Source organism: Triticum aestivum, chromosome 1D, assembly GCF_018294505.1.
Source record: "Triticum aestivum cultivar Chinese Spring chromosome 1D, IWGSC CS RefSeq v2.1, whole genome shotgun sequence".
NCBI classification, from domain to species: Eukaryota; Viridiplantae; Streptophyta; class Magnoliopsida; order Poales; family Poaceae; genus Triticum; species Triticum aestivum.
In genome coordinates, this window is record NC_057796.1 from 448,985,932 (window position 1) to 449,058,020 (window position 72,089).

General features: G+C 47.7%; 1 pseudogene across 1 annotated transcript; it reads left to right on the top strand.

The window, feature by feature from the left end:
- Positions 1 to 7,399: 7,399 nt before the first annotated feature.
- LOC123160424 (uncharacterized) lies at positions 7,400 to 8,836 on the top strand (annotated as a pseudogene). Its single transcript, XR_006480200.1, has 2 exons — positions 7,400 to 7,472; positions 8,062 to 8,836. The product of XR_006480200.1 is annotated as an uncharacterized protein (transcript).
- Positions 8,837 to 72,089: the final 63,253 nt, after the last annotated feature.

The following is a 72,089-nucleotide window of genomic DNA, read 5'->3' on the forward strand; positions in this document are numbered from 1 at the left end:
TAGAGGATCCACAACAATATAACTTCTATACAAGTATACCCAAGCATAACTCATTATGTTGTCTTCCTTGTCCAACTTCAACTAATTTGCTCAGGTTTGAAAATAATTAATGGGGCTCACAATCATAGAAGATGTCCAAGATAGTATATTTATATGTGAAATCTCTCTTCCTTCAATATTCTTTCATGAATTGTTTAAGTGACCAATACAATGTTTGCTACCCTTCAATAAATTTACCACCTCTACTTCTTATATGTGAAAGCATTACTCCCCATGGGAAAGGCATATGAAACATATATAATTTCAGATTTATGATATTCAAATCATTCAACCATTTACTCATAGAATATAAGTGAAGCACACGAGTAAATGACAAACTACTCCAAAAAGATATAAGTGAAGATCAGTGAGTAGTTAAATAATTATGTAGCTATGTGAAGACTCTCTCTCTCATTTAAGAATTTCAGATCTTAGGATATTATTCAAACATCAAGCAAAACAAAATAAAATGACATTTCAAGGATAGCACTCATCATGTGAAGAAGCAAAAACTTAGGCTCAACCGATACTAGCCGATAATTGTTGAAGAAGAAAGGTGGGATGCCTACCGGGGCATCCCCAAGCTTAGATGCTTGAGACTTCTTGAAATATTATCTTGGGGTGCCTTGGGAATCCCCAAGCTTGAGCTTTTGTGTCTCCTTAATTCCTCTCATATCACGGTTTCCTAAATCTCGAAAGCTTCATCCACACCAAACTCAACAAGAACTCGTGAGATAAGTTAGTATAAACCAATGCAAAAACCTTATCATTTTCTACTGTAACAAATCACTAAAATTATTATTCAACATTGCATACTAAATGCCTCTGCATATTTAATACTCCTATCCTCAAATAGAATCATTAAACAAGCAAACATATGCAAACAATGCAAACATAACAGCAATCTGCCAAAACAGTACAGTCTGTAAAGAATGCAAGATTCATCATACTTCCCTAACTCCAAACATTATCAAAATCTAACATACTGTAGAAAATTTATCAGAGCTCATGATGCAAAAAGTTTCAACATTTTATCATATTCTGACTTTTCTAGGGAATTTTTGCAATAGCGGTAAACTTTCTGTTTTGAAACAGCAACATGCATACTTGCAAAATAAGCATGGTAAAAGCTATCTTTGACATTTTTATTGAAAATAGAGATGCAAAAAATTATTATAAATAACATAAAGCAAATACTAACAAAATAAAATGACGCTCCAAGCAAAACACATATCATGTGGTGAATAAAAATATAGCTCCAAGTAAAGTTACCGATGAACGAAGACAAAAGAGGGGATGCCATCCGGGGCATCCCCAAGCTTAGGCTCTTGGTTGTCCTTGAATATTACCTTGGGGTGCCTTGGGAATCCCCAATCTTAGGCTCTTGCCACTCCTTATTCCATAGTCCATCGAATCTTTACCCAAAACTTGAAAACTTCACAACACAAAACTCAACAGAAAACTCGTAAGCTCCGTTAGTATAAGAAAATAAATCACCACTTTTGGTACTGTTGTGAACTCATTCTAAATTAATATTGGTGTAATATCTACTTTATTCCAACTTATCTATGGTTCATACCCTCCGATACTACTCACAGATTCATCAAAATAAGCAAACAACACATAGAAAACAGAATCTGTCAAAAACAGAACAGTCTGTAGTAATCTGTATCAAACGTATACTTATGAAACTCCAAAAATTCTGAAATAATTTTTTAGACCTGAGTAATTTTTCTATTAATCTTCTGCAAAAAGAATCAACTTAAAATCACCCTTCTGTAAAAAATGACAGCTAAACTCGTGAGCGCAAAGTTTCTGTTTTTTACAGCAAGATCACCTTAACTTACACCCAAGTCTTCCCAAAGGTTCTACTTGGCACTTTATTGAAACAAAAGCTATAAAACATGATTACTACAGTATCTTAATCATGTGAACACACAAAAACAGTAGGGGTAAATATTGGGTTGTCTCCCAACAAGCGCTTTTCTTTAATGCCTTTTAGCTAGGCATGATGATTTCAATGATGCTCACATAAAAGATAAGAGTTCAAACATAAAGAGAGCATCATGAAGAATATGACTAGCACATTTAAGTCTAACCCACTTCCTATGCATAGGGATTTTGTGAGCAAACAACTTATGGGAACAATAATCAACTAGCATAGGAAGGCAAAACAAGCATAACTTTAAAACTTTGAGCACATAGAGAGGAAACTTGATATTATTGCAATTCCTAAAAGCATATGTTCCTCCCTCATAATAATTTTCAGTAGTATCATGGATGAATTCAACAATATAACCAACACATAAATCATTCTTTTCATGAGCCACAAGCATAGAATTTTTATTACTCTCCACATAAACAAATTTATTCTCATCAATAGTAGTGGGAGCAAACTCAACAAAATAACTATCATGTGAAGCATAATCCAATTGAAAATTAAAATCATGATGACAAGTTTCATGGTTATCTTTATTCTTTATAGAATACGTGTCATCACAATAATCATCATAAATAGGAGGCATGCTTTCATCATAATAAATTTGCTCATCGAAACTTGGGGGACTAAACATATCATCTTCATCAAACATAGCATCCCCAAGCTTGTGGCTTTGCATATCATTAGCATCATGGGTATTCAAAGAATTCATACTAACAACATTGCAATCATGCTCATCATTCGAAGATTTAGTGCGAAACATTCTAATGCATTCTTCTTCTAGCAATTGAGCACAATTATCGGAATCCTTATTTTCACGGAAGACATTAAAAATATGAAGCATATGAGGCAACCTTAATTCCATTTTTTTGTAGTTTTCTTTTATAAACTATAATAGTGATAAAACAAGAAACTAAAAGATTCGATTGCAAGATCTAAAGATATAACTTCAAGCACTAACGTCCCCGGCAACGGCGCCAGAAAAGAGCTTGATGTCTACTACATAACCTTCTTCTTGTAGACGTTGTTGGGCCTCCAAGTGCAGAGGTTTGTAGGACAGTAGCAAATTTCCCTCAAGTGGATGACCTAAGGTTTATCAATCCGTGGGAGGCGTAGGATGAAGATGGTCTCTCTCAAACAACCCTGCAACCAAATAACAAAGAGTCTCTTGTGTCCCCAACACACCCAATACAATGGTAAATTGTATAGGTGCACTAGTTCGGCGGAGAGATGGTGATACAAGTGCAATATGGATGGTAGATATAGGTTTTGTAATCTGAAAATATAAAAACAGCAAGGTAACTAATGATAAAAGTGAGCACAAACGGTATTGCAATGCTAGGAAACAAGGCCTAGGGTTCATACTTTCACTACTGCAAGTTCTCTCAACAATAATAACATAATTGGATCATATAACTATCCCTCAACATGCAACAAAGAGTCACTCCAAAGTCACTAATAGCGGAGAACAAACGAAGAGATTATTGTAGGGTACGAAACCACCTCAAAGTTATCCTTTTTGATCAATCTATTCAAGAGTCCGTAGTAAAATAACACGAAGCTATTCTTTCCGTTCGATTTATCCTAGAGTTCGTACTAGAATAACACCTTAAGACACAAATCAACCAAAACCCTAATGTCACCTAGATACTCCAATGTCACCTCAAGTATCCGTGGGTATGATTATACGATATGCATCACATAATCTCAGATTCATCTATTCAAACCAACACAAAGTACTTCAAAGAGTGCCCCAAAGTTTCTACCGGAGAGTCAAGACGAAAACATGTGCCAACCCCTATGCATAAGTTCACAAGGTCACTGAACCCACAAGTTGATCACCGAAACATACATCAAGTAGATCACGTGAATATCCCATTGTCACCACAGATAAGCACATGCAAGACATACATCAAGTGTTCTCAAATCCTTAAAGACTCAATTCGATAAGACAACTTCAAAGGGAAAACTCAATCCATTACAAGAGAGTAGAGGGGGAGAAACATCATAAGATCCAACTATAATAGCAAAGCTCGCGATACATCAAGATCGTGCCAAATCAAGAACACGAGAGAGAGAGAGAGAGGGAGAGATCAAACACATAGCTACTGGTACATACCCTCAGCCCCGAGGGTGAACTCCCTCCCATCATGGAGAGCGCCGGGATGATGAAGATGGCCACCGGAGAGGGATTCCCCCCTCCGGCAGGGTGCCGGAACGGGTCTATATTGGTTTGCGGTGGCTACAGAGGCTTGCAGCGGCGGAACTCCCGATCTATTGTGTTCCCCGATGTTTTTAGGGTATATGGATATATATAGGTGAAAGAAGTCGGTCAGGGGAGCCACGAGGGGCCCACGAGGGTGGGGGGCGCGCCAGGGGGGTAGGGCGCGCCTCCCTGCCTCGTGGCTTACTCGAAGCTTCCCCGACGTCTACTCCAAGTCTCCTGGATTGCTTCCGTTCCAAAAATAACTCTCCCGAAGGTTTCATTCCGTTTGGATTCCGTTTGATACTCCTTTTCTTCGAAACACCGAAATAGGCAAGAAAACAACAATTTGGGCTGGGCCTCCGGTTAATAGATTAGTCCCAAAATAATATAAAAGTATTTAGTAAAGCCCATAAACATCCAAAACAGATAATATAATAGCATGAATACTTCATAAATTATATATACGTTGGAGACGTATCAGTCATGAGCAGAAGCTTCATCATTTCTTGAGCTGGATCTTGAAGACTTTCTGAAGCCTTTCTTCTTGGAGAACTTCTGGAACTTCTTCACAAGCATATCAAGCTCCTTTCCAATGTCTTCAGGATCCCCAGAACTGCAGTCAGATTCTTCTTCAGATGAGGAAACAACCTTTGCCTTCAAAGCGCGAGTTCGGCCGTAGTGGGACCATAGATGTCTCTTTTCTCAGATAGCTGGAACTCATGTGTGTTGAGCCTCTCAAGTATGTCAGACAGATCGAGAGTCTTGAAGTCAGGGCGTTCTTGAATCATCAGGGCCAGGGTGTCGAATGAACTGTCAAGTGATGTCAAGAGTGTCTTGACGATTTCATGCTTGGTGATCTCAGTGGCGCCGAGTGCATGAAGCTCATTTGTGATATCAGTGAGGCAATCAAATATGAGCTAGACATTCTCATTGTCATTTCTCTTGAAGCGGTTGAAGAGGTTGCAAAGAACACTGATCCTTGAGGCTCTCTGGGTTGAGACGCCTTCGTTGACCTTGGAGAGCCAGTCCCAGACTAGCTTCATAGTTTCCAGAGCACTCACATGACCATACTATCCTTTGGTCAGATGACCACACATGATGTTCTTGGCAGTCGAGTTCAGTTGAATGAATCTCTTGACATCAGCAACAGTGACACCTTCACCGACCTTGGGTACGCCGTTCTCGACGACATACCAGAGGTCGACATCAATGGCTTCAAGAAGCATGCACATCTTATTCTTCTAGTAGGGGTAATCAGTGCCATCGAAGACAGGGCACGCAGCGAAGACTTTGATTATCCCGGCAGTCGACATAGCTAAAACTCCAGGTGGTTAAACCGAATCACACAGAACAGGGGAGCACCTTGCTCTGATACCAATTGAAAGTGCTAGTTATCGACTAGAGGGGGGTGAATAGGTGATTTTTATGAAAATCTTCAAAACATGGGGGCTTTGAAGACAAACAATAGAAATGAACCTATTGATATGCAGCGGAAGGTAGACTACACTAGACAAGCCATAGTCAAGCAAGCAATGAAGCGAAAGCACGAAGACTATTATCAGCTAGGTAGTATGGATCAGGATGGAAGATAGTATGAAGCCAAACAATAACAGTCTTCACACAGTGAAGTCAATCAGATAAAGCGAGTAGGCAATGACTTCACGAAGACAAACTGTAAGTAAAGAGAGATAGGAGATAGAACCAGTTACTTGGGGAGGACACAGATTTGTTGGACCAGTTCCAATTGCTGTGACAACTGTACGTCTGGTTAGGGAGGCTGAGATTTAACTCAGAAGACCGCGTCTTCAGCTTATTCCCCTTGATCTAAGGACACTTAGTCCTCGCCCAATCACTCTGGTAAGTCTTCAAGGCAGACTTCCAAACCTTCACAGACTTCGTTCACCGGCAATCCATAATGACTCTTGGATGCTCAGAACGCGACGCCTAACCGGCTGGAGGATTCACAGTCCTCAAATGTAACAAGTCTTCAGATCACGTGGAGAGAAAGACTTCAGTGATGCCTAACACTCTTTGGCTCTGGGTGTTTTGGGCTTTGTCCTTGCAAGGATCTCTCTCTCAAATGCTTCGGAGGTGGGTTGCTCTTAAACGACAAAAGTTGTGCACTAACTCTGAGCAGCCACCAATTTATGGTGTAGGGGTGGGCTATTTATAGCCAGGAGGCAACCCGACCTGATTTGTCCGAAATGACCCTGGGTCACTAAGGAACTTACACGTGTCCAACGGTCAGATTTCAAACACACGCGACAGCTTGACTTGGGCTACAAGTAAAGCTGACTCATCCAACTCTGGATAAGATTTGCTCTCATTGTCTTCGCTCGAAGACATAGGATTTGGTTGAGCATCACTTCAGTCACTCTGACTTTGTTCACTTGGACCCCACTTAACAGTGTGGTGGTTCCTATGACTCAACAAAGAAGAGGAAACTACGAAACAACTATGTCTTCGCACTCCATAGTCTTCACGTGAACGTCTTCTCGAGTCATAATCTTCGTTGTGAATATCTTCACAACCACCATTGGCTTCAATGTCTTCACACATTTTTAGTGGTCATCTCTGGTAGGTAAACTGAATCAATATGGGACTACTACCTGTGTTATCCTGCAATTCTCACAAACACATTAGTCCCTCAACCAAGTTTGTCGTCAATACTCCAAAACCAACTAGGGGTGGCACTAGATGCACTTACAAGGATCAATCAATGCACTGATATTGCTAGGCCCTTCTGCTGTCGACGCCACCACGATGCCAAACAACGCCTGCCTCCTGCGCATGCCCATCGAACGGTATCCAGCGCCGAGACCCCGCTGCACCTTGCCGCCAAGACTCGCCGTCATCAATATTGTAGATGTCACGCCACTCCATCTTGGTCACCACATAAGAAGCACACGGAGACCTGCACCCAACACCAAGCCAAACACTTGTCCCTCCAGCCGATGTACAACCCAAAAGGTGATGCCCCCATGGGGTGACAACGCAGGAACATTGCCATCATACGATCCGAAAAGCCCGAATCTGGGGTTTCCCCCAGGGCACACAGGGATCGCGAATTGCCCCACAACGCCTCCAGCGAGGTAAGGACGCCCGCGGGTGCCGTCGTTGACGGTTCCGTCCAAGGCCGAACCAAGCTTACTTGCAAATTCGTGCCCATCCCGGTTGGACCACCAGATCGACCTCCTCCGTCATCTAACACGCCCATGGGTAACGTCTGCCGCCGGGAAACCGCCCGACCGGAGCTGCACCACTGTCCAAAACCACCACCACGCCTGGGTGAGCCATCGACGACCGAGGGGCCCTCACCGCTGCACCACCGACGCCTGGGGACGCACATGTCCAAGACACCCGTGTGGATCTCCACCGCAACCACATCCTGGAGCCGCAGCGGAGGAAGGCCCCGCCACCACCATCATCCTCCACCTGGGCTTTGCCCCCTTGGAGCTCCGGCGACGGTGAGGAGAAGGGCAACGACGACTCAAATCCCTAGATCAGATCAAGAGGGAGGGGATTAGGAGGGAGGAGATCGGGAGTCCCCTATACTAGCGGGTCCTTGGAGTCAATGGTTGTGCTCCTTCTTCCTTGGCATACCAGCTCTAACTTGAATTTGGTTGGCACTCTCCATTTTTGTATTTTTACATTTACAATTTGTATTGATAGTAACACTTCTGAACTAAATCATATTACTATCTCTTTTTTGTTAACCTGTCATCGGTTGACTTGAGGTTTTAAACAAGAATGTCCTCGGTTGATGTTTAAAATGTCATACAAATTCACTCTTGTAATATATTTGAACATTTAAGTGCCTGAATAGAGAATTGCTCTGCATTTTTTTGCACACAAAATTACTCTGCATTTTAATTAGATGAAAATGGGGCATGTTTATGGAAATGGCCAAAAATTTGGAGCTGCCGCCACAGCTCTGACCCAGCCCGCCAATCCACCGGTCCAAGCTTCCGGCCACATCACGGATCCGCGGCATCCCTCCCCCGGATTGCCGTCTCGACCGTCCACTCCATCCGCATCCAACGGCAGGCACGCCTCCTCCAGCTTCTCGTCCCCGTTAAAACGCCCCTCGCCCCTCCTTCGCAAATGACAGCACCAGTAGCCACCGCCGTCCCTCAGATTCCACTACATCCGCTCGCAGCTTGAGATCGTCAGCCATGTCCGGGCGCGGCAAGGGCGGGAAGGGACTCGGCAAGGGGGGCGCCAAGCGCCACCGGAAGGTGCTGCGGGACAACATCCAGGGCATCACCAAGCCGGCGATCCGGCGGCTGGCGCGGAGGGGTGGCGTGAAGCGCATCTCGGGGCTCATCTACGAGGAGACCCGCGGCGTGCTCAAGATCTTCCTCGAGAACGTCATCCGCGACGCCGTCACCTACACCGAGCACGCCCGCCGCAAGACCGTCACCGCCATGGACGTCGTCTACGCGCTCAAGCGCCAGGGCCGCACCCTCTACGGCTTCGGCGGCTAGGTCCGGCCGACTGTCGCCTGTCTTCGTCGCAGCCTGCAGATTCCAAAAGCTTGATGGAACCCTGACTTGTTCAGTTCGCTATTTCCTCTGTCTGTAGTTCGTTGGAAATGAAACTTGTCTCTGTCAGTCTGTCGTAAATCTGATTTTGTTCGCTGGTTGGTCTTCTGCATCTCTGTTCGGTACGATTGTTGTTTCCTTTGTGATGCTTGAGTTGGCTCCGTATGAATCGAACCTGTTTGCAGGCTACTATAATTTGTAATGTGAAAAAACGCCACTAAACAACTGTGTATCTCGATTAAGGAACATCATTTGCTCTGTTTCTGCATCTGATCCATTTGTATAGGTCACCATCATTGTTACTTCTGTGGTGCGATGTCTGTAATAGAGATGAGGATTAGTCTGCATTTCATCACCGAGTTCTTGCTTGAGAGTGGCTATCCTTTACCTGAGTTTTGGGTGTACAAATTTGCTCTGACTTGTAATGTGGAACTATCTCAAAGCGACCAACCCATGATGTGGTTCGTGGTAACTGCTACTCCAATAAATCAACCAGGATCATCATTTGCGCTTTATTTTCTGTTGATTTCTAGTTACTAGAGTAACATTTTAATTGCTTGAACTATGTTTCCAACTGCAGAATTGCCAATATAGATACACGATACCCTCTTGGCAGTGATAGCAACTTCATCCTTCAGTTGAGTTGATCAAGAGGTGCAATGATGTATTGGATCTGTTATATGATTTATATTCAGATATCCAAAGCTAAATGAATACTAATCTCTACTGACAAGACATGCTACAGAATTCAACCACCATTCCGTCAGACCGGCAATGGAACAAGCATATCAAGTTAGATGGATACTGGTATTCACAGCAAATTAGCGATCATTCTTGTCGTTTGGCTTTGAAGTATACCTATATATAAAAGAAGTCTGCTCATTAGAGAATAAACCAATATTTTAATAGATTATGCTCAATTGGCAGATTACAAATATATAAGTATACCTATATATAAAAGAAGTCTGCTTATTTGCTGCCAACCGCTTTGTCACAACCAACTTCAGGAACGCCTTTATGAAACTGAACACCTGATACAAGTATTAGATTGGATATCACAAACACACACTCGGAAGACACAACACACAAGAACTTTACACAACAAAAAGACTCACATTTTGTACTATTAACACAACCAAATTTTGGCGCCCCTGTTAAAAATTACATGTACACCAATGTATAGAAAGGAAATGAAAAATCACTAGTATCAAGTATGGGCAGCGAGGTGACTGAAGCAGCACAGAGATGGCAAGTTCCCCTGAAAACTCCGAGCAGCATCAATTTCTTGGTGCTGCATTTACCCGATTCACAGTATCCCAGTCCGGCACAGATTAGAGCAACAATGAGTTTTCAAGGCACACAATACAGCAGTTTAGGTTGCTGTCATAGAGCGAAGGGAACACCAGAGTCGTCGGATGAGAGCACGATTTCTGTGCCGCAAGTGCAATGGCCATCTCGGTAACGCTTATGAGGGCTCTATTGCATTATTCTTGATACGCCGGGGAAGCACGACCCGCGTGCTACAGGAGCGTGCATCGGGTCGGCTGGCTTACGCGTTAGGGAGTCAGTTTTAGAACCGCTACTTATAGAAAATATGACAAGTTTTCATCTATGACATCAGAGTGTCCTTTTTGTGGTTTTCATACTTATCACAGTGAGTTGTACAGATTGACAATGGTCAAAATATAATTGGATAAATCTGTTAGCACTAAATTAATAGATTTATGTGTTCCATTGTGCACAACATAATATTTAGAGTAATATGCATAAAACAACGTCGACCAGTTTAGTCCTTGTACTTCGGTGGAACCAAATTCCAGTATATGGATTGCAAACCTGAGTTTAGAGCCACCTCGATTCGGGATGTCGGAACACCAACCGGATCGGAAACCTCATCCTAAACTTACTTCGGAATGTCTTATACGTACTCGGTCAGCCCGTAGTCTGCGCTAGAAGCTCTTAAAAAATATGTGAGCAAACTTAAGTAGTAACCTTATATTTGTATGCATATCACAAATAAGATATATGATCTTTTTCTCGAACTTGTAAATGATCTTAGCCACCTCCAGTTTCAGAATGGTCATGTTGCTATTACTGGGCATGCTTTTGCTATTGCAGGTTCAACTTACTCCCCACTTCTGTTTTGCATGGAATTGACTCGCCTCTTGATACAATTCTAGCTTTCTGAAACTCTCTTCCTGTTGGGACAGAAATATATTTTTTTCTTTGGCAAATCAGTGTAGAAATCCATGGTTTCTATGTAGCAATAGGCATGCATTGGTCTCTGTTTTCGAACTGATTCTTCCATTTCTTTCTTGCTGGGCTTGGATAACTGAGTATTGTAATATAAATTCTTCTGACTTTGTATGTAGCTCACTTGCATGGGAGGTTTATTCCAGCACACGTTGAACATGAAGTATATCACATACGGTGGGTGATGATGTCTCATAACAAAATGTAAGCCACATGAACTTAGTAGCTCACAATTTACCATTCCATGATGAGTCAATTCTGATTGGTATAGACTTCTAATTTTGTTAATAATAAACTTCATTTTTATCTGGAACAAAAACATCTATTCACGTTGCTACCTACATGGCTACATGTCATGTTGAATGCTGAAAAGAATTCTAAAAAGAACAACATGTATCGATTGGTTTCAGAAAAATTGATGATGAATTGTTTTTTTAAAAGGCATCCATGTATATGGATAGGGAATTGGTAAGACATACCATGCAAGACTTGATTTTCCTGGCACATACATGAAACTTTATCAGCTAATAAAGAGAATCTGTTTGTTGACATTTGGTAAGCATAAGAGTTCATTATTTTGGTGTGCAAATAAAATTAACCTAGATATATCACCTCTACTGGGTATCTTATTTTAACCTTATTGTTTTACTACCGAACGGCCCGTGCGTTGCAACGGGAGATTTATTTTTTTATAATCTCCAATGGCCATGACCGTATTTTGCTGCATCACCAAGATACACTAGCACTCTCATTTTCGTGAATTTGTGAACAGTTTTTGATAATCATGAAAAAAAATAAACTCGTGAACATATCTGGAATCGTGAACATTTTTACAGATTTTTGAACATTTTCTAAATTCAGGGAAAACGTTAAATTCATGAACATTTTATACAAATTTGCAAATATTTGAAAAAATTTGTGAACATTTTTAAAACATTGTCCTTGAATAGGTGAACATTTTTCTAGAATCGACGACCATTTTTTGGAAATTGGTGGAACAATTTTTAAAATTCATGAACATTTTTTGGTTTTAATTTTTTTTGAATCAGTAAACATTTTATGAATCAACAAACTATTTTGAGTCACGAACATTGTTTGAATTTTTAGGATATTTCTCATTTTCATGAACTTTTTTTGAATCGGCAAAATTTTGTTCAATTTCATTAACATATTTTAATACATGAACTTTAAATAAAAATCATGGACATTTTTTATTTCCCGAACATTTGTTTTCAAAATTGTGAACATTTTTAAAAAATCACAAACATTTTATGAATCCGCAAATATTTATTAATTATTAAACATTTTATTTCAAAATCCTATATTTAACTATTTTCAAGTCCCAAATTATATTAAAGTAGAAAAAACAAAAATAGAAATTAAAAACAGGTCGCCCAGACATGAGCCGACTCAAAAAGGCACGCTGTGTCGTCTCCCACACAGAGCGCGGTATAGAAGGTTCCTACTGCATGGGCCGGCCCAGGCGAGGATTCCCCTGTGTGAAATGTTTTCTTATCACTTATAGGTGGCATCCGTGGGTAAATTTTTGCAACTTTGTGGGCAATTTCGGTGACGTACCGCCAGAAGCAATAGCCCTCCCGTCGTGGTGGGCGCACAACAGATGCCACGGGGTGGCTAAAGAGAGGGATATGCAAGAGGCAACCGATGGGCTCCAGAGACGAGGTTGGTATAAGCGAGCTGAAGATGCAAGACGTACCCAGGTTCGGGGCTCTCCGGAGAGATAACACCCCTAGTCCTGCCGAGCGTGGTTTGTATGAAGATCGTACAAGCTTGCTGCTAGAGCTATTTTTAGGAGGAAGGAAGGAAAGGCCAGTGCATAGGCCGCTCCTTCTCTGCGTGGTGGATGTATGTGTGTGGCTAAAGGAATCGACTAGTGATCGCGTGCCTATCTCTGCATGGAGGCTCCCTGGGGGCTCTTATAGGCCGACCCCCAGGGTTACAATGGTAACGTTACATGGGCGCAGGGCCGGGGTGTTAGTGTCTTGGAGCCGGCAGCGGGGCGCCGGGTTCGCCGGGTCCATCGGGTGCGGGTCTTGCCGGGCGCGCCGGGAGCGGGTACAGCCGGCTGTTGGGTACTGTAGGCATGCCGGGTGGTCGTCATGGGACTGCTGCGCCGTCTTGCTACAGGGTTGCGCCTCCGAGACGCTGCCCGCCCTAGGCGGGGGCTTGGTCAGCACAACAGCCGCGCCCGCCGAGGCCGGCGTATAGGAGGGCGCACTGTAGCCATGCAGGTTAGTCGACGGAGGTTCGTCTTGCGGGGGCCGGCCTGGCCGGGTTGCGGGCGTTGGGGAACGCAGTAATTTCAAAAAATTTCCTACGCACACGCAAGATCATGGTGATGCATAGCAACGAGAGGGGAGAGTGTAGTCCACGTACCCTCGTAGACCGTAAGCGGAAGATTTATGACAACACGGTTGATGTAGTTGTACGTCTTCATGATCCGACCGATCCTAGTACCAAAAGTACGGCACCTCCACGATCTGCACACGTTCGGCTCGGTGACGTCCCACGAACTCCCGATCCAGCCGAGTGTCGAGGGAGAGCTTCGTCAGCACGACGGCGTGATGACGGTGATGATGAAGCTACCGGCGCAGGGCTTCGCCTAAGCACTGCAACGATATGATCGAGGTGGATTATGGTGGAGGGGGGCACCGCACACGGCTAAGAGATCAATGATCAACTTATGTGTTCTAGGGTGCCCCCTGCCCCCGTATATAAAGGAGCAAGGGGGGAGGCCGGCTGGCCCTAGGGCGTGCCAAGGAGGGGAGGAGTCCTCCTCCTATTAGGAGTAGGACTCCCCTTTTCCTAGTCCAACTAGGAGGGGGAAGGGGGAAGGAAGGAGAGGGAGAGAGGGAGGGAAAGAGGGGGCGCCGCCCCCTCCTTGTCCAATTCACACTCCTCAAGGGGAGGGCGTGCGGCCAGCCCTAAGGCCCCCTCCTCTCTCTCTCACAAGGCCCATGTTGGCCCATTAGTTCCACCGGGGGTTCCGATAACCCCCCGGCACTCCGATAATTATCCGGTGACCCTCGAAACTCATCCAGTGTCCGAATATAGTTATCCAATATATCAATCTTTATGTCTCGACCATTTCGAGACTCCTCGTCATGTCTGTGATAACATCCGGGACTCCGAACTATCTTTGATACATCAAAACACATAAACTCATAATACCGATCGTCACCGAACGTTAAGCGTGCGGACCCTACGGGTTCGAGAACTATGTAGACATGACCGAGACTCATCTCCGGTTAATAACCAATAGCGGAACCTGGATGTTCATATTGGCTCCCACATATTCTATGAAGATCTTTATCGGTCAAACCGCATAACAACATAGTTGTTCCCTTTGTCATCGGTATGTTACTTGCCCGAGATTCGATCGTCGGTATCTCAATACCTAGTTCAATCAAGTTACCAGCAAGTCTCTTTACTCGTTCCATAATGCATCATCCCGCAACTAACTCATTAGTCACATTGCTTGCAAGGCTTATAGTGATGTGCATTACCGAGAGGGCCCAGAGATACCTCTCCGACAATCGGAGTGACAAATCCTAATCTCGATCTATGCCAACTCAACAAGTACCATCGGAGACACCTATAGAGCACCTTTATAATCACCCAGTTACGTTGTGACGTTTGGTAGCACACAAAGTGTTCCTCCGGTATTCAGGACTTGCATAATCTCATAGTCATAGGAACATGTATAAGTCATGAAGAAAGCAATAGCAACATACTAAACGATCAAGTGCTAAGCTAACGGAATGGGCCAAGTCAATCACATCATTCTCTAATGATGTGATCCCGTTAATCAAATGACAACTCATGTCTATGGCTAGGAAACTTAACCATCTATGATTCAACGAGCTAGTCAAGTAGAGGCATACTAGTGACACTCTGTTTGTCTATGTATTCACACATGTACTAAGTTTCCGGTTAATACAATTCTAGCATGAATAATAAACATTTATCATGATATAAGGAAATATAAATAACAACTTTATTATTGCCTCTAGGGCATATTCCTTCAGTCTCCCACTTGCACTAGAGTCAATAATCTAGATTACACAGTAATGATTCTAACACCCATGGAGTCTTGGTGTTGATCATGTTTTGCTCGTGAGAGAGGCGTAGTCAATGGGTCTGCAACATTCAGATCCGTATGTATCTTGCAAATCTCTATGTCTCCCTCCTTGACCTGATCGCGGATGGAATTAAAGCGTCTTTTGATGTGCTTGGTTCTCTTGTGAAATCTGGATTCCTTTGCCAAGGCAATTGCACTAGTATTGTCACAAAAGATTTTCATTGGACCCGATGCACTAGGTATGACACCTAGATCAGATATGAACTCCTTCATCCAGACTCCTTCATTTGTTGCTTCCGAAGCAGCTATGTACTCCGCTTCACACGTAGATCCCGCCACGACGCTTTGTTTAGAACTGCACCAACTGACAGCTCCACCGTTCAACATAAATACGTATCCGGTTTGTGACTTAGAGTCATCCGGATCAGTGTCAAAGCTTTGCATCGACGTAACCATTTACGACAAGCTCTTTGTCACCTCCATAAACGAGAAACATATCCTTAGTCATTTTTAGGTATTTCAGGATGTTCTTGACCACTGTCCAGTGATCCACTCATGGATTACTTTGGTACCTCCCTGCTAAACTACTAGCAAGGCACACATCAGGTCTGGTACACAGCGATTGCATACATGATAGAGCCTATGGCTGAAGCATAGGGAACAACTTTCATTTTCTCTCTATCTTCTGCAGTGGTCGGGCATTGAGTCTGACTCAACTTCACACGTTGTAACACAGGCAAGAACCCTTTCTTTGCTTGATCCATTTTGAACTTCTTCAAAACTTTATCAAGGTATGTGCTTTGTGAAAGTCCAATTAAGCATCTCGATCTATCTCTATAGATCTTGATGCCCAATATATAAGCAGCTTCATCGAGGTCTTTCATTGAAAAATCCTTGTTCAAATATCCTTTTATGCTATCCGGAAATTCTATATCATTTCCAATCAACAATATGTCATCCACATATAATATTAGAAATGCTACAGAGCTCCCTCTCACTTTCTTGTAAATACAGGCTTCTCCAAAAGTCTGTATAAAACCATATGCTTTCATCACACTATCAAAACATTTATTCCAACTCCGAGATGCTTGCACCAGTCCATAAATGTATCGCTGGAGCTTGCACACTTTGTTAGAATCCTTTGGATCGATGAAACCTTCAGGTTGCATCATATACAACTCTTCTTCCAGAAATCCATTCAGGAATGCAGTCTTTACATCCATTTGCCAAATTTCATAATCATAAAATGCAGCAATTGCTAACATGATTCAGACGGACTTAAGCATCGCTACGGGTGAGAATGTCTCATCGTAGTCAACTCCTTGAACTTGTCGAAAACCTTTTGCAACAAGTTGAGCTTTGTAGATAGTAACATTACCGTCAGCGTCAGTCTTCTTCTTGAAGATCCATTTATTCTCGATGGCTTGCCGATCATTGGGCAAGTCAACCAAAGTCCACACTTTGTTCTCATACATGGATCCCATCTCAGATTTCATGGCCTCAAGCCATTTCGCGGAATCTGGGCTCATCATCGCTTCCTCATAGTTCGTAGGTTTGTCATGGTCAAGTAACATGACCTCCAGAACAGGATTACCGTACCACTCTGGTGCGGATCTTACTCTGATTGACCTACGAGGTTCAGTAGTAACTTGATATGAAGTTACATGATCATCATCATTAGCTTCCTCACTAATTGGTGTAGGAGTCACAGGAACAGATTTCTGTGATGAACTACTTTCCAATAAGGGAGCAGGTACAGTTACCTCATCAAGTTCTACTTTCCTCCCACTCACTTCTTTCGAGAGAAACTCCTTCTCTAGAAAGGATCCATTCTTAGCAACGAATGTCTTGCCTTCGGATCTGTGATAGAAGGTGTACCCAACAGCCTCCTTTGGGTATCCTATGAAGACACATTTCTCCGATTTGGGTTCGAGCTTATCAGGTTGAAGCTTTTTCACATAAGCATCGCAGCCCCAAACTTTAAGAAATGACAACTTGGGTTTCTTGCTAAACCACGGTTCATAAGGTGTCGTCTCAACGGATTTAGATGGTGCCCTATTTAACGTGAATGCAGTCGTCTCTAAAGCATAACCCCAAAACGATAGCGGTAAATCAGTAAGAGACATCATAGATCACACCATATCTAGTAAAGTACGATTACGATGTTTGGACACACCATTATGCTGTGGTGTTCCGGGTGGCGTGAGTTACGAAACTATTCCGCATTGTTTCAGATGAAGACCAAACTCGTAACTCAAATATTTTCCTCCACGATCAGATCGTAGAAACTTTATTTTCTTGTTACAATGATTTTCCACTTCACTCTGAAATTCTTTGAACTTTTCAAATGTTTCAGACTTATGCTTCATCAAGAGGATATACCCATATCTGCTCAAATCATCTGTGAAGGTGAGAAAATAATGATACCCGCCGCGAGCCTCAACATTCATCGGACCACATACATCAGTATGTATGATTTCCAACAAATCTGTTGCTCGCTCCATTGTTCCGGAGAACAGCGTTTTAGTCATCTTGCCCATGAGGCATGGTTCGCAAGTACCAAGTGATTCATAATCAAGTGATTCCAAAAGTCCATCAGAATGGAGTTTCTTCATGCGCTTTACACCAATATGACCTAAACGGCAGGCCACAGATATGTTGCACTATCATTATCAACTCTGCATCTTTTGGCTTCAATATTATGAATATGTGTGTCACTACTATCGAGATTCGACAAAAATAGACCACTCTTCAAGGGTGCATGACCATAAAATATATTAGTCATATAAATAGAACAACCATTATTCTCTGATTTAAATGAATAACCGTCTCGCATCAAATAAGATTCAGATATAATGTTCATGCTTAACGCTGGCACCAAATAACAATTATTCAGGTCTAAAACTAATCCCGAAGGTAGATGTAGAGGTAGCATGCCGACTGCGATCACATCGACTTTGGAACCATTTCCCACGCGCATCGTCACCTCGTCCTTAGCCAATCTTCGCTTAATCCGTAGTCCCTGCTTCGAGTTGCACAACTCCCCGTGCGAAAGCAAGTCCCGCATCCGATGAACTGCTGCAAAGTGAACTGACCAGGGGCATATTAGCAACAGAACCAGTATCAAATACCCAGACACTACTGCGAGCATTAGTAAGGTACACATCAATAACATGTATATCACATATACCTTTGTTCACCTTTCCATCCTTCTTATCCGCCAAATACTTGGGGCAGTTCCGCTTCCAGTGATCAGTCCCTTTGCAGTAGAAGCACTCAGTCTCAGGCATAGGTCCAGACTTGGGCTTCTTTACTTGAGCAGCAACTTGCTTGCCGTTCTTCTTGAAGTTCCCCTTCTTCCCTTTACCATTTTTCTTGAAACTGGTGGTCTTGTTGACCATCAACACTTGATGCTCTTTCTTGATTTCTACCTCTGCAGCCTTTAGCATTGCGAAGAGCTCGGAAATTGTCTTATCCATCCCTTGCATATTATAGTTCATCACGAAGCTCTTGTAGCTTGGTGGCAGTGATTGAAGAATTCTGTCAATGACACTATCATCAGGAAGATTAACTCCCAGTTGAATCAAGTGATTGTTATACCCAGACATTTTGAGTATATGCTCACTAACAGAACTATTCTCCTCCATCTTGCAGCTGTAGAACTTATTGGAGACTTCATATCTCTCAATCCGGGCATTTGCTTGAAATATTAACTTCAACTCCTGGAACATCTCATATGCTCCATGATGTTCAAAACATCGTTGAAGTCCCGGTTCTAAGCCGTAAAGCATGGCACACTGAACTATCGAGTAGTCATCAGCTTTGCTCTGCCAGACGTTCATAACATCTGGCGTTGCTCCTGCAGCGGGTTTGGCACCTAGCGGTGCTTCCAGGACGTAATTCTTCTGTGCAGCAATGAGGATAATCCTCAAGTTACGGACCCAGTCCGTGTAGTTGCTACCATCATCTTTCAACTTAGCTTTCTCTAGGAACGCATTAAAATTCAACGGAACAACAACACGGGCCATCTATCTACAACAACATAGACATGCAAAATACTATCAGGTACTAAGTTCATGATAAATTAAAGTTCAATTAATCAAATTACTTAAGAACTCCCACTTAGATAGACATCCCTCTAATCATCTAAGTGATCACGTGATCCATATCAACTAAACCTTGTCCGATCATCACGTGAGATGGAGTAGTTTTCAATGGTGAACATCACTATGTTGATCATATCTACTATATGATTCACGCTCGACCTTTCGGTCTCAGTGTTCCGAGGCCATATCTGCATATGCTAGGCTCGTCAAGTTTAACCCGAGTATTCTGTGTGTGCAAAACTGGCTTGCACCCGTTGTATGTGAACGTAGAGCTTATCACGCCCGATCATCACGTGGTGTCTCGGCACAACGAACTTTTGCAACGGTGCATACTCAGGGAGAACACTTGTACCTTGAAATTTAGTGAGAGATCATCTTATAATGCTACCATCGACCTAAGCAAAATAAGATACATAAAGGATAAACATCACATGCAATCAATATAAGTGATATGATATGGCCATCATTATCTTGTGCATTTGATCTCCATCTCCAAAGCACTGTCATGATCACCATCGTCACCGGCTTGACACCTTGATCTCCATCGAAGCGTCGTAGTCGTCCCGCCAACTATTGCTTCTACGACTATCACTACCATTTAGTGATAAAGTAAAGCAATTACATGGCGAATGCATTTCATACAATAAAGCGACAACCATATGGCTCCTGCCATTTGTCGATAACTCCGTTACAAAACATGATCATCTCATACAATAAAATTTAGCATCATGTCTTGACCATATCACATCACAACATGCCCTGCAAAAACAAGTTATACGTCCTCTACTTTGTTGTTGCGAGTTTTACGTGGCTGCTACGGGCTGAGCAAGAACCGTTCTTACCTACGCATCAAAACCACAATGATTTTTCGTCAAGTATGCGCTGTTTTAACCTTCAACAAGGACCGGGCATAGCCACACTCGATTCAACTAAAGTTGGAGAAACTGACACCCGCCAGCCACCTGTGTGCGAAGCACGTCGGTAGAACCAGTCTCGCGTAAGCGTACGCGTAATGTCGGTCCGGGCCGCTTCATCCAACAATACCGCCGAATCAAAGTATGACATGCTGGTAAGCAGTATGACTATTATCGCCCACAACTCACTTGTGTTCTACTCATGCATATAACATCTACGCATAGACCTGGCTCTGATACCACTGTTGGGGAACGCAGTAATTTCAAAAAAATTCCTACGCACACACAAGATCATGGTGATGCATAGCAACGAGAGGGGAGAGTGTAGTCCACGTATCCTCGTAGACCGTAAGCGGAAGCGTTATGACAACGCGGTTGATGTAGTCGTACGTCTTCACGATGCGACCGATCCTAGTACCGAAAGTATGACACCTCCGCGATCTGCACATGTTCGGCTCGGTGACGTCCCATGAACTCTCGATCCAGCTGAGTGTCGAGGGAGAGCTTTGTCAGCACGACAACATGATGATGGCGATGATGAAGCTACCGGCGCAGGGCTTCACCTAAGCACTGCAACGATATGACCGAGGTGGATTATGGTGGAGGGGGCACCGCACACGGCTAAGAGATCAATGACCAACTTATGTGTTCTAGGGTGCCCCCCATGCCCCCGTATATAAAGGAGCAAGGGGGGAGGCCGGCCGGCCCTAGGGCGCGCCAAGGAGGGGAGGAGTCCTCCTCCTAGTAGGAGTAGGACTCCCCTTTTCCTAGTCCAACTAGGAGGGGGAAGGAAGGAGAGGGAGGGAAAGAGGGGGCGCCGCCCCGCTCCTTGTCCAATTCGGACTCCTCAAGGGGGGGGGGGTGCGCGGCCAGCCCTAAGGCCCCCTCCTCTCTCTCTCACAAGGCCCATGTTGGCCCATTAGTTCCCCCGGGGGTTCCATAACCCCCCGGCACTCCGATAATTATCCGGTGACCCTCGGAATTCATCCGGTGTCTGAATATAGTCATCCAATATATCAATCTTCATGTCTCAACCATTTCGAGACTCCTCGTAATGTTCGTGATCACATCCGGGACTCCGAACTATCTTTGGTACATCAAAACACATAAACTCATAATACCGATCGTCACCGAACGTTAAGCGTGCGGACCCTACGGGTTCGAGAACTATGTAGACATGACCGAGACTCATCTCTGGTCAATAACCAATAGCGGAACTTGGATGTTCATATTGGCTCCCACATATTCTACGAAGATCTTTATCGGTCAAACCGCATAACAACATACATTGTTCCCTTTGTCATCGGTATGTTACTTGCCCGAGATTCGATCGTCGGTATCTCAATACCTAGTTCAATCTCGTTACCGGCAAGTCTCTTTACTCGTTCTGTAATGCATCATCCCGCAACTAACTCATTAGTCACATTGCTTGCAAGGCTTATAGTGATGTGCATTACCGAGAGGGCCCAGAGATACCTCTCCGACAATCGAAGTGACAGATCCTAATCTCGATCTATGCCAACTCAACAAGTACCATCAGAGACACCTGTAGAGCACGTTTATAATCACCCAGTTACGTTGTGATGTTTGCTAGCACACAAAGTGTTCCTCCGGTATTCGGGAGTTGTATAATCTCATAGTCATAGGAACATGTATAAGTCATGAAGAAAGCAATAGCAACATACTAAACGATCAAGTGCTAAGCTAACGGAATGGGTCAAGTCAATCACATCATTCTCTAATGATGTGATCCCGTTAATCAAATGACAACTGATGTCTATGGCTTGGAAACTTAACCATCTTGGATTCAACGAGCTAGTCAAGTAGAGGCATACTAGTGACACTCTGTTTGTCTATGTATTCACACATGTACTAAGTTTCCGGTTAATACAATTCTAGCATGAATAATAAACATTTATCATGATATAAGGAAATATAAATAACAACTTTATTATTGCCTCTAGGGCATACTTCCTTCAGCGGGGCCTTGCCGGGTTGCGCTGGGGGGCCGACCAGGGCGCAAGCCGGACTGAGGGGTGATGCTAGCCCTGATGTTTTTGAAAAGGATCCGGGTTCCATTGCCTGCCTGGGGTCCATCCCCCCGACAGTACTCCCCGAAGCTATGAAGGCTCGCCGACTTCGAGCAAGGGGGACTTCGTAGTTTCACCCCCGTGAGGAGGTAGTCGGGTTGATGGAGTTCGTGGCCGCTGGGTCTGGCAACACCCACTGTGTGTCGGCTTCCGGAAGCCGGATCACGGCACCCCGGTATGGGCAAGAAACCGTGGAGTCTACCGAATCTTGAAGGGGAAGGGACGCGCCCCCGGGTGTAAGGGCATTTTATCCCTTAGTTGGTTTTGGTGATTGATGACAATGCTTTTGCGGACCAATCATGTGCATCAAATATTTCAGATATATTGACTAGGCACAAGATGATTGGGTTCCCCTCAAAAGGCTATAGAAGATGGCGTTTCTCTTCGGTTCTTTTCGGTGGTATTGAGTCGTAGGGAAGCCGTACTATTAAGAGGGGGTACGCTTTGGAAAGGTTGGGTGGATTCATCACGTACACATCGTCCCTTGCACCTCCTTTCCTCTTGCCTTTGGAGCATCCTAAGTTTTCCGTGTCTATGCAATTATAGCTCTTGTCTGCCGAACTAGGAAGTGCGGTAGTACCGCAGGACCTTGTGGTAGTACCGCCCTCTGGTGCGGTAGTACCGCAAGGCCCCACGGTAGTACCGCTTCTAGTGAGCGGTAGTACCGTGGTCCCTGCTTAGTTCCGCAACTTCACGTCTGTAAGGGGCGGATGTAATTTTTTACATCCGCACCTAGCGTGGTAGTACCGCGGCTGGCTTACGGTACTACCGCGTCGGGTTTTTGCATCGACTCCAACTCTGCGGAAGTAGCCACGGATGTAATTTTTTATATCCGTGCCTCCCCATCCCTGGACAGCCCCTGCCTTGCGGTAGTACCGCAAGGGGGTGCGGTAGTACCGCGCTAGCAGTACTACCGCCCTCTGCCGTAGTGCTGTGTGGCTGTTCTGGTCTCTGCTGCGTGGGCGGTAGTACCGTGGGGCTCTGCGGTAGTACCGCGTACCCCTGTGGTAGTACCGCGCCTAAGGTGCGGTAGTACCGCATGCACCTGCGGTAGTACCACGCCTCAGGGCGGTAGTACCGCGTGCCCCTGTGGTAGTACCGCGCCTAAGGTGCGGTAGTACCGCGCAGCGCAGGCTGAGTTGGTGGATAACGGTTGGATTTGTTCTCCCACTATATAAGGGGTGTCTTCCTCCTCTAGTTGACCACCTCTTCCACCTCCAAGCTCCATTGTTGCTCCAAGCTCCATTTTCGCCCGATCTCCTTCCCTAGCCAATCAAACTTGTTGATTCTCTAGGGATTGGTTGAGGAGGCCCCGATCTACACTTCCACCAAGAGATATTTGAATTCCCACACTAATCCCTTGTGGATCTTGTTACTCTTGGGTGTTGAGCACCCTAGACGGTTGAGGTCACCGTGGAGCCATAGTCCATTGTGGTGAAGCTTCGTGGTGTCGTTGGGAGCCTCCAATTAAGTTGCGGAGATTGCCCCAACCTTGTTTGTAAAGGTTCGGTCGCCGCCTTCAAGGGCACCAATAGTGGAATCACGGCATCTCGCATTGTGTGAGGGCGTGAGGAGAATATGGTGGCCCTAGTGGCTTCTTGGGGAGCATTGTGCCTCCACACTGCTCCAACGGAGACGTACTTCCTCTCAAAGGGAAGGAACTTCGGTAACACATCCTCGTCTTCACCGGCTCCACTCTTGGTTATCTCGTGCCTTTACTTGTGCAAGTTTATTTGTGCCTTATCTCTTGCTTGCTTGTATGCTTATTGTTGTTGCATCATATAGGTTGCTCACCTAGTTGCATATCTAGACAACCTACTTTGATGCAAAGTTTAAATTGGTAAAGAAAAGTTAAAAATTGTTAGTTGCCTATTCACCCCCCCTCTAGTCAACTATATCGATCCTTTCAATTGGTATCAGAGCCTCGTCTCTTTATTAAGGACTTTATCGTCCGAAGAGTATGGTTGACGTCGTAGACGGTGTGGAGGAGCACTCCGGTGTGAATCCGGTCTCGTCTACGGGAGACGGGGGAACCGCGGTCTCTCGTGAGGAATTAAATGTGGCGTTGGACACATTGAAAACCTCCATGACTACCGAGGTCAAAAGCATGTTTAATAAATACTTAGAAGGGCTTAAGCTTTCCACCGCACCGTTGAAAGTGGGTGATCCCGCCAACAAGGTGACGGATGCTACCTCCAACAAAGGGGAAGCTACTAGCGAGAAAGCTCCTTCTTCTAGTGGTAAAAAGGGCACCGACATCTTTGCCCATGTGGAACCTCCACCTGTCTATGGTGGACCGCTCCCTTCCACTCATTGAAATCATGCCGGCCCGGCTCCTAAGATTGAGAAGAATGTAGATTTTGATTCTTGGGTCTATCGTTTTAAGCGTCATTTAAATCATGTGAACACTAACCTTTGGAGAATCATTGAAGAAGGTTTCTATCCGCATGACCGAAGTAACTTCACTCCTAGAGAAGTTGTGGATCATCAATTCAATGAGAATGCTCTCTTCATCATCCAAGAAGCAATCCCACCCAAAGATCTTCCTCATCTCCGGCCTTACACCGTGGCCAAAGATGCTTGGCTCCAAGTTGTTTCCCTCTATCGGGGAAGCGCAAGCATTCAACGCTCCAACTATGAAGTAGTGCAAGATGAAGCCGACGAGTTTGCAATGAAAGAAGATGAAGAACCTCATGAGCTTTATCGGAGAGTAACCAAACTCGCGGTCTCTCTCCGAGATCATGGAAGTAAGGACACGGATGACAATTGGATCAAGCGCAAATTCCTCAAGGCAATGATGCCCTACCACAAAGCCATGTCCTCCGTAATTCGTCAAAGGCCGGACTTCACACCTTGTCCTCAAGTGAAGTGTTGGATGAGTTTGTTGCTATGAGCATCTTGGACAAGACCGCCGACAATGCGGTTCTTCGCTCTCAAAGAGTAAAGAAGCCCAACCTTGCTCTAAAGGCCAAGGTTAGTATGGAGGAAGAGGATGAAGAGGAAGAAGAGGAGGGCAACCTCGAAGATACGAAGTATGCCTATCATGAACACATGGCTCTTGCTTCAAGGCAATTTTGGAGCAAGAAGAACACAAGGCCAAACTTCAACAAGAGCAATTCAAGTGGCGCAAAGGGCAAGCAACGAGTGAGAACTTGCTTCAATTGTGGCAATGTGAGCCACTTTGTTGCGGAGTGCCCTTACGAGAAGAGGGAAGACAATGGTGGCAAGCTCATTAGAAAGGACAAGGCCAAGTCGTTCCCCAACAAGAGCAACTTCACCAAGAAGACTCCTCCCAAGGCATTGGTGGTACAAGAAGAGTACAACGAGGATGATGACGATGATGAAGATGGTGAGTCGGTTGCCATGGCCTCCGTTGCCATTGCGAAGACTCCACGGATGTCTCTCTTCGACTCACCCAATGAGAACATCACCGCCAAGTGCCTCATGGCTAAAGCCACCAACAAGGTAACCCCCAACATCAAAACTACCATCATTAATCATCCTTCTTCGACGGATAGCATTGATGAACATGAGGGGACAAATGTGGAGGAAAATGAGTTTGAGACCTTTATGGGTAAACTCAAGGGTAAATCCAAGAAGCACTTCGTTGCTCTCTTGGAACAACTTGGTGAAGCCAATGACATGATCGAGGCTCACGAAGATACCATCTCTAAGATGGAGGGGCATAGTCGTGACTATGCCGATGAGATTTCGGATCTTTCCAATGCTCTTGACGAAGAGCGTGGTCTTCGTTTGGCTCTTGAGGAGTCATACAACGATGATCATGCTAAGTTAAAGAAAGATCTTGATCATGCTCTTGTTGTGTCTCGTGTGCTAAACTCCGAGAAGGCAAAACTTGGGGTTGATCTTGCTAGACTTAAAGAGGAGTTTGACATTCTCGACAAGGCTCACAAAGTCTTGAAGGGTGTTCATGCTAGCCTCAAGGAGTCTCATGATCAACTCCAAGTAAAGCTAACTAAGGAGAAAGCCACCTTTCCTCATATGGTGTTAATTGATAATGCAAATGCTACTAACCCTTGTTGTGAGCATGTGCATCTTGTTGAGGAGAATGCTAAGTTGAAGGAGCAACTTGAGAAAGGCCTTGTGTCATGCATACAAGGTGAGAAGAACCTCAACGACCTTTTGAGAAACCAAAAGGAAGTTGTGGCCAAGGAGGGGATTGGGTTCGCACCCAAGCCCAAGAACAAGAAGAAGAATGACAAGACCAAACGACCTCCTCCTCTCAAGCAAACTTTTGTGAAGGAGGGAGAGGGTGCTTCCAAGGAGAAGAAGAACAATGCGAAGGGTGACGGTGTCAAGAAGGGCAATACCACCCCATCCAACAAAGCCGGCGACTTTAATCCTTCTTATGTGTTATGCCGTGCTAGTGATGGGCATGTTTATGCCAAATTTGTTGGTTCTCCTCATGAGTATATTGAATGGTCTATTTGGGTTCCTAAGACCCTTGTTACTAACATCAAAGGACCCATTACAAAATGGGTACCTAAAACCAAGCATTGATCTCTTGTAGGTGTTTGCTTCCGGTGGGGGATCATGGTTGCTCGATAGTGGAGCTACAAATCATATGACCGGAAGCAAGGACTTGGTGGTGGACGTGCACAAGATTCCATCTATGCCCACCAATGTCGAGTGGGGTGATGCCTCGTCTTCTAAGGTATTGGGACTCGGCAAAGTTGTCATTTCTCATGATCTCACGATCGAGAAGGTCATGCTAGTTGAGTCCCTTGCATACAATTTACTTTCCGTTCGTCAACTTGCTATCATGGGCTTTGCCACTTTCTTTGATATTGATACCGTGGCCCTCTTGTGGAGCAAGACTCTTAAAGTAGCCTTTGTTGGGCATGTCGAGAACGGTCTCTATGTGATTAACTTTTCGGAGCGACCCACTAAGACCGCGACATGCCTAATGGCTAAAGTTGACGTGGGATGGCTTTGGCATCACCGGTTTAGCCCATGTCAATATGAGATCTTTGCAAAGTCTTCTCAAGGGGGACCATGTCCGTGGACTAACGAACGTTAGTTTGCTAAAGATCGTGCTTGCAGTGCTTGTATCGAAGGAAAGCTTCATGAGAAGGCTCACCCTCCCACGACTCTCATTTACTCGAAGAGGCCTTTGGAGCTCCTTCATTTGGATCTCTTTGGGCCTCCATCCTTTGATAGTCTTGGGGGTAGAAAGTATTGCTTGGTAATTGTGGATGACTATTCAAGATACACTTGGGTGTATTTCTTCAAGAGGAAGAGTGAGACCCAACAAACCGTCATTGACTTTGCAAATGAAGCCCAACGTCAACACAATGCAAAGATCTTGACAATAAGAAGTGACAACGGCACCGAGTTCAAGAACTACACCTTGGATGAGTTTCTTAGTGATGAGGGGATCAAGCATCAATATTCCGCACCTTACACCCCTCAACAAAATGGTGTTGCGGAGAGGAAGAACCGGACGTTGATGGATGCGGCTAGGACCATGATGGTGGAGTTCAAGTCTCCATACAACTTTTGGGCCAAAGCCATCAACACCGCGTGTCATGCTTCAAATCGGCTCTATCTCCGCAAAGGCTTGAACAAGACTCCATATGAGATACTTACCGGTAACAAGCCCAACCTCAAGTACTTTCGGGTGTTCGGGTGTAAGTGTTTCATTCTCAAGAAAGGTGTTCGTTTGTCTACATTTAAGACTATAGCTCATGAGGGCATATTTGTTGGTTATGCTACAAACTCCCATGCTTACCGTGTTCTCAATAAGTCCACGGGACTTATTGAGGAGACGTGTAATGTGGAGTTTGATGAGAATAACGGCTCCCAAGTGGAGCAAAGTGGTACTTGTGATGTAGGTGATGAAATTCCTCCCCAAGCCATAAGAAGAATGGGTGTTGGTTATATCCTACCCATTGAGGAACCCCTTGTGGCCGAAGGAGAAGTACAATGCTCCACTCAAGTGGAGCCATCACCAACCCAAGACCCACACGCTTCCGAAGAACAAAGTGAAGGCCCTCAACCTCATGAACAAGATCAAGGGCAAGATCAACCTCAAGATGGTGGTGATCCACCAAATGATGCCCAAGGTCAAGTTCTCCCCCTAGAGCAAGTTCAAGGTCAAGAGCAAGCTCAAGACGACGCTCAAGATGATCAAGTAACCCCTCCTCGTTTCACTTCCGAGGAGGAATTGGAGCGTCGTGCCGCTAAGATCGCTTCCAAGCTCACCACCAAAGGTCATCTCATGGAGAATGTGGTTGGAAGCCTAAGAAAGGGGGTAAGCACTCGTAGACAATTAGCAAACTATTGTGAACATCATGCGTTTGTTTCTTGTGTCGAACCCCAAAAGGTTTATGAAGCGCTCGAGGACCCGGATTGGCTCAATGCCATGCATGAAGAACTCAACAACTTTGAACATAACCAAGTGTGGAAATTAGTGCCAAGGCCAACCGGGAACCATAATGTCATTGGAACCAAGTGGATATTCAAGAACAAGCAAGATGCTCATGGGATCATTGTTCGCAACAAGGCTCGTTTGGTGGCACAAGGCTACTCCCAAGTCGAGGGTATCGACTACGGTGAAACCTTTGCCCCCGTCGCTCGCCTTGAATCTATTCGTTTGTTGATTGCTTATGCTTCTCATCATAATTTCACGTTGCAACAAATGGATGTGAAGAGTGCTTTTCTTAATGGTCCCATAAATGAGTTGGTGTATGTCAAACAACCCCCCGGGTTCGAAGATCCCTATTTCCCCGATCATGTGTATCAACTCCACAAGGCGCTCTATGGCCTTAAACAAGCCCCACGTGCGTGGTATGAGCATCTTACGAAGTTGTTACAAGATCGTGGATTCGAAATCGGGAAATCGACCCCACTCTTTTTACTAAGAAGGTCAAAGGGGAGTTGTTTGTGTGCCAACTATATGTTGATGATATTATTTTTGGTTCCCCTAACAAAGCCTTCAATGAAGAATTTGCCGCTCTCATGACCTCAAAGTTCAAGATGTCTATGATGGGAGAGTTGAAGTTCTTTCTCGGATTCGAAATCAAACAAAGAAGAGAAGGAACCTTCATCAACCAAGCCAAATACACTCAAGACATGCTAAAGAGATTCAAGCTAAGTGATGTCAAGCCGGCTTCCACTCCAATGCCCACCAAGTGCCAACTTGACATTGATCCCAATGGTAAAGCGGTGGATCAAAAGGTATATCGCTCCATGATTGGATCCTTGCTTTACCTTTGTGCATCTAGACCGGATATCATGTTGAGTGTGGGAATTTGTGCACGATTTCAAGCCGCACCTAAGGAAAGCCACTTTGTGGTGGTCAAGCGAATCTTTCGATATTTGGCTCATACCCCAAACTTTGGCTTATGGTACCCAAGAGGAGCAAACTTCAAGCTTGTAGGTTATTCGGACTCCGATTGGGCGGGAGACAAAGTGGATAGGAAGTCCACTTCCGGAGGGTGCCAATTTCTTGGTTTCTCTTTGGTAAGTTGGTCTTCTAAAAAGCAAAGTTGTGTGTCTCTCTCGTCCACCGAAGCGGAGTATGTGGCGGCCGGGAGTTGTTGTGCTCAACTCTTATGGATGAGGCAAACTTTAAAGGATTACGGTGTCATTTGTGACAAAGTGCCTCTTTGGTGTGATAATGAAAGTGCCATCAAGATTTCTCTCAACCCCGTGCAACACTTCAAGACGAAGCATATTGAGATTCGGTATCACTTCATCCGAGATCACATTAGGCGAGGGGAGATCGAGCTCAACTACGTCAACACCCATGATAACCTTGCAGATATTTTCACGAAGCCTTTGGATGAAGCAAGATTTCGCGAGTTAAGGCATGAGCTAAATATCATTGATTCGAGCAATGTTGCTTGACCCCTTGCACACCCCACCACACTCAACTTGTTGTCTATTCTAGGTGTAGGCATGGACATAGGGGGAGTGTTGTTCTCTCAATGAACTCTCCCTCCCCCCATTATGCATAAAGTGATCAACTCTTTCACATTAGCCATTTTTGATGGTACTTGTGCTTCAAAGACGAGTTTTGGTCATGGGCCCAAGGATAATTCTTTGCGGTGCCATACCAATTGACTCAAACATAGGTGGCTCCGGCCACCGCCCTCTCTTTGGAGAGGTTGTGTCTCGTGGTTGATTCTTGTTGTCTTTTGCCTTTCTCTCTTCGTGTTGAGCGTGTTCTTGTGGTGTCTTGTTTGCTTGAAGATTCCGTGCGAAGACCATTTTTTTCTTGTGTTTGAAACGTGCATCTTCTTGAGCTCACGGTACTACCGCGGCCTGCCACGGTACTACCGCGTGTGGAGTGCACGGTACTACCGCACCTAGCACGACAGTAGTTTTTTACTGCCGCCTGGGGGAGCGGTACTACGGCCTCGGTGCGGTACTTCCGCCCGGGCGGTAGTACCGCGATGACGTGCGGTACTACCGCGCGAGGAGTGAGCGATACTTCCGCACCCAGCGCGGCAGTAATTTTTTACTGCCGCCTGGGGGAGCGGTACTACGACCCAGGTGCGGTACTTCCGCCCGGGCGGTAGTACCGCGATGACGTGTGGTACTACCGTGCCTTCACGGGCGCGTGGGGGTTAAACACGGGCAGGGGGGTTCTAACTCCCCCATACCCATTCGTCTCTCTCCCCACTTCATCTCTCTCTCTCTCGCTCAAGAACGACGCCGGAGGCCCTCGCCGGATCTCCATCTCCGGCCGCTCTCCTCGGATTCCGACCGGTGGGATCGTTCCCCACCACTCCTCTTGCCATGGAACAAGGTTTCTCCCCAATCCCTCTCGTTTTCTTGTTCATCTTGTTGCTTTTAGGTTTTGGGGAGATGCAAGTTGTTCTTGAGATTTTTTTTCAAATCTATGCAAGAGTAGGATGTAGGAGAGTAGTTTTGTGTAGTGTTGGTACTTGCTATAGTTGTCCCGTGATGGATTTGATCGACCGTAGTACCGCGTGTTGACACGGATGTGCTCAGATCTCCATGGCTATTTCGGATCTGCAACCGTGCGGTACTACCGCTCTGCGGGCGCGGTACTACCGCACGTCCGGTACTACCGCCCTGCGGCGCGGTACTACCGCACGTCCGGTACTACCGCTCCTTGGAGCGGTACTACCGCACGTGGCACAACACGCGTTACTACCGTTGTCTCACATCCCTCTTGTGGCACTTCTTACGTACCATGTCTACTTGTTTCACCTGCTTTGCTGTGGTCTTTGCATTGATCCTTCTCGTGTTTTGTGCGTGTTTGTTTTGTGGTGTGTGTGTTAGGTGGTGGCTCAGGTGCTCCCGCTCGCCGCTCCAATCCACCCCGTGACACGGGGTCCAAGCGTATGCGCAACATAGAGGAAGCAGAGGGCTCCAATGCCCCCCAACGCAGAACCAAGACCACTGCCAGCAAAGAGAAGGAACCCACCAAGGGCATGGATGAGATACCGCTTGCTGAGTTCATCGCTCGGAGGAAGGTCAATCCGTATGGAAACCCTCGTGCCATCTTTCGAGAGAATGATCTATTCTGGACCAAGCAGCAAAATCTCATTTATCTGGATGTCATCAAGGCAAAGCAAAATACCCATGTGGAGGTGAAGTGGATCAACATGCATCACATGCGCAAAGAGGCGCACCGGGAATACTTTGGTGAGGCTTTGGACCTCGTGGAGCAATTTGGCATTGAGCATATCATCTCGTTCCACAAAGACTATGATCCTGAGATCCTTGCCCAGTTCTTTGCCTCCGTGCATTTTCCTCCCAATGAGGAAAGGACCATGACTTGGATGACCAATGGCCGACAGCTGACTGCTACCTGGAAGGAATTCATGACACTGCTTGGGGTTCCGAATGAGGGGCTCACCACACCCCAAGGTGTTCGCCCTCATTCCAATTCCGAGTCTGCCAACAAGAACAAGCTCATGCCCTACCTTGTGGAGAAGAAGCTCTCCAATGGCAAGTCAACTTGGGTACTCAACTCATTTCTTGACATCATGCACCGGATCTTCCGCAACACTCTCTTCCCACGCATTGGGGACAAGGACAAGGTGCATGCCTATCTGGTGGATATGATGCTATTGTGTGAAGAGGCTCGCAACTCTCAGACTCAGCCACTTGATGTCTCACATATCATGTGGACTGAACTTCGGTTTGCGGTCTACAACCGCAAGGTCCCCATCTATGGACCTTATCTGTTTCAGTTGATCTCGGCTACTTGGGAGCGGGTCTACCCTCAGGATGAGTTTGAGGCCCCTGGTTGGATCCGGCATGAGCCCATCAACCTCCGTATCAAGTCTTAGTGGGCCAACACTACCTCTCGTGCTGATACTGCGGCTGCCATGGACATGGATGCAGATGAGGGTGAGGAGGAGGCAGCAGACGAGGACAGTTCTGAGGGTTACATCCCTCCCACCTCTGAGCCTTCTTGGGCTAAGAGACTGAAGAACAAGATGAAGATGTTGTTCTGTATGCAAGCCAAGGGGCAGTACCAGATTCATGTGGCTTCCAAGGAGGTTCGCCGCCGCGACAAGCGGATTTTCAGGACTTTTGGCGAGAACATATCTAGCGGGTCAGAGGTGAACATGACCCCAGAGGCTGAATGGCTGCACAAGCAGGGCTACCGGTGGACCGAGTCTGAGGAGGAGTCCGTCCCAGCTGCAGAGTCCGACGATGAGCGTGGCAGTGACTACTCCGCTTGAGCCACCCCTATTGCTGTAGGTGTCCTCTCTGCCTTTTTGGCGTCTCGATGCCAAAGGGGGAGAGAGTGTAGGATTTGCTGCGAGTTATGTCGTGTTTGGGTCAGTTGAACTTCGTTTATTTTGTTTGCTTTGGTTTGCTTTGGTTTGTGTTCGTGAGACCTTCTATCATATGGTGTAAGACATATGCACTCTATCGTACCGTAGTAAACTTATTCTATCGTGTGCTTATTACATTATGCTCCTGTCTATCTTGCTTAGCTTTAGCCTTATTGCAAGATTTGCCATGTCTATAAAATATAGGGGGAGTGTTGATCCTAGTATGTGTGCCGTGCAGTCCAAAGCACTCATCAATATAGCACACATCTAGGGGGAGCCCGTCGATATTTTAGAGACTTGGGGTTTGCCCTTGCTCTTTGTGTTATACCCTCGTGCAAATCCCGTGTTGTCATCAATCCACCAAAAAGGGGGAGATTGTAAGGTCATTTTATCCCTTAGTTGGTTTTGGTGATTGATGACAATGCTTTTGCGGACTAATCATGTGCATCAAATATTTCAGATATATTGACTAGGCACAAGATGATTGGGTTCCCCTCAAAGGCTATAGAAGACGGCGTTTCTCTTCAGTTCTTTTCGGTGGTATTGAGTCATAGGGAAGCCGTACTATTAAGAGGGGGTCCGCTTTGGAAAGGTTGGGTGGATTCATCACGTACACATCTCCTTGCACCTCCTTTCCTCTTGCCTTTGGAGCATCCTAAGTTTTCCTTGTCTATGCAATATTGCTCTTGTCTCCGAACTAGGGTGCGGTAGTACTGCTCCTTAGAGCGGTAGTACCGCAGGACCTTGCGGTAGTACCGCCCCTGGTGCGGTAGTACCGCAAGGCCCATGGTAGTACCGCTTCTAGTAAGCGGTAGTACCGTGGTCCCTGCTTAGTTCCGCAACTACGCGCTGTAAGGGGCGGATGTAATTTTTTACATCCGCACCTAGCGCGGTAGTACCGCGCTGGCTTACGGTACTACCGCGTCGGCTTTTTGCATCGACTCCAACTCTGCGGAAGTAGCCACGGATGTAATTTTTTATATCCGTGCCTTCCCATCCCTGGACAGCCCCTGCCTTGCGGTAGTACCGTGGGGCTCTGCGGTAGTACCGCGTACCCCTGTGGTAGTACCGCGCCTCAGGTGATGTAGTACCGCGTGCCCCTGCGGTAGTACCGCGCCTAAGGTGCGGTAGTACCGCGCTGCGCAGGCTGAGTTGGTGGATAACGGTTGGATTTGTTCTCCCACTATATAAGGGGTGTCTTCCTCCTCTAGTTGACCACCTCTTCCACCTCCAAGCTCCATTGTTGCTCCAAGCTCCATTTTCGCCCGATCTCCTTCCCTAGCCAATCAAACTTGTTGATTCTCTAGGGATTGGTTGAGGAGGCCCCGATCTACACTTCCACCAAGAGATATTTGAATTCCCCCACTAATCCCTTGTGGATCTTGTTACTCTTGGGTGTTGAGCACCCTAGACGGTTGAGGTCACCGTGGAGCCATAGTCCATTGTGGTGAAGCTTCGTGGTGTCGTTGGGAGCCTCTAATTAAGTTGTGGAGATTGCCCCAACCTTGTTTGTAAAGGTTCGGTCGCCGCCTTCAAGGGCACCAATAGTGGAATCACGGCATCTCGCATTGTGTGAGGGCGTGAGGAGAATACGGTGGCCCTAGTGGCTTCTTGGGGAGCATTGTGCCTCCGCACCTCTCCAACGGAGACGTACTTCCTCTCAAAGGGAAGGAACTTCGGTAACACATCCTCGTCTTCACCGGCTCCACTCTTGGTTATCTCGTGCCTTTACTTGTGCAAGTTTATTTGTGCCTTATCTCTTGCTTGCTTGTATGCTTATTGTTGTTGCATCATATAGGTTGCTCACCTAGTTGCATATCTAGACAACCTACTTTGATGCAAAGTTTAAATTGGTAAAGAAAAGTTAAAAATTGTTAGTTGCCTATTCACCCCCCCTCTAGTCAACTATATCGATCCTTTCACCGGGGCCCGACGTGGGTGCCATGTGGCGAACAGCAGCCGGAGAGGCCCTGCCAGGCCACGCGCGACTGGATGCACTACAAAAAAGACACATCCGTGACATTTTGGGCCAAACGAAAATCTTTTTTGTCATACTTATGACACTTCTATGACGATAATTGTGACAAAACCCGGTATCATCATAGATGTGGTGGGGTCCTACTTCTATGGCAAAAAATCATGACAGAAAATGGGCTTTTCATCCTGGACGGGCCGGAGAGGCAGCTGCATGACATTCTTTGGGCCGTCCATGACGGAAAAAACCGTGGTAGAAGCGAGGGCGCGGAAAATATCGGGGAGTCCCCGGTTATGGTGGGTGGTCGGGGGCCGAGCAATGCGCGTTTCCCTCGTACGTACGCGTGTGTGTGCGAGGCGTTGTGCTCTAACTGAACCGGAGCGAGGCGTTGGGCTCTAACTGAACCCGAGCGATTGCACTGCAGGCTACGCGTTACTGAACCCGAGCGATCGATCGATGGCTGTTAACTGAACCCGATCGAGTGATTCCTTCACTACTGCTGCTAACTGAAGCCGATTGAAGCTGCCTCTGGATGAACAGTGAGCGTTGCTGGGGGGGGTTTGGATGAACAGTTCCCGGTGGGGTGGATGAATAGGACGCCGTGGCGTTGCCTCTAGATGAACAGTGAGCATTGCTGGGGGGTTTGGATGAACAGTTCCTGATGGGGGTGGATGAACAGGACCCCGATCGTTCGAGCCGGTTGGGGCTGGATGAATAGGACCCCGTGGAGGGCAGGATGAACAGGACCACCCCGTGGAGGGCTGGATGAACAGTAGCCCGTGGAGGGGTGGTTGAACAGGAGCCCGTGGAGAGGGCTGGTTGAACAGTAGTCGGTGGAGTAGCGCGCGGTGGAGGCTGGATGAACAGGAGCCCGTGGATGAACAGTCACAGGTGGAGGCTGGAGGAGGTCGACGGTGGATGAACAGTAGCCCGTGGAGGCTGGAGGGGGTCGACGGTGGAGATGAATAGTATCCCGTGGAGTCCCGTTTTGCGGTACGCCACACCCCTCCCGATGAACAGGACCCCCATTTCGACCGTAGTGCTCCAACACAAGTCTGTTTCCTCCGTTTTGCGGTACGCCACACCCCTCCCGATCAACAGGACCCCCGTTTCGACCGTAGGAGGTCCGTTTCCTCCGTTTTGCGGTATGCCAGACCCCTCCCGATGAACAGGATCCCGTTTCGAACGTGGCCGGTCGAACACAAGGCCGTTTCCTCCGTTCTGCGGTACGCCAGGCCTCGTTTCCATCGGCTGTTCCGTCCAAGCCCTCCCGATGAACACGACGACGCATTTCGTTCCGACCCAGCCGGTTGGCTCCCCATGAACACGACGACGACGCTGTTTCTCCATTCCGACCCAGCCATGTACACGAGCCCTGGCCGTACGTATGCGCGAGTAGGCGTTCGAGACCCTGCCCGTATGTACGTACGTGGCCGTATTTTCTTTCTTGCACACTGGCCGTTGTACGTACGTGTACATGCTACGTGCGCGCCTCTACTACGACACGTGCGTGCCTCTACATCGACCAGTATGTACGTACACGTTCGCGACCAGAATGACAACGTACGCTTCGACCAGGTGGGTCCCGACTGTCAGGCACTTCCTTGCGTGCGAAGATGTAGCTGGTGGGTCCCAGCAGTCAGGGGCGAATCACTTTTTTTGCCCGAACGCACTTCCTTGCATGCGAAGATGTACTTGGTAGGTCCCAGTAGTCAGGGGGAAACGGTTTTTTCGTGAAATACAGTTGCCCGTCCAGTGGGTCCCTGCTGTCAGGTGGAGGAATAATTATTTTGCGCGTAATAAGGAGGCACTTCCTTGCAGCCGTCGTGGACCCAGCTGTCAGCCTCTCCACGTACAGTACTCTTCCGATGGAAGTCGTTCCTTGACCACGTTGACCACGCCGCGCCGAGAGCACCAGGGCGGTGGACGACGGCGAGGCCTAGGAAGGGGACGACGCAGAGCCGGGGAAGACGCGGCAGTGGAAGCTCACGCGGAGAGGAGTACGAGGGTTCACTGGTTCGGCTGCGGTGTGAGGCTGCCGTCGCCGCAGGGCCTGGCCAGCGGTGGGAATAGTAGGGGGCGGTGAGGCCTCCGCGGCAGCACAGCCGGACATGGGAGGCAAGAGCATGCGGCACGACCGGCGCTGCTTTGGGCGGCTGGAGCAACAAGACCAGAGGTTGAAGAAGCACTACGGTCGTTGGATGGACATCGTACGGTCACTGGAGCTAGAATCGTTCATATTGACTAAGTTGACAAAGCACTCCGTCCCCGTCAACTTAGTAGGCCCACAGGTCAGCTTCCGAAATGGTGCGCCCCAGATGTCAGGGGGAGGAATCATTTTTTGGGCGGGTGAAGCTAGAATATCTGAGATTGAAGAAGAAGCACGACATCCGTTGGATGGGCATCCAATGGCCACTGCTGCTAGAACCGTGTGTTGACTATAAGTTGACAAAGCCTTGCATACGCGTCAACTCTTTTTTTTTGAGGGGACGCGTCAACTTAGTAAGGCCACAAGTGTGTGGCAGAGAACTTATAGCCCATTTGTGATTTGTAAGAATGTGCAGCCAATTTTTGAATTCTAATGGAATTTACTACAGCCCATTTACAGTTTGTTAAAAGTACAGCCCATTTCAACCAACCGTTCAAAACAGAATTCAATAAAATTTCCCACATTTTGATGGGATCCGAAATATTTTTATCCCGAAATTTCTAGTCAGATTAAATACAATTTCAATATAAATTTATATTACGTAAAAATCCAACGAAACATTGCGCACGCAACAATTAATGAAATTAAAATTTTCAATATCCAAAAATAATATTTTATAAAGTAATTACGTGTTTGGTGCATTTTTTATAGTTACTGCCCAGTTTTTATAATTACATCCCATTTATTATTTCTTAAAGCCCATTTTCTTGTTAAGCCTAATGCATCCCTCCTAGGAAAGATTTGCAGCCCAGCGGGGCGGAGAATAACAACTTGACCTTGCCTGGGTATTCCTAAAAAAAGTATAGCTGGGCTAGCCATTTTCAGCTTGAAAAAAATTAATATCTGGGCTGGATATCTGGCCTGGGCTAGACGGGCCACAGCCCGCCCAGTTAATAGCTGCAGCGATGTTTTCGTTGTTGTTCAGAGGAGAAAAATTAATATCTGGGCTAAACATCGCTCAAGAAAAACTCTGCAGTGCTCACACCTCAAAAACACAAATACTGCTCGAGCTGCTTGGTCCCAGCTGTCGGCCGCTTCTTGTGCAATTCTCTCGTTTATTGACTACATAGGTTCACAATGGTGTGGGACCGTGATGTCAGGAAACCAGGAGGAAGCAAAAAAATTATAGTTTTATATACTAATAAGGAGGCACTTGCTGTCATCCTCTCCAAGTAAAGTCATCTCCTCATCCTCATGTCCGTTGACCATGTTGACAACGCGAGACGGCGGCGCCACGGCGAGCGCAACAACTCGAAGGACGACGGAGAGGGCCTCGCGGGCCCTACGGATGGTCTGATACAGCGCCCGCTGCTCATTCGGGAAGCCAGGATCATAGGGCCACATGTCCGCGACGGCATTGTCGTTCGCTTGTTCACCGGTGCTCGTTGAGGAGACGGAGGTTGCAGCACAGGTCCTCCTGCGCTGGTAGCTCTTCCGCCATTAGGGCGTCGAAGTGCGGCCGCACCTGCTCTATGGTGAACACGGCATGAACCGGCTTGGACAGTGGCGCCGGCTCCTGGTCGGAAGCTACGTCCATCGTCTGATTGTCGTCGCTCAGCTCGGCGAGGTAGCTGGCGAGCCAGCATGTCCGGCTGCTGGACCGACCCGCTGCCAAGCACGAGTCTGACTGCCCTGGCCCACCCAGACCGCCTCCCTCGCCCGCGCGCGCTTTCCGCCCGAAACGGTCAGCGCCGCCCGCCCCGCTTCCCGGTGCATGCGATTGCTCCGCCTTCAAACGACACAAGTGCCGTCCGTCCGTCCTTCTGCCGCCCACATTAATGATACGCGGTTGCCGAGGCGGCTACTCCGGCGCCACACGTCCGTCCCTCCGCCGCCCACCATTGCTATATAAACTGCTGCGCCGGCCATAGCCGCAGTCATCCGCATCCGTTCCTATTCTCCTGTCCACACCACTACTGCCCACCATGGCTTCCTCGCGCTCCAGCGCTCTTCGGGACGGGCGGACGACGGACCACAAGGAGATGGCAGCCATTGCTGCCGACTGGCTGGCCGGCAGGCAGCCGGAGGACGACGACGTCCCAATGGAGAACATGGTAGTCGACGATCCGGCGCCAACCCCCTCCTCCGCGCCATCCTCGCCGGTGCATTGCACCATGACCATCGGCGAGGCCCGTGCCCAATATATGGACACGGTGAGGCAGAAGCGTGAGGAGCAGTTCCGGGAGGCGCAGGCCGACGCCGCCTACAACCACCATCTCCTCCAGGAGCACCTGCAGGCGGAGGAGCAGATCGCCGCGGAGCGGGCGGAGCAGGAGGCGCTGCTCGACTCGTACCGCTCCGCCCGCGAGGGCCGCCTCGAGCGCTGGCGGTACCGCATGCGGGTGGCGGAGGCTGCGGCCGCCTACAAAGAGGGCGATGAAGCGGCCGAGGCGCTGTTTGGCGAGACCGAGGACGAGGCAGAGGACAATGCCGGCTCCGACGAGTCCCCGCTCCGCTGGCGTCGACGAGGCCCTGCTCCGCCGAGGCCCCGCGGCGCCAACAACGAGGCAGAGGACACCGCCGGCTCCGCCGAGGCCCCACCCTGCCGGCAACGAGGGGGAGGATTTTCCCCCGCTCCGCCGAGGCGCCGCCCGCCGGCAACGAGACAGAGGACATCGCCGGCTCCGCCGAGGCCCCGCCCCGCTGCCAACGAGGCCGCGCCACACAGAAAACGAGGAAGAGTAGAACACGGTAGGTCGCCGCCGCTCGGGTCCAAGTAAGGCCACCGCTGCTACCCTCCGGTTGCTGGCACTGAGCTGTACATCATGGAGCAATTCTATGATTACAGGCTGATTGAAGAGCGCTCCGTGGTTGAGCAAGCTCATGAGATACAGTCATTTGCTAGAGAACTTGAGCACTTCAGTTGTATGCTACCGGACAATGTGCGAAGTAAAAAGGAACAGAAGGAGTACAAAGAGTTTGAGCAGCTTTTTAGCGTTCCTGTACATTGCAATCACAGCGATTCACATGTCATAGAGAACATTCAAAACAATCGATGATTATGCATCTCAGCGATTCACATGTCAGAGCCAATATTTACTTCACAACTAAAGAATAAAGAAAAAATGGATCGACGCTGCTGACAGCAAAGGGCGTCCCATTCGAAAATATCAAACGCATGTCTTCTTGCTAAAATCAATGAGCAAAATTTGACAAGGTTTTCCCATTCCAAAATATCAAATGCCTACGATTGTGGAATGGGCAGGGTTTGCCATCAGTTCGGACATTGACATGGCACCTCGTGCTAAATAAACCAGCTGTTCTTTTTGTGCAGTTCCACCAAAATCAACCAAATTCGCGCGTAGCTTGTATGATTTCGCCCTTATATGTTGCAACGCCTTGAACTTATCGGCACCTCCTTTCTTGTGGTGGAAATGAATGATTCGATGTATTCATGAACATTTTGTGCAGTTCCCATTGAAATCAAGCTGAGCACCCCTGTTTGCACAAATACAAAAAAGTGATTAGTATAAAGCAAACTGTACTATGAATTGACAGTTTAAACAGGCACCTACATGGTCCATGTAGAGCACACTTTTACAAAAATGGAACTCACCGGAAAGAATCCTAGAACAACATTGTACTCGCGCATCACAGCAAGAAAATGGAGATTTGTCAGTCCTTCTGAGCTGAAGTTAGTTTGGTCTTGTGGGGGGTAATGTAACCATCCTTCAACTGCTCCTTCTGATGAGAAGATAGACAGGGCTTCTTCATCCTGGCATAATCGGAACTAGTCACTTCACGTACTCCATATTCTTCTTCAGAGGAGGATGATCCTGTTGTGCAAAGACAAGAGGATAACTAAATGCTAGCATCCCTGTTTGCTCGAAAAAAAGGAAAGGAAATATTTAAAACAGCACAGATGAAGCACTTCTCAAGGACAATACCACTTTTTGATGACAGCATCTAAACAGTAGCACAACACCAATAGAGATGACAAAGCTCAATCATATGGATGAAATCAGTGGGCGAGTACCAACCTTTGTCAGGAGGCTTATTGTGTAGAGCATACAGATGAAGCACTTCTCCGGAACCATCTGTTGCTATCTACTGTGGTGGCCATGCTTACTATATACTCCTCGATTAGATTAATGTTTCCAACATCTTCTTGTGCAGTTCCACTAAAATATATGGTATCTTCAAAGAAGATCCCTGTTTGCACAAGTAGAGATAATTACGTATTACATTAAGAGTGGCATCAAATCAGTGGCAAAACAATTGCTCGTTCCAGCCATAGCAATAAATTAAGATGCAAAACTATATCATTACTTGTGTCATCACAGTTCCAGTGCTTCATTACAGCACCAGGAGTTGATTTTTGTTTTTCTTCCGCTTGTTCTTCCCCTTCATCACTTGGTTCAATAACAGACAAGCTTCGCCTTCAATGTAAGATTTGGCATGTCAATTAGGTTGCACAAGTATAGCACTAAACAATGACATTAATTTTCTGATGAAAGTGGCAAAATACAGGCCAACAGTTGTGAAATACCCTTATCTTACCTCAATGGGATATTACGGTGCACATACAGATTGGAAGTCTTGTCTCCATTTGTGCAGTTCACTAAAATCAAGCAACATTACCGTACAAGTAGCACAACATATGAAAGCACACTGCAGAATCATGTGAAAGAAGGCTAGTACTGACCTCTCATGACGCGGAATTCAAACAACTCACAAGAAGAAGATCTGAACCAAATTTGCCAACACGGATAGGAAGTAAGATCTCCTCTTGTGCAGTTCCACTAAGATCAAGCAATCAAGCAACGTTGTCGGTGTGACATTTTGGTTGAACTGCACAAAACACTCTTAAAACAAAAGTGTTTTGTGCAGTGCAACAAAAGGTCACAATGGCAACGAGGTGAAGTAGATAACCCTGTTTACACAGAGGTGCAAAGGAAACAACTAGTGGTCAATAACGGTGGATGACACAGAAGCCAACAAAAAGAAGCATCTACCTTATCTAAATGGGAAAGAAAGCAAGACAGTAGCATTTCTCAAACGGTGGCATTGATTAATATTAACAGAGAGATTATATTAACAATAAAATTCGTTAAACATGTAATTTGCTTTTAACTGTGGCATTGCATCAATTTTCCAGCGGCATTATTAGAGGGTGTTTGTTTACAGGGACATTTTGGTGGAGGGACTAAAAAAACTCCGTGTCAGTCCCATCTAAACCAAACAGGAGGGACTTTTAGGGACTAAAAGTGGGCATTTGGGACTAAAGAAAGAAGACCCCGAGGGAGTCTTTTTGGGACTTTTTCCAACAGTTGCCCCTGCCACGCATCGCACCTTGTCTCTATTAGTTCACTACTAGGGGTAACATGGTCTTTTAGCATGTCATTTAATAACCTCTAGTCCATGTTTAGTCCCTGGAACCAAGCAGGTAGGGACTAGGGAGTTTTTAACCAAACAGGGCCTTAGATTAACAACAGCTAAAGAGTTGCACGGGACAGTGGACGCACCAGCACCATGTGCATCTACCGATGTACTGGGGTGATGCACAGTCTGTTGCAACAAAGAACAAACAACCAAGGAGCATATTTGTGTTGGTCCCAGTTTTGTTATCTTTAGACACCTTTCCCTATGTGAGCGCAGCAAATCTAGTCCTGCTCAAACTCTACAGCCTTGTCCCCCAAAACAAAAGATCAGTTCGTTACAGATGTGCGTACTGCGTTTGTCATTGTTTTCCCTTTTCGACCAACGTAGGTGCTGGATAGCCAGTCTGTACTAGTACTTTCCCCACTTCCTTTCCTCTGTGAACCACGTCCTAGATTTATGCTATACAACTTTCCCCACTACTTTCCCCCATTCCTGTCCTCTTTGAACCACGTCTTAGATTCATGCGATACAACTTTCCCCACTACTTTCCCCCTTCCTTTCCTTTTTGAACCACGTCCTAGATTCATGCTATACAACTTTTCCCACTACTTTCCCCCATTCCTTTCCTCTTTGAACCACGTCCTAGATTCATGGTATACAACTTTCCCCACTACTTTCCTGTTTGATCCAACACCTAGATTCGAGTGCAGAAGCGGAAAAAGCCCACATGCAGCTAGAGCAATGCATGTGGAATAAGTAAATTATACCTTAAGGTTCTTGGGGTGTGGTTCGGTGGGCGACCGGAGGCCGTTCGACCCACACTATGTACGGCGGCGAAGAAGAAGGGGTCGGAGGCCCTCCCGCGCCGCCGCTGGGTGAAAGTGAACAGCTGCGCCGGTAGTGGATTCCCTCCCTCGCCGACGGCGACAGCGTTAAGCCTCCTTCCCTTCCCGGCGGACGGCTCTTTGACCAGCAGTGAGGGGAGAGAGAGAGGCCAGCGAAGTCTTGTTTAGATCTGGAGAGGGTGAGAGAGTGTGAAGAGAGCAACTACAAGCAGACCAGCAGTGAGGGGAGAGAGAGAGGCCAACGAAGTCTTGTTTAGATCTGGAGAGGGTGAGAGAGTGTGAAGAGAGCAACTACAAGCGCTGAGGCTCCAGCGTGTATATATATACTGGAGAGAGTGTGAAGAGTGCAAACCCTAGAAAACAAGCGCCGAGGCTGCAGCTTATACGTGATGAGGTGATTATACGGTCACTACGAGATCGTATAGCTCCGTATCCATCCATTTTGACCAGTCAAAGAATCCTCCTGGCACGAATTATGCTCAAGTGTAGTTATCGAACCCGAGACCTCAAGTTTGATGAGCGAACAGGCTAACCAGCTACACAACCCTCCCGTTATGTTCAACGAGAGGAAAATAACCTTTTATACATTCCTGCATTCGTGTGACAAGCATGCCGTGTTTTTTGTGTGTGTGGGAGTCATTGGGATTTAAATCATAATCGTGTCATGTGGCTTTGGTGGTAAGACTATCCACAGTGGTGCAGAAATAATGCAGCCTTAGTCACCTTACCTCTCTCCACGTAGTACGTTGGGTCCCACCAGTCAGAGGGTGAAACAAACAAATTAATAAGAAAAATTAAAAGCGCCAGCGGTGTATCTTACCTCACACATCTCGCTACTGCTCGGGAACACTGTCCAATTGATCCCTCTGTTCGCTCACGTACTATTTTAAGTGAATCCTTATTATAACATGCACACAATTTTGGGCACTTGTATTCGACCTAAGTCAGTGTGCCACCGTATCTCGTACGACTCCCTCCGTCTAGGTGTAATAAGTCACGTTAGAAGGTGCAGCGGGACCAAGGTGCAAGCAGATTGGAGGAGAAGGAGAAACTTGACCGGTCATTCCTCCAATCAAAGCCCTGATTTCTGTCTCTAAACGCAACAATTAATCCAAACAACTAAGAGATGCCTCTTCTCTTCTTGTACGTACTCCATTTGTATCTCACTTCCTGTGGCTTCGCACTCGCACGATTTTCCTATTCTATGAACCTGTGTGTGCGTGTGCGTGTGCGTGTGTGTGTTTAACAGCATGTGTGTGTTAGAGAGAGCGACAGATCGACCTACTCCTACAGAGAGATGGTGTGTAGTGTACGATTTTAGCCGCGAGAGTCGGTGCATCCTCTCGTTTCCGGGCGTCCGGTAGGGACAGGCGGACAGCTGCCACGCCCGCTCCTGACCAGCCTGGCCCACCCAAAGCCCCTCCATCGCCCGCGCGCGCTTCCCGCCCGAAACGGTCAGCGCCGCTCCAAAGAATCGGTGCCGCATTCATGCCCGGGCAGAGCGGACGCGACCTCTCACTGGCGCCTGCGTTGAAGGGAGAAGCGGATTCAAGAGTGATGGTTGCTTCGTCCGTCCAACTTACTGCTGGGTCTATGTGATTTGACGGCTCATTGGTCATTATTACTGAGGTGGTAGGACTGCTGGATGTCCCACGCTTTCGGCGAAAGGAGGTACTACTAGATTACAATTTTCTCCATTCTTACGGCGGAGGAGTGCAAGAGCAGTGAAAACACGCAGGCTCAGTGATTACATGGCCCACCTCACACTATCACCATATTTTCTGGACACCGTGCGACACCTAACTCTTTACATAGTACTACTTGTATAGTACGTACTGTAATTTATCAGCGAGATAGTACAATGCTATGAAGCTTCCAGCTTCTGTTACATGTATCTTGCGTCCAAGGTTGCCCGTTGCAACATTTCATCAAATACAAAGGAGACTAACATGCATGCTATTGCATCTCAATGATTGACAGATCATAGCAAATATGTACTCCCTCCGTTCCAAAATAAGTGTCTCAACTTTATGCTACATACGGAGCAAAATGAGTGAATCTACACTCTAAAATACGTCTATATACATCAGTGTTTGGAGTATGTACTAGTAGTTCATATTGAAATCTACTAAAGGACATATATATTCCAAACAATATGATAATCTCTCTAACCAAGGTAGTAGGGACGAGGAGTAAACGGAGGGAGTAGTAAAATTTTCTCCTCGTCCTGCGAGCCACCGCGCGCGTGGGCGAGGGAGCGGGCGTAAGGCGTACAGTACTACTACTACTCATGCAGTCCCTAGCCATTGAAACAGAGACAGCTAAAGAAAAAACGATCCATGCAGTCCCTAGCCCTTGAACCGTAAACCCTAACCAGGCTTTAATTTGCTGGCAACGTCGGCGCTTCCTAAGAAATGAAGTTTGCAACCCTTTGACCATCGGATCATTTTGTGCAGTTTCACCAAAATCGAGATGAGCATCCCTGTGGCAAAGAAATTGAAGAAGCGTGATTAGAATAAGATTACTGGGACTAGTTGATGAGACATAAACTCATCACAAATACAGTACGTAGAAGCCAGTAGAGGTATGTGCGGGGCAAAGAAGTAGAGAAATATCCACATGGAGTGATGTGGGCAGCTGGAGCAGTGGTGCAAGCCGGCTGTAAAGGGAGTTGTACCTGAGGGATGTCGGGACGTAGCTCAACCTAGAGGAGGGCGGCGGGAGGAGGCAACTACCCACGTCGCGGCAGTGAGCAATGGACGAAGGCAACCTCACCGGCTTTGTGAGAGAGAATGGCGGGGACCCCTGATCGGGACGTGCCGACAGTGGGTTTTCGCCGTCGGCGACGGCGACCGCATCTACACTAAGCATCCACCCCTTCCCCCGGCGGACGTGATCCGCCGGGATGTTAGAGATGTGGCCACAGTGGTTTTGTGCGAGAGAGTGTGAAAACTGAAGAGAGCAACCCCAGCAAGCAACCGTGTAGGCTCGTCCTGCCTATGTATATAGTGGAGCGGTTTCCTTTTCTCTCCATATGAACCTATTTATATTGCGTACGTGCCACTGAAGAAAAAAACTTTATTTATAAATGACGCGGCACCTACTACTCGTTCTCCTATAAACCTTGCGCTTGGCATCTCCAAACTATTAACCTTGCGATTGGCTCTTCGCCTCTTCGGGAAGTCGAGCAATAATGGTACTGCAGTATATATCGTTCTGGCTATATGAGACCGAATGAATTGCTGCACGTCCACCACGTGGCGAGGGTCGAGGGGCGAGGGAGAGTGCGTACTATTACGTCCGTTTCAATATGGACTACATACGGAGCAAAATGAGTGAATCTACACTCTAAAATACGTCTATATACATCAGTGTTTGGAGTATGTACTAGTAGTTCATATTGAAATCTACTAAAGGACATATATTCCAAACAATATGATAATCTCTCTAACCAAGGTAGTAGGGACGAGGAGTAAACGGAGGGAGTACTAGTAAAATTTTCTCCTCGTCCTGCGAGCCACCGCGCGCGTGGGCGAGGGAGCGGGCGTAAGGCGTAGTAAGCAAGCTTCACCTCATCCTGCGAGCCACCGCGCCCGTGGGCGGGGGAGACGGCGTACTAAGCAAGCTTCTCCTCGTTCTGCGAGTTGACGGGACACATCAAAAGTACTCCAGTGTATAGAGCCTTGCCTCTAAGGTAGGCCCCACATGGTTTGCCTCTTTTTTAACATAACGCGTCAAGTCGCAATTTGTTTGTTCACCCGTGGTAGACGATCCTCCCTCCATCTAGTGGACAACCAGTACACGTGTCAAGTTACCACGTGGGCTGCCTTTTCGTACAGAAATGAGCTCCACCGTGTACCCGCGCGGGTGTGGTTGGGAAAGAGACGGGAGTACGTGCGCCGTGCGTGCACCTCTTCTCTTCGTGCACGTCCCCCACCTACGTGGGTGTGTGTGAGAGATACAAACCTAGACAAATGGCTTGTGCGTTCGTGAGTGTTTTTTTTTTGGGGGGGGAGGTTGATTTCGTGAATGTATTTGTGGGAATATGTGTCGATGACATCTCAAACAAAATTTTGCATGCAATGTGTGTGAAATGGAGGCCTATCCATATCATATATAGAGGGTCGGGCGATCCACGAGAAGAGAGGGAAGGGTCATAGATATCGATAGAGTCAAAGAGAGGATCAAGTGGGTGGGTGCGAGATCGATGAAGAGAGCCATCGAAATTGTGTGTGTGTGCAAGTCAAAGATATAGGGCGACTGACCTAGCTACCGGAACGTCAGAGGGCACAGGTCAAGTTTGTGTGTGGCAGGGACACATGACTAGGGCACTCGATGTATCGGTGTGTGTGTGTGTGTGTGCGAGGTGGTGGGGGAGGGTTAGGCAGAGTCCTAACTATAGAGGTAGAATGACTCGTATATGTGTTGAGAAGGAGAGACCCAGCTATGTCTTGAGGGAGATCGGTCGACATCCATACATAACTGAAGGACGGGAAATAGGATGGGACAGAGAGAGAGGAGAGAGAGAGGGAGGGAGAGGGGTAGAGTGCTGGATGGGTGATGGAGTTGCTTCTCGAAGATGGTGGGAGAGGCCTACTAGACAAACTGAGGGTGGAACTGCAATATTATCAATAAGAGTGGGGATGTGTTTCTGTGTGTGCCTGTGCGTGATAGATCTGTCGGGACACATCCATGGATGATGAAGGGGAACCATGTGTTTGGTAAGCAAACCTAACTAGATCGGTAGATCAATTGTTGTTTGTCGGAGGAAGGGAGAGACATAACTAATGAGGTAGATCGATCGACGCGTGGGGAAAAACGAGTTATAAGGACCTAGCTAGCTATATGTATAGCGGGAGATCGGTCGGTGTACGTCCATTTGTTAGAGGCAAATAAGGCCCGACGAGACGGATAGACAGAGAGAATGGAGCTAGGAGGTGGTGCGAGAGGCCCAGCTACTAGCTAGATAGGGGGAGGAGTGTGCGGTTGTGAGATCGATGAAAAGAGGGGCGAGAGTTTACACGTGAGTGGGACCGTATGAGAGACACGAGGCAAGGACACATAAAGGAGGAGATTGAAGGTGCGTGTGTATGTTGTAGGCAGACATCGCTGGAGAGGTTTATCGATCGGTGTGTGTCGGAAAGGAGTTGTGGAGACTGTGGGAGAACGACCTAAAGAAGAAAAAAATGAATGTGCGCGATGGATAGAATGCTGAGGGAGGGGGAGGGCGAGGAGGGCGTGTGCATGCACGAGAGAAAGTTAGTGGTAGCTACAAAGGTTAGAGGATTGTGTGGGTGTAAGAGACTAACAAAGATCATAATTTGATATGAAAGTGGATTCATATATTTGAATAGGAGATCATAGTGTTTTAAACATATGCATGCATGAATATAGCGGTGATACGCGTGTTGTGGTTTTGCACATGTTATACCATAATGTGATAATGCATGGCGTTTGCAACTCACAGCTAAATGTCGAACAATCTAAACCATACTATACATCGAACAATCTCACATTTTATTTGAATTTGTGATAATGTGTGGCGTTTGCAGCTTACAACTAAATATCGAACAATCTAAACAATACTATATATCGAACATTCTCACATTTTATTTGAATTTGTGGTAATGTGTGGTGTTTGCAACTCACATCTAAATACTTGTAGGCGTAGGGGGCGGGGCACCATACATAATGTGATAAACACATTATACATATGAGACATGGTTTAGTTTGTGAAGATCTAGCTAGAGCTTGAAATGTACTATGATTTGAAATCAACATAAAGTGGATTCAAAAAATCGAGTTCGAGTTCATATAGTACACATAGTTCATATGTAACTCGAGACTAATCATGTGGTGTGCTGTGAAGATAATACACAAACGATGGTTTAACTTGACAATAATGACGATTGTAGATCTTATTAAAACAGAGAAACGAATTCAAACGCTTTGACTTCACAACAATCATTATTGTAGATCTTATTCAAATAGAGAAACGAATTCAAATTTAGTTCATATTGACGCGGTAGTATATACGTTTGGAATGCACTAAAACGTTCATTTGAGTACTAGGTTGCATGCATTATACACGTAGCGAAATATTTTAATTGAACATAACATGAATTCAAAGTTTTGAATGACATTTGTAGTGCGAATTGATTTGGTACAGTACACGTTAGGCTTGTCCGGAAATTTCAACCCGCGCCTTGTTAGCCCGAAATATTTAAGATATATCTTTGTCTCGTTGTGCTCCGACAACTCCCTCCATCTCAACCCGCGCCTTGCTATTCCAAAATTACAACGCGCGCGAAAACTCCCACCTCCTGTGAAATCCCGACACGCGAAATGCCCGTGATACCCCTGAACCGAAAGAACCGCCTCAAATCGGTGGGGGTACTTTCGTAACTTACCCCACATTTCGGACAAGCGCGTCCCTAAGCCATGGTTCCCCACTCCCATCCCATCCGCCCACCCATTCGTACACCGAGGCCGGGAAAACCCGCGAAGCCCCACACCCTCCTCCGTCCGCCACCCAGCCGGAGCCTCTTCCCCGACGACGTCGTCCACAGCAACACCTCGACGTCCCTCATCCACCGTACCGGATGAGGATCCGTCGTCGATCTGGTCGTCCCGCCGGTTCAGCCACCCCGTCCTCCACCTCCAAGGAGCTGCCCCGACGTTCCCCTCGTCTTTCGCGCCACCTCCATTCCCACACCGCCGTCTTCACCTACACCACCGGAAGAGCATCAGCATCACCGTTTCCTCGGATGAAGCTGCGGCCTAATCGGCGCCACCAAAGAGGTTGTACACTAATCGCCGCATTTTCTTCTTGATTCGATCTCACGGTGCTGCCGATGCTCAGTCCCGAGCCGACACGGTGCGGCTCCATCCACCACGGCGTCAGTGGCCACTTCCTCCACGGCGTCGCTCCCTCGGCGGTGACGTCCACATCAGTAGGAGCTACTGCTGCTTTAGCTCTCGCTCGCGCTGCTGCTCTGCTCTTGCTCTCGGTCCCCTGCCTGGTCTGCTCTTGCTCTTGCTCTTGCTCGCGCTGCTGCTCTCGCTCTTGCTCTTGCTTGCGATGCTGCTCCGATTTAGCTACACTTCAGTCGACTGAATCGACTTTTGGGTCAGTCGATTTTCAGGGGGTGGGGGGCTCGCCGGAGTTAAGGAAGAACCAGCCGCAGTGGGGAGGGGGGCTCGCCGGAGAAGTACCCCACTATCTATCTTAGGGTTCAGGGTGGGGGCGGTGGTCGCCGGCGGTGGTGGGCGGTGGCGTGGGGATCGCCGGAGAAAAAGCTCGGCACGGGGGGGCCTAGAGGGATGGCCGGGGCGGCGGCGGACCGGCGGTGGGGAGTGTTTTCGGGGCGGGCGGGGCGGCTGTTTGGCCGGTGGTGGCTGGCGGCTCAGGGGGTGGAGGTTGAAGATGAACTGCAGGCCCTTGATTTCGTATCCAACGGCTGCAAAATCGACTGACCAGAGATGAAAAAGTCAGTCGACTGACGTGTAGCCTCACCTCTAGTGCGTTCAGTTTTGACAGTAAAATTCAGTTTTGACAGCAAAATTCAGTTTCGACAGTTAAGTTCAGTTTTGACAGTTAAATTCAGTTTCGACAGTTAAGTTCAGAGATGAGCGGCTGATGTATACATCTAGCACTTTGTGGTTATGTATTTTACGTCATCTATTGGAGATGCTATTAGAATTCCACTCAGGTTAACGTTGTCTCTCTTGTCCTGCTTCAGCCTCGGCGTCGTACAACTCACCGGATCTGCTCCAACGACGAAACCCTCCATCACAGCGGAGCAGTACCTCGGGCTCCATCTCCAGACGCCTAAGATCTTCTTCCCCTCCTCCGACAGCCAAGTCAGCCGGAGCATCCTCACCGGCCAACCCAATCACGCTGAGATCGACATGGCTTCGCCAAAGAGGTTGTACATGTTGGGGAACGTAGCAGAAATTCAAAATTTTCTACGCATCACCAAGATCAATCTATGGAGTACTCTAGCAACGAGGGGAAGGGGAGTGCATCTACATACCCTTGTAGATCGCGAGCGGAAGCGTTCAAGAGAACGGGGTTGATGGAGTCGTACTCGTCGTGATCCAAATCACCGATGATCCTAGCGCCGAACGGACGGCACCTCTGCGTTCAACACACATACGGAGCAGCGACGTCTCCTCCTTCTTGATCCAGCAAGGGGGGAGGAGAGGTTGATGGAGATCCAGCAGCACGACGGCGTGGTGGTGGAAGTAGCGGGATCCCGGCAGGGCTTCGCCAAGCGCAAGCGGGGAGGAATAGGTGTCTCGGGAGGGAGAGGGAGGCGCCAGGGCTTAGATCTTGCTGCCCTCCCTCCCCCCACTATATATAGGTCCAAGGGAGAGGGGGGGCGCAGCCTTGGCCCTTCCTCCAAGGAAGGGTGCGGCCAGGGAGGAGTCCTTCCCCCCCAAGGCACCTCGGAGGTGCCTTCCCCCTTTAGGACTCTCCCCTTTCCTTATCACTTGGCGCATGGGCCTCTTGGGGCTGGTGCCCTTGGCCCATATAGTCCAAGGCACACCCCCTACAGCCCATGTGCCCCCCTGGGGCTGGTGGACCCCCGGACCCCTTTCGGCACTCCCGGTACAATACCGATAAAGTGCGAAACTTTTCCGGCGACCAAAATAGGACTTCCCATATATAAATCTTTACCTCCGGACCATTCCGGAACTCCTCGTGACGTCCGGGATCTCATCCGGGACTCCGAAAAACTTTCGGGTTACCGCATACTAATATCTCTACAACCCTAGCGTCACCGAACCTTAAGTGTGTAGACCCTACGGGTTCGGGAACCATGCAGACATGACCGAGACGTTCTCCGGCCAATAACCAACAGCGGGATCTAGATACCCATGTTGGCTCCCACATGTTCCACGATGATCTCATCGGATGAACCATGATGTTGAGGATTCAATCAATCCCGTATCCAATTCCCTTTGTCAATCGGTATGGTACTTGCCCGAGATTCGATCGTCGGTATCCTGATACCTTGTTCAATCTCGTTACCGGCAAGTCTCTTTACTCGTTCCGTAACACATCATCCCGTGATCAACTCCTTGGTCACATTGTGCACATTATGATGATGTCCTACCGAGTGGGCCCAGAGAAACCTCTCCGTTTACACGGAGTGACAAATCCCAGTCTCGATTCGTGCCAACCCAACAGACACTTTCGGAGATACCTGTAGTGCACCTTTATAGCCACCCAGTTACGTTGTGACGTTTGGTACACCCAAAGCATTCCTACGGTATCCGGGAGTTGCACAATCTCATGGTCTAAGGAAATGATACTTGACATTAGAAAAGCTCTTAGCAAACGAACTACACGATCTTGTGCTAGGCTTAGGATTGGGTCTTGTCCATCACATCATTCTCCTAATGATGTGATCCCGTTATCAACGACATCCAATGTCCATGGTCAGGAAACCGTAACCATCTATTGATCAACGAGCTAGTCAACTAGAGGCTTACTAGGGACATGGTGTTGTCTATTTATCCACACATGCATCTGAGTTTCCTATCAATACAATTCTAGCATGGATAATAAACAATTATCATGAACAAGGAAATAGAATAATAACCAATTTATTATTGCCTCTAGGGCATATTTCCAACAGTCTCCCACTTGCACTAGAGTCAATAATCTAGTTCACATCACCATGTGATTAACACTCACAGGTCACATCACCATGTGACCAACATCTAAAGAGTTTACTAGAGTCAACAATCTAGTTCACATCACTATGTGATTAACACTCAATGAGTTCTGGTTTGATCATGTTATGCTTGTGAGAGAGGTTATTAGTCAACGGGTCTGAACCTTTCAGATCCGTGTGTGCTTTACGAATATCTATGTCATCTTGTGGATGCTACCACGCGCTACTTGGAGCCATTTCAAATAACTGCCCTACTATACGAATCCGGTTTACTACTCAGAGTCATCCGGATTAGTGTCAAAGTTCGCATCGACGTAACCCTTTACGACGAACTCCTTTTCACCTCCATAATCGAGAAAATTCCTTAGTCCACTAGATACTAAGGATAAGTTCGACCGCTGTCATGTGATCCATTCCCGGATCACTATTGTACCCCTTGACCAACTCATGGCAAGGCACACTTCATGTGCGGTACACAGCATAGCATACTGTAGAGCCTACGTCTAAAGCATAGGGGACGACCTTCGTCCTTTCTCTCTCTTCTGCTGTGGTCAGGTCTTGAGTCTTACTCAATACTCACACCTTGTAACATAGCCAAGAACTCCTTCTTTGCTGATCTATTTTGAACTCTTTCAAAATCATGTCAAGGTGTTCGTTCTTTGAAAGTATCATCAGGCGTCTTGATCTATCTCTATAGATCTTGATGCCCTATATGTAAGCAGCTTTATCCAGGTCTTCCTTTGAAAAACTCCTTTCAAACAACCCTTTATGCTTTCCAAATTTTTTACATCATTTCGGATCAACAATATGTCATTCACATATACTTATCAGAAATGTTGTAGTGCTCCCACTCACTTTATTGTAAATACAAGTTTCTAACAAACTTTGTATAAACCCAAAAACTTTGATCACTCCATCAAAGCGTATATTCTGACTCCAACATGCTTGCTCTAATCCATGGAAGGATCGCTGGAGCTAGCATACCTTTTAGCATCCTTAGGATCGACAAAACCTTTTTGATTGTATCACATACAACCTTTCCTTACGAAAACTGGTAAGGAAACTTGTTTTGACATCCATCTGCCAGATTTCATAAATGCAGCTAATGCTAACATGATTCCGACGGAATTAAGCATCGCTACGGATGAGAAAATCTCATCGTAGTCAACTCCTTGAACTTGTGAAAATACTCTTTGCCACAAGTCGAGCTTCATAGACGGTAACATTACCGTCCACGTCCGTCTTCTTCTTAAAGATCCATTTATCTCGGATTTCATGGCTTTTAACCATTCGTCAGAATCCGGGCCCACTATCGCTTCCCCATAGCTCGTAGGTTCATTGTTGTCTAGCAACATGACTTCCAAGACAGGATCACGTACTACTCTGAAGTAGTACGCATCCTCGTCGTCCTACGAGGTTTGTTAGTGACTTGATCCGAAGTTTCATGATCACTATCATAAGCTTCCACTTCAATTGGTGTAGGTGCCACAGGAACAACTTCCTGTTCCCTGCTACACACTAGTTGAAGTGACGGTTCAATAACCTTATCAAGTCTCCACCATCCTCCCACTCAATTCTTTCGAGAGAAACTTTTCCTCGAGAAAGGACTCGTTTCTAGAAGCAATTACTTTTGCTTCCAGATCTGAAATAGGAGGTATACCCAACTGTTTTGGGTTTTCTATGAAGATGCATTTATCCGCTTTGGGTTCGAGCTTATCAGCCTGAAACTTTTTCACATAAGCAGCCCCAAACTTTTAAGAAACGACAACTTAGGTTTCTCTAAACGGTGTCGTCTCAACGGAGTTGCGTGGTGCCCCTTTTAAAGTGAATGCGGTTATCTCTAATGCCTAACCCATAAACGATAGTGGTAATTCGATAAGAGACATCATGGTATGCACCATATCCAATAGGGTGCAGTTATGATGTTCGGACACACCATCACACTATGGTGTTCCAGGCGGTATTAATTGTGAAACACTTTCCACAATGTCTTAATTGTGTGCCAAACTCGTAACTCAGATACTCATCTCTATGATCATATCACAGACATTTTATCCTCTTGTCACGACGATCTTCAACTTCACTCTGAAATTACTTGAACCTTTCAATAATTCAGACTTGTGTTTCATCAAGTAAATACACTCAGCATCTACTCAAATCATCTGTGAAGTAAGAACATAACGATATCCACTGCATGCCTCAGCACTCATTGGACTGCATACATCAAAATGTATTTCTTCCAACAAGTTGCTCTCTTGTTCCATCTTACTGAAAACGAGGCCTTTCAGTCATCTTGCCCATGTGGTATGATTTGCATGTCTCAAGTGATTCAAAATCAAGTGAGTCCAAACGATCCATCTGCATGGAGTTTCTTCATGCATATATACCAATAGACATGGTTCGCATGTCTCAATCTTTTCAAAAACGAGTGAGTCCAAAGATCCATCTACATGGAGCTTCTTCATGCGTTTTATCCCAATATGACTCAAATAGCAGTGCCACAAGTATGTGGTACTATCATTACTTTTTGGCATGAACATGTGTATCACTACGATCGAGATTCAATAACCATTTATTTTAGGTGCAAGACCATTGAAGGTATTATTCAAATAAAAAGAGTAACCATTATTCTCCTTAAATGAATGACCGTATTGCGATAAACATAATCCAATCATGTTTATGCTCAACGCAAACACCAATCTCGATGGTAGAGGGAGCATGCGATGCTTGATCACATCAACCTTGGAAACACTTCCAACACACATCGTCATCTCACCTTTAGCTAGTCTCCGTTTATTCCGCAGCTTTTATTTCGAGTTACTAACACTTAGCAACCGAACCGGTATCTAATACCCTGGTGCTGCTAGGAGTAAAGTACACATTCATATAATGTATATCCAATATACTTTTGTCGACCTTGCCTGCCTTCTCATCTACCAAGTATCTAGGGTAGTACTGCTTCAGTGACCGTTCCCCTCATTACAGAAGCACTTAGTCTCGGGTTTGGGTTCAACCTTGGGATTCTTCACTAGAGCAGCAAATGATTTGTTGTTTCATGAAGTATCCCTTTTGCCCTTGCCCTTCTAGAAACTAGTGGTTTTACTAACCATCAACAATTGATGCTCCTTCTTGATTTCTACTTTCGCGGTGTCAAACATCGCGAGTTGCTCAAGGATCATCATCTATCCTTGATATTTATAGTTCATCACGAAGCTCTAATAGCTTGGTGGCAGTGACTATGGAGAACCATCACTATCTCATCTGGAAGATTAACTCCCACTCGATTCAAGTGATTGTAGTACTCAGACAATCTGAGCACATGCTCAACGATTGAGCTTTTCTCCCTTAGTTTGCAGGCTTAAGAAACTTGTCAGAGGTCTCATACCTCTTGACGTGGGCACTAGTCTGAAATCCCAATTTCAGTCTTCGGAACATCTCATATGTTCTGCGACGTTTCAAAACCGTCTTTGGTGCCACAATTCTAAACCGTTAGCAATACGCACTGAACTATCACGTAGTCATCAAAAACGTGTATGTCAGATGTTCCGCAACATCTACAGACGACGCTGAGGTTCAGCACACCGAGCGGTGCATTAAGGACATAAGCCTTCTGTGCAGCAATGAGGACAATCCTCAGTTTACGGACCCAGTCCGCATAATGGCTACTACCAACTTTCAACTAAATTTTCTCTAGGAACATATCTTAACCAGTAGAACTAAAGCGCAAGCTATGACATAATTTGCAAAGACCTTTTGACTATGTTCATGATAATGAAGTTCATCTGATTATTTAATGAACTCCCACTCAGATAGACATCCCTCTAGTCATCTAAGTGATACATGATCCGAGTCAAACTAGGCCGTGTCCGATCATCACGTGAGACGGACTAGTCATCATCGGTGAACATCTCCATGTTGATCGTATCTACTATACGACTCATGTTCGACCTTTCGGTCTCTTGTGCTCCGAGGCCATGTCTGTACATGCTAGGCTCGTCAAGTCAACCTAAGTGTTTTGCATGTGTTCCGAGGCCATGTCTCTACATGCTAGGCTCGTCAACACCCGTTGTATTCGAATGTTAGAATCTATCACACCCGATCATCACGTGGTGCTTCGAAACAACGAACCTTCGCAACGGTGCACAGTTAGGGGGAACACTTGTCTTGAAATTTTAGTGAGGGATCATCTTATTTATGCTACCGTCGTTCTAAGCAAATAAGATGCATAACATGATAAACATCACATGCAATCAAATAGTGACATGATATGGCCAATATCATTTTGCTCCTTTGATCTCCATCTTTGGGGCAACATGATCATCTTCGTCACCGGCATGACACCATGATCTCCATCATCATGATCTCCATCATTGTGTATTTATGAAGTTGTCTCGCCAACTATTACTTCTACTACTATGGCTAACGGTTAGCAATAAAGTAAAGTAATTACATGGCGTTTTTCATTGACACGCAGGTCATACAATAAATTAAGACAACTTCTATGGCTCCTGCCGGTTGTCATTCTCATCGACATGCAAGTCGTGATTCCTATTACAAGAACATGATCAATCTCATACATCACATATATCATTCATCACATCCTTTTTGGCCATATCACATCACATAGCATACCCTGCAAAAACAAGTTAGACGTCCTCTAATTGTTGTTGCATGTTTTACGTGGCTGCTATGGGTTTCTAGCAAGAACGTTTCTTACCTACGCAAAAGCCACAACGTGATATGCCAATTTCTATTTACCCTTCATAAGGACCCTTTTCATCGAATCCGATCCGACTAAAGTGGGAGAGACAGACACCCGCTAGCCACCTTATGCAACTAGTGCATGTCAGTCGGTGGAACCTGTCTCACGTAAGAGTATGTGTAAGGTCGGTCCGGGCCGCTTCATCCCACGATGCCGCCGAATCAAGATAAGACTAGTAACGGCAAGTAAATTGACAAAATCGACGCCCACAGCTACTTTGTGTTCTACTCATGCATAGAAACTACGCATAGACCTAGCTCATGATGCCACTGTTGGGGAACGTAGCAGAAATTCAAAATTTTCTACGCATCACCAAGATCAATCTATGGAGTACTCTAGCAACGAGGGGAAGGGGAGTGCATCTACATACCCTTGTAGATCGCGAGCGGAAGCGTTCAAGAGAACGGGGTTGATGGAGTCGTACTCGTCGTGATCCAAATCACCGATGATCCTAGCGCCGAACGGACGGCACCTCCGCGTTCAACACACATACGGAGCAGAGACGTCTCCTCCTTCTTGATCCAGCAAGGGGGGAGGAGAGGTTGATGGAGATCCAGCAGCACGACGGCGTGGTGGTGGAAGTAGCGGGATCCCGGCAGGGCTTCGCCAAGCGCAAGCGGGGAGGAATAGGTGTCTCGGGAGGGAGAGGGAGGCGCCAGGGCTTAGATCTTGCTGCCCTCCCTCCCCCACTATATATAGGTCCAAGGGAGAGGGGGGGCGCAGCCTTGGCCCTTCCTCCAAGGAAGGGTGCGGCCAGGGAGGAGTCCTTCCCCCCCAAGGCACCTCGGAGGTGCCTTCCCCCTTTAGGACTCTCCCCTTTCCTTATCTCTTGGCGCATGGGCCTCTTGGGGCTGGTGCCCTTGGCCCATATAGGCCAAGGCGCACCCCCTACAGCCCATGTGGCCCCCCGGGGCTGGTGGACCCCCTTGGTGGACCCCCGGACCCCTTTCGGCACTCCCGGTACAATACCGATAAAGTGCGAAACTTTTCCGGCGACCAAAACAGGACTTCCCATATATAAATCTTTACCTCCGGACCATTCCGGAACTCCTCGTGACGTCCGGGATCTCATCCGGGACTCCGAAAAACTTTCGGGTTACCGCATACTAATATCTCTACAACCCTAGCGTCACCGAACCTTAAGTGTGTAGACCCTACGGGTTCGGGAACCATGCAGACATGACCGAGACGTTCTCCAGCCAATAACCAACAGCGGGATCTGGATACCCATGTTGGCTCCCACATGTTCCACAATGATCTCATCGGATGAACCACGATGTCGAGGATTCAATCAATCCCGTATCCAATTCCCTTTGTCAATCGGTATGGTACTTGCCCGAGATTCGACCGTCGGTATCCCGATACCTTGTTCAATGTTATTACCGGCAAGTCTCTTTACTCGTTCCGTAACACATCATCCCGTGATTAACTCCTTGGTCACATTGTGCACATTATGATGATGTCCTACCGATTGGGCCCAGAGATACCTCTCCGTTTACACGGAGTGACAAATCCCAGTCTCGATTCGTGCCAACCCAACAAACACTTTCGGAGATACCTGTAGTGCACCTTTATAGCCACCCAATTACGTTGTGACGTTTGGTAGCATTCCTACGGTATCCGGGAGTTGCACAATCTCATGGTCTAAGGAAATGATACTTGACATTAGAAAAGCTCTTAGCAAACGAACTACACGATCTTGTGCTAGGCTTAGGATTGGGTCTTGTCCATCACATCATTCTCCTAATGATGTGATCCCGTTATCAACGACATCCAATGTCCATGGTCAGGAAACCGTAACCATCTATTGATCAACGAGCTAGTCACTAGAGGCTTACTAGGGACATGGTGTTGTCTATTTATCCACACATGCATCTGAGTTTCCTATCAATACAATTCTAGCATGGATAATAAACGATTATCATGAACAAGGAAATATAATAATAACCAATTTATTATTGCCTCTAGGGCATATTTCCAACAGTACACTTCTTGTGGTTTGACTTAATCTCACCATACTTCTTTGCATCCTGTGATCTTCCAATTCTTGTGAACCAAACACCCAGATTGGCAGAAATCCTGTGTTTTTAAATTCTCTGTTTTGCACGTGCATTCCTATCCTATTCCTGTCTATTTCCTATCCCTGCATTGTTAGAATCCTCAAATTCAAACAAGCCCTTACACAATTACTTCTGTTACAGATATGTGTCAAAGAAAACCTTGTGTGGTTTGTCCTGCTCCTGCGGTGCTGTGTTCCACCCCAGCTCAGCTGCTCCAATGACGGAAGGGTTCACCACAGTAGGGATCCGCTCTCCAGACTGTCTTTCACCGCCTCAGATCTTCTTCCCCGCCGCCAGCAGCCACGACAACTGCATTACCATCATCAACTGAGCAGATGACCTTGAGGACTACACGGGTCCGCAAGAGAGGTCGCACTCTTCCGTGTCTGCTTACGTTATGCATCGCTTAATATGATGACATGCTACTTTATCATCGTGTTCACCTATTAGACTCTGACTCGGGTCCAAACTTATGCTGAAACTTGAGTTTTTAAATGGTTGTGGGGTACATATTGGGGCAGCAATCAGTACTATCTGTCTACTATCTGGTTAATCTCGGGTGTCTACTATGAGTTTCATGTTGGGTGCAAACAAACATTAAAGGAGCCATTATCCGTATTTTTTAACTAAAGCTATTATCTGCCTGCTATCATTGGTTTTGGGTCTATCCACAGTTTGCTACCATCACTCTGGATTTGTGCATGCACTCCTTACATAATCTCACTATGTTTTATTCCTATGCATGTCAGTTATTGTACACAATGGAACTGAACATGTAGCTCAAAAGAGACGAGCCTTGCATGGCAATAAAATTTCATGCAGACGTCGCTCCATGGTGGGCGCAAAGGCAGCCCCCCTCCACCCATTTCGGATCGTAATCAAGAGGAAGATAACTGTTCTGAGGGGGATTCAGAAGTACAAGACCACTCCTATTTACCCCATGAGGTCTTCGCTCTAACTTGGCATGCTGATGTTGGTTATATCATGCATATGGTGCCTTGCATTGCTTACTTTATACATCAAATATGACAACTGCTTAGTTTAGACATGCTTTGTGTGAATGCCATCTGTTTAGTTTATTCATCGTTTATGTGAATTATGCAATGCCATCTTGTTTAGCCAGGCATCATATATGTGAATTTTGCAATGCCATCCTGCTTAGCCAGTCATCTTATATGTGAATTATACCAGGCCATCCTTTTTTCGTTACGTATTACATTTGTCAACAATGTTAGTACATTCAACTACTCTTCGTGTGCATCAGCCATTTGACACGGTGATGGAAAATTCTGGAGTGAAAACAAGGTCTTCAGAGCAGACTATGCTATCTGACGAAGCGCATATCTCGCTGGTTACGGGTAGCTCCTCAGAGGAGGATTCAGAGACAGATGACCAGTCCTATTCCCCCCCCCCCCCGAGGTGCATGCTCTAACTTGGCAGGGTTATATTGCTCATATCGTGCGTATGGTATCTTGCATTGCTATGTCATTTGCTTAGTTTAGACATGATTTGTGTGAATGCCACTTGTTTAGTGTCTAATTACCATATATGTGAATTATGCAATGCCATCTTTTTGCAAGACATTATATATGTGAATTATGCAATGCTAGCTTGTTGCAAGGCATTATATATGTGAATTATGCAATGCCATGTTGTTTAGCCAATCGTCATATATGTGAATTATATCATGCCGTCCTTTTTTGTATTTCTCATTGCTTTTGTCGACAATGTTTGTATATTCAACTGCTCTTCCTGTGCATCAGCCGTTTGAATTGGTGATGGAGAAATCTGGAGTGAAAACAAGGTCTTCAGAGCAGACAATGCTACCTGGTGAAGCAGATATGTTGCTGGTTACAAATAGCTCTTCAGAGGAGGATTCAGAGGCAGATGACCAGTCCTATTATCCCCCTGAGGTGTATGCTCAAACTTGGCAGGGTTATATTACTCATATCATGCATATGTTGAATGCCATCTCCTTAGTTGACACATCATATATGCGATTGCCCTCTGCTCACTTCCTTAGTATATAAATCATATATTTGAATTATATCATGCCATGATGTTTACATAGACAGCATGTATCTGAATTATGGCATGCCAACCCATTTTCTAAAGACATAATATAGTTATATCATCTCATCCTGTTCACATAGTCATCATATTTTGAATTATGTCATTCTATCCATGAATTATATCATGCCATCATGTTTCCATCGACGGCATGTTTGTGATTTATGGCATGCCAACCACTTTAATAGACACATCGTATAGTTATATCATGTCATCCTGTTTACATATTCATCATATTTTGAAGTATGTCATTCTATCCTGTTTAGTTAGCCATCATACATGTGAAATTGTGTCATGCTATCCTGTTTAATTAGCCATCATATATTTGAAACTATGTCCTGCTATTCTGTTTGGTTAGACAACATAAATGTGAATTATTTCATGCCCTGTTTTCTTCCCTACTATCCATTGCACCTGTCTATCTTACAATGTCTGTACATTCAATTACTTTTCTTGTTTATCAGCCATTTCAATTGGAGGGGGTGATGGCAGTATCTGTGGGAGTAAAAACACGGTCTTCAGAAAAGATCGTGCTACCTGTCGATGGAGATAGAACCACGGTTGTACTTGCCCAAGAACCAGCCCTACCACACATAACCCAGACTCACGCAGATTGTACCCCTACCCAGTTGGACAGAGAACCAGCTACACCCCTTCTAACCCCAACCCCAGCAGATAGTAATCCAGTTCCCGTTGACACAACACCGTCTCCACCACAGAGCACCCAAACACGAGCAGTTAGTAAGGCAACTGCAGTGCCCAAAGCACGAGGACCACCACTCCGAACCCCAAGTCAACGCTTAAAGCAGAAGAAGAATTGTTCTCAGGTCAGGTTCCGTAGCTATGGTTCATACTACTTTGCTCTTGCATCACCGTATTTACTCATACCAACTAATTTCAAACTTGAAGGATGCAATTGAAACTCCAATGGCGCAATAGGTATGTTTTAAACCTGTTTCTTTAACGTGTTTGCTGTTGTAACTTGCTCTATGTTGATTTCAGTTTCAATTGAATAAACAGTTATGTTCTCATGCCATGCACATTACAAGTGTTGTTATTGCTATGTAGTTTCCCACACTTATATTCTGTCTATGCTGCTTTGTCTTAAATAGATATGATTCGAACTGTATCTATCTTGATTTGGCAACATAAACTAGAATGATATAGACCATACAGTGACCATACTACATATATATATGTTTGTTTCATGCTGTTATCCTGTCCACCTTACTACTGGACTGGTTTACCAAAATGAGTTTCATATACTACATTGTAAACCTGTGATGTGTTTGTTTGTTTCTCCTTTAGAACGCGGATAAAATATTGGAGAAGAGTACCCCGTTATGCAATGGTAAAGGAAGTAATGCAGATCAGGTTCAAGATAGTGAGACATCCCTGTTGTTCTCCAAGAAAGCTGATAAAAACTATATTGAAGACACTGAGACAACCCCAAAGTCCTGTCTTGATGTAGTGTTCGAGTTACTGGCTACTACTGCTGGCACCAGCTCTTCGTACTCGCTGCCTGAATCAGTTCGGCTTCTTGAGTCTCAACTTCAAGTTGAAAGACATCGATCAGATGTTATGCGACAGGAAGCCGAAGGACTGAGGAAGTCCCTGCAGAATTCAGATGCATACTTTCTGGTGCAACAGCAAGTGCTGGAGGATTTAAGCGCCAAACAAGAGAAAGTTAATAAGCTTGCTAAGCATCTTGCCAGCATTATGGGTACCCAGGATATTGTTTCTTGAGCTCTTCTGAAGTGGTTCAGTTCTGGACTTGTTTTGCTGCGGCGTTTATAAGCTGCTTTGTTCCCTCTATTTGCACTGGTGGCGAACTTTGATGCCCAGTGGATGTAATATGTGTAATAGCCGTGATAGCCTAGCGTAAGTTGCTTGCTTATTTATTTCCTTGTTGTCTTGTTTATTTGTTTGCTTGTAGTCAGTGCTGTTCTTTTTCCACGGTTTGCTAGTGGCCGCAATAACCTTTTTTTTAAACTAGGCCACAATAACCATGGGCTACATATTTACTGTAGTGACACTGGGCCTTCTACGGGCCGTAGAAACAATGGGCCTTCTACGGGGCGTAGAAACAATGGGCCTTCTACGGGTCGTATCATCAATGGGCCTTCTACGGGCCGTATGATCGATTGCCCAAACATGGGCCAATAACATACCGCTTTATGGCCGTAAACGGGCTAGAGTTGGAATCGTCCATTCATGGGCCGACCATAATGGGTCGTTGTTAATAGGCCGTATTTGATGACGCTATTTAAACGGCCCAACGTATTAACGGGCCACAAACGGGCCGACTGTAAGCACGGGCTGAATTTGGCCCACAAGCAGAAAATGACAGTAACGGGCCGTAAGTAACCGAATGCTGGAAATGAGCCCAAGAATAAATGGGCCCTGAGAAGGACGAAAGATAACATGGGCTGGAAATGGCCCAATGGAATAATGGGCCGTTAATGGGTATAAACTGATACACTGTTCATTACGGGCCAGTTTTACCACGGGCTGTTAACGGGCCGAGGGTTACTAAGGGCCTCAGATGGGCCAAAAGACGTCATGGGCCATACATGGGTCGGAAGTTAAAACGGGCTGGAATTATATTGGACGGCCCAGATGACGCTACTGGGCCTAATTCGGATAGGTCGTAAACGGGCCCTGGGTTAGCGGGCTGTAAATGGGCTATATGCGAACAGGCCATTAACAGGCTTGCCGTGGGTCGGCCCACCACCTTTTGACCAAGTCAAACGGGCCGGCCTTTTCACAGGAATGGGCCTCTGTTGGGCCGTGCCACGTGTCGACGTATCATAGGCGCTTTGGGTCCAATGAGTGGATGACATTTGTCCCAACGGTGAGCCGACACGTGTTTCCTCCAGCCAATGATGATTTTACACGTGGAAAATCCCCATTGGTCGGGGCTGTTAACGGGTTATCGGATCCAAAACCGGACCCGATAGCTTAACGGTGTTCCGTTACGGTGGATGCCACGTGTCGGTCACCCTTGACGAAAGCACTTCTGTGACGCGCGATTTATCGTCATGGAAGTGGACACTTCCGTGATGATAATTTTGGTAATGTCATGGAACACTTCTACGACAGCACAGGTATGACTATCTTGATTCTGTCATAAATTTGTCATGGATGTACATGCATGACAAAAAACGCGACCTATTGTGACAAACACGTATCATCACGGAAGTGTATTTTTTTGTAGTGACGTAATAGCGGGCTGGGGCCCGCCACACCGCGCCCTCGGCCCTCGCGCGAGGATTTATTATGGCCGCCGCGGACGGTTGCACTTCTCGGGGTAGTTAATTCATTGGGGAAACGTGCTCACATAATGCAGGGAAGTGGAAAAGCGGGCGCAGCCGATCCCACTTCCCCACGCTTGGTGTCGTGGTGGGCGCACGGCAGATGCCAAGGGATGGCTAAAGATAGGAGTAGGCTCGAGGGCACTGGTGGGCTCCAGAGGCGAGATCGGCATGAGCGAGCGCGGGACGCAAGACATACCCAGGTTCGGGGCTCTCCGGAGAGATAACACCCCTAGTCCCGCCGAGTGTAGTTGATATGTATCAGTACAGAGTTGCTCCTTGAGCTGTATGGAGGAAGGAGGAAGACAGGCCAAGGCTCAGGCTGCTTCTCCTTGTGGTGTGTGAGTTCATGGATGGATGGATGTGTGAGCGTGGCCAAATGAGGCTGGGTGTGTGAGGCCTTCCCTGGGTCACTTTATATACTAGTGCCCAGAGACAAGGGGTGGCCCACACACCCACTACACTATTGAGATGTCATATGATGATGCACGCTACAGTGCACCACTATTGGAGCGCAGTGAAGTGTCACATGATGCAGGAGCAATGTTGGCTGCTCATCTATAGTGCTCCACTGTAGAGTATGGCCGTCATGTCTGCGCAGGTCCGACGGGACGACTTAGTTGACTTGGCCAGATTCCAGCGAGATGGGCTCAACTCGGACGGGCCTTAACCCGGACGGGGCTCAACCCGGACAGCTGAACCCGGACAGGCGGAACCCAGCCAAGGAGAACCCGGACAGGGAGAACCCGGCCAGGGAGAACCTAGACAGGGTCAACCTGGATGGGCTCAACCCGGCCAGCTCAACCCGGCCAGGGTCAACCCGGACAGCTCAACCCGGCCGGGGTCAACCTGGCTAGGGTCAACCCGGACAGCTCAACCCGGCCAAGTTCAACCCGGCCAAGGTCACCTCGGACAGGTCAACCCGGCCAAAGTCAACCCGGACAGGTCAACCCGGCCAAGTGTCAGGCTTCGACTCACCGGTGAACTTGCTCACTCTCGTTGCCAATCTAAAATTGGGAGGAATCTCAGCGGCTCTGATAGCTCTGCTGAAACACTTAGGTCCGCAGACATGAACTCTGCTGCCAGTCGGGCGGTCTCTGTCGAGTCCTTCCCTGTGTGCTCTGTTCCTGTCGACCAGACCTTGAACAAGGATCGACCTCGCATCAAACCCTGGCTCTCTTGGGTCGACTGGAACCCTCCGCTCATCGCTGTACGGGTGCATGTCATCATATTGCCGGGGCACATACGGTCCGCCCCTCGGAGGGGGCGTAGGCACTCTACGGCGGTCATCACGGCCGAGTCGATGATCGTACTGCTTGTGATTCCGTCCCAAATACTGCTCTTGGCGATGCCCACATCCCTCACGCCGCGGGGGCGATCTTGGGCTGTGAGCCCAGGGACAAGGGGTGGCCCACACACCCACTACACTATTGAGATGTCATATGATGATGCAGGCTACAGTGCACCACTATTGGAGCGCAGTGAAGTGTCACATGATGCAGGAACAGTGTTGGCTGCTCATCTACACTGCTCCACTGTAGAGTATGGCCGTCACGTCTGCGCAGGTCCAACGGGACGTCTTAGTTGACTTGGCCAGATTCCAGCCAGATGGGCTCAACCCGGACTGGCCTTAACCCGGACGGGGCTCAACCCGGACAGCTGAACCCAGACAGGCAGAACTCGGCCAGGGAGAACCCAGACAGGGTCAACCTGGATGGGCTCAACCAGGCCAGCTCAACCCGGCCAGGGTCAACCCGGACAGCTCAACCCTGCCAGGGTCAACCCGGACAGCTCAACCCGGCCAAGTTCAACCCGGCGAAGGTCAACCCGGACAGGTCAACCCGGCCAAGTGTCAGGCTTCGACTCACCGGTGAACTTGCTCATTCCCGTTGCCAATCTGAAATTGGGAGGAATCTCAGCGGCTCTGATAGCTCTGCTAAAACACTCCGGTCTGGAGACATGAACTCTCCTGCCAGTCGGGCGGTCTCTGTCGAGCCCTTCCCTGGGTGCTCTGTTCCTGTCGACCAGACCTTGAACAAGGATCGACCTCGCATCAAACCCTGTCTCTCTTGGGTCGACTGGAACCCTCCGCTCATCGCTGTACGGGCGCATGTCATCATATTGCCGGGGCACATACGATCCGCCCCTCGGAGGGGGCGTAGGCACTCGACGGCGGTCATCACGGCCGAGTCGATGATCGTACTGCTTGTGATTCCGTCCCAAATACTGCTCTTGGCGATGCCCACGTCCCTCACGCCGCGGGGGCGATCTTGGGCTGTGAGCCGACTGAACCGTGTCAGTCACCATAGATCTTCTATGGATCCTGTTGCGAGACTGAGAAACGGTTGTGTTCTGCTCTCCTGCTGCCCGGAGCAGTGCCCTGATCTGCACCAAACCTCTTCCAGCCTCTGATTGGGACGGCTGAATCGACTCTGCTATTCGGGCTGCATCTGTAAGGTTCTGAATCGGAGTGCGGTATACCTGAGGTTCAGGCGGGAACAACTGTCTCCGTCGACTAGATTCGGGAATCTGTTGCCGAGCGCGTTCATCGAGTGAATATTGAAGGTTCTCCAGCTGTGCGCGCTCAGCCAAAGTGGCCAGGCGCGCGGCCTCCAAGGCTCGGGCCTCGGCGGTCTCCCTGATGATGGGAGTGTGGAGGGCCTCCATGCTGCGGCGGTGCAGCTCCTCCCTCTGCTGCGAAGTGAGGGCTTCGGGATGATACTCCTCATGAACACGCGATGGATCGCCGCCGCCATCGCCGCCGTCACTGCGATGGAAACCAGGCGGGCTGCGCGGCATGTCGACCATCAGGACTTCCACCGCGGGGTCGCTGCTGTTGCACTCGGACAGAGTCTCGACGGAGCCAGTCGACAGGTCGAACAACCCATAGAGAGATTCATCGGGCTCGATTGCCGCGACTTGAGGGGTGGCCGACTGACGGGCCACCGCGTGCTTCACCCACCGCTGAAGCCGCGGTCGACCAGATCGCTTGCGGTGACGAGCAGCGGGAAGCGAAGACGTTGCGGGAGCCGGCCGATAAAGAGTCGACGGCTATCGTAGAAGAACACCGCGGACACATGCGCGAAAGTGCGTCGCCCCATGGACGGGGAGCGCCTCGACATCGAGGGGAGCCTCCTGGAGCCAGGCGGAGTCGTCGGCGACGAAAACGAGCGCGCCGAGACGGATCTCATGGCCCTCAGCCAAACCATCGCCAGAAACCATGATGATGGGAATCGGAGAAATTGCAACCTCACCGGAAAGTCGCTAAGACACCCGCCCCATGGTGGGCGCCAACTGTCGTGGTTCTAAGTCTGACAGTAGAATAGGGGGTACGTAGGAGGAGGCAAGATCCTAGCTACGATGAGGTTGTGCAGCACGATTTACGAGTTCAGGCCCTTCTCGGAGGAAGTAACAACCCTACGTCTCGGTGCCCAGAGGCGGTCGATTAGATTATGCGTGAAGTTACAGGGGGTGTGAACCCTTGTACCAGTGGAGGGGGTGGCTTATATAGAGTGCGCCAGGACCTCAGCCAGCCCACGTTACAAAGGGTTCAATGTACATAAAGGTGGGGCGTTACTGGTAACGCCAACAATAAAGGCATATAAATGATCATTATGACTATGGAGTGAACGCCTGACCGTTGCCATCCTGAGTGACTTTAGATCTTCTGTACTCCGAGTGATTTCTGATGTGGTCGAGTGAGTATATCCTGGTCGAATGGAATTGGGTTATCCGAGTTGGTCGAGTGGGTTGCACCATGAGGTGATTTCAGTCGGTGAATGTTGTTGTTCTTTGAATGCCTTTGACTGTAGGGCAGTGTCCTTGGGAAGGGTGTCCAGGTCAGGCCTATTACCCTACCCTAGGTACATGTCATCGTCAGTCGGCATGAGCGAGCGCGGGACGCAAGACATACCCAGGTTCGGGGCTCTCCGCAGAGATAACACCCGTAGTCCTGCCGAGTGTAGTTGATATGTATCAGTATAGAGTTGCTCCTTGAGCTGTATGGAGGAAGGAGGAAGTCATGCCAAGGCTCAGGCTGCTTCTCCTTGTGGTGTGTGAGTCCATGGATGGATGGATGTGTGAGCGTGGCCAAATGAGGCTGGGTGTGTGAGGCCTTCCCCGGGGCAGTTTATATACTAGTGCCCAGGGACAAGGGGTGACCCACACACCCACTACACTATTGAGATGTCATATGATGATGCAGGCTACAGTGCACCACTATTGGAGCGCAGTGAAGTGTCACATGATGCAGGAATAATGTTGGCTGCTCATCTACAGTGCTCCACTGTAGAGTATGGTCGTCACGTCTGCGCAGGTCCGACGGGACGTCTTAGTTGACCTGGCCAGATTCCAGCCAGATGGGCTCAACCCGGACGGGCCTCAACCCGGATGGGGCTCAACCCGGACAGGCAGAACCCGGCCAAGGAGAACCCAGATAGGGTCAACCCGGATGGGCTCAACCCGGCCAGGGTCAACCCAGACAGCTCAACCCGGCCAGGGTCAACCCGGAGAGCTCAACCCGACCAGGGTCAACCCGGACATGTCAACCCGTCCAAGGTCAACCCGGACAGGTCAACCTGGCCAAGGTCAACCCGGACAGGTCAACCCGGCCAAAGTCAACCTGGCCAGATTCCGGCCAGCCAAGTTCTAGCCAGCCAGGGGGCACTCCCCTGGTAATGTTTTGAAGCGTCGTTTCGCCGTCTTGGGCATACCCGGGGGTCATCCCCCCGACACTTGGCCACGGTTGTAAAATCGGAGGGAGGGGTGGCAGAAATATTCACGCACGCGCGCCCTCGCCTCATCCTTCTTCTCTCCGCCCAACCTCTCGAGCTCGCCATCCACCGGAGCGTCGGGCGCCGCCCGAACCGCCCTCCGGCCGCGCTAGCTTCTTCTCGCCTCCGCGCTTCGCACCCTCGCCCAGCCCCACAGATGGCGCCGCCAAAGGGCTCATGGGAGGGGTCCATTATTACCAACGCCGACATCCAGCACCTCCGCGACACCCGCCGACTGCCGCCGACGGGGGAGGTGGCTGCGCGCGCCCGGAGGGGAGGTGGAGCCGCAGCCGCAAAATGGCGAGTGCGTGGTCTTCTACAACCACTTCTATCGTGGGCTCCGCCTCCCTGTGAGCGCCTTCTTCCGCGCCTTCCTCTCTTTCTTCGGGCTGCAGCCGCACCACCTAGGTGCGAACACCGTGCTGCAGCTCTCTGGTTTCGTCACCCTCCGTGAGGGTTACTTGGGGGTGGAGCCAGACGTGGAGCTCTGGAGCCGCCTCTTCTTCCTTAAGCAGCAGGGGCAGGAGGCTAGGGCTATGTCCGACTACGGGGCCGTTGTCGTCTCGGTCCGGCCGAACGGGGTGTTCCCCAAAATGCCCATCGAGGATTCTGCCAAAAAGTGGCAGAATACTTTCTTCTACGTCTGCAACGCCGGCGAAGGAGCCGACGCCATCAACCTGCCCCCGTTCATCAATATGAAGCCGCTCGCCAAGATGAACTGGGGGTACATGCCCAAGAACCCGCGGCAGGGGATGCTGAACTTGTGCAGCCGGATCGAGGAGATGACGGCGCGGGAGGGGCTCAAGGGGACGGATCTCGTCGCCGCCTTCATCGTGCGTCGGGTGCTGCCGCTGCAACGCCGGGCGCACATCATTGGTCAGATGGGTGACCGCCGGGATGCTACATGGATGTAGTCCGGGAGGCTGCTGCTGGAGCAGGTCTCCGACCAGGTGAACACCATCTCCAAGGCCGGGTTGGCCCCTGACTGGCACTTCAAGAAAGCGCCCTGCAACGCAGAGTACCCGGCGCCGGCAGTGAGTCCTTGGTCCTCATTATTTGCAATGTCTCAACTTCTTCTTCACCCTGATGCGACGCGGAGGTGCTGTTGAGCGCTATCCAACAGACACATGACAGGACGAGGGCGCAGGTAGCGGCCATCGAGCATGCCCGCTCGGAGGGTGTGGAATCCTTTGCTGAGAACCTGGAGCCGGCCGACGCTGAAGCCGGCGGGGTGCACCGTGCGGGTAAGTCTCCGCACCCAGACCTGTTGCGATACTGGTCGGACGATGACGTGGAGGTCCTGACTCACACTGGTGGTGCAGCGCCATCAAGGGGAGGGGACGACACCGTCGAGCCCCCAAGAAGGCTGAGGAAGACGGCCGATGCCTGGTCATCCCGTGCGCCGGCCGCGCCAAGCCGGACGCACGGGAAGGATGACGCGGCACCGAAGCCGGCCACGAAGCGCGTGGCGGAAGGACCGGCGGCGCGCGGCAAGACAGTCGCCAAGAGGGGGCGCCAGGTCGTCCCGACGCCGCCAACGAGCCAGGCCATCCCGACGGCGATCAAGTACGCTTCCTTGCTGACTTCAGTGTGCTGCCAAGTTGCACTTTTCTTACGTTTTCTTGGTGCGAGCCAGGACGCCACTGGACTTGGCATTGGCGGCGATGGACGTTGTGTTCGGGGGTGGCTTCTCGTTCCAGAGGACCCGGAGCAGCGTCATCGACCTGCCCGAGGGCTCGACCGAGGAGGACCTTGGTGCTGATGCGCCGGTTCGTCAATTGGCGCCTGCATGCGCTTCTAATTGGGCCGGTCCGTTCCGTTATTTTTTCCAGGTTTTCAAACACAAAAAGTGTGAGGCGATGGAGAGTCGAAGCTGCGACCTCTTTGTCGCAAGCGCACGGCTGTAACCACCAGGGCATCGCCCGGAATGGACTAGTTAGTTCTTTCTTCGCTTTTTACTCGTTCTTCAGTTCGGTTTCTTTTTTTTCTCATCTTTCTTTGTTTTCTTCAGTGCGTGTTTTTTTATTCGTGAACCTATTTTTCAAATTCGATGAACTTCTTTTAAAATTTGATGAACTTTTTTCAAATTCGATG